At 41.9% G+C, this 72,089-nt stretch overlaps 2 long non-coding RNA genes across 2 annotated transcripts; both read left to right on the top strand.

Moving 5' to 3' along the window:
- The first annotated feature begins 27,163 nt into the window (after positions 1-27,163).
- On the top strand, positions 27,164-40,288 carry LOC125293547. The gene is made up of 3 exons (XR_007193376.1): positions 27,164-27,437; positions 27,979-28,043; positions 39,273-40,288. It is a non-coding gene; the product is annotated as an uncharacterized LOC125293547 (long non-coding RNA).
- A 21,727-nt stretch (positions 40,289-62,015) lies between these two features.
- LOC125293816 lies at positions 62,016-63,033 on the top strand. Its single transcript, XR_007193436.1, has 3 exons — positions 62,016-62,092; positions 62,355-62,570; positions 62,658-63,033. It is a non-coding gene; the product is annotated as an uncharacterized LOC125293816 (long non-coding RNA).
- The last annotated feature ends 9,056 nt before the right edge of the window (positions 63,034-72,089 follow it).

Raw genomic sequence — 72,089 nt, 5'->3', positions numbered from 1 at the left:
AAATTATACGCCAAGTATACTTGCGTATACAAGGTCTCTGCATTTATCCCATCCGTGAATTAGTGAACACACAGAGCACACAGTGAGCACAATGAGGTGAAGCACACACTAACCCGGTGCAGTGAGCTGCCTTATTACAGCAGCGCTCGGGGAGCAGTGAGGGGTTAGGTGCCTTGCTCAAGGGCACTGTGGATGTGGGCATGGGAGAGCAGTGAGGGGTGAGGTGCCTTGCTCAAGGGCACCGTGGATGTGGGCATGGGAGAGCAGTGAGGGGTGAGGTGCCTTAATCAAGGGCACCGTGGATGTGGGCATGGGAGAGCAGTGAGGGGTGAGGTGCCTTGCTCAAGGGCACTGTGGATGTGGGCATGGGAGAGCAGTGGGCATGGGAGAGCAGTGAGGGGTGAGGTGCCTTGCTCAAGGCCACCGTGGATGTGGGCATGGGAGAGCAGTGAGGGGTGAGGTGCCTTGCTCAAGGGCACCGTGGATGTGGGCATGGGAGAGCAGTGAGGGGTGAGGTGCCTTGCTCAAGGGCACCGTGGATGTGGGGAGAGCAGTGCTCAACCACTTCCCCCGCCTTTTTTCCTTTTTTTCCCTTCTGGGTCGGGGATCGAACCGGTAACTCTTCGGTTACAAGCCCGAACCCCTAACCAGTAGGCCACGGCTGTCCCCAGTACCAGAGACAAGGTCCTTCGGGCAGCTTCTGAAAGGCTTGATGAAGATGTACATTCAAATTCTTTCATGCCCAGATCTCTTTGCATATGATGCCAAATACAAATACCTTGCACACTACATCTCTAAATGAAATATAACAGCAGCCATAGAAAATAATAAAAAAAGCAGACCAATGTCTATAACAAAGCCTTTATTAAGCTCACTGAAGACATTGATAAAACAGTATTGTCCAAAGATATGAAAGTGAGGACTCAATTCTTTGACTGCTAGCTATGACAACATACTAAAGACCATTGCGGAGCAAGAAGGTGTGTCTATAGTTCAACACAAGAAATATAGATCCTGGAAACTAAAGGAAAAGCTGATACAGCACAAAGACAGGCTTGCATTTGTTCCACGTCCAAGACAGTCAGATCTGATCTGCTCAGATAGTATGACCATATTGTGCACTGAGGGAAGCTGCTAAACTCACAGAAATAACAGTAGACTGAGACTACACTTCCACAGGCAAGTCAGAGTGTTTCCGAAATCCAAATATTACAAAGGGCTGCAGACATATTAAGGAAAAGCATGGGTCAGGTAGAGCATGACAGTGAGTAATATGTCAGCAGTGACTGTCTATTATGTTTCCAATGCAGCAAGTATGTACCCAACATCCTGTATGACTTTGTGAACTGGTGTGTTGATTAACATGCCCACAGAAATTACCAAATGTGATGACCCAGCTTCAAAGGAGAATCTGTGTGTTATCGCAATTTGTCATGATCTCATTGAACAGAGCGGTCACATCCATACACCAATCACACTGGGACTTCCCATTTTGATACATCATGAGTTTGGTAGTAAGACAGTCATCAATGAGCTCAGTGCAATGGGACACTGTTTCCTATACAGAAGTTAGGCACTTCTCACATCTGTTGCAGCAGACCAGATATCAAGGACAGAGAGTGGTGTCTACATCCCAACTGGCCCCACTGGAGTTGCTGAACATGGAATTTTTGATGCATCCATCAGCAACTTTGACCAAAATGAAGACACCCTGGATGTGAAGCGTAAAAGAATGGACAAAATGTACCTGTAAAGTTTATCTCCACATCAAACGTGTTTAAGGTGGTGAGGGACCTCTGAACCTGAGGGAGGCATTTATCTGCTGTGGAGACTTGGCCTCTTCGGAACAAAACAGACGTCATAGCACGAGTTGTACACTTCCCAACCAGGGTGTCTTTATTTTGGTAAAAGTTGTTGATGGCTGCATCAACAATTCCATGTTCAGCAACTCAAGTGAGAACAGTTGGGATGTGGACACCACTGTCCTTGATCTATATTTCTTGTGTTGACACACCTCTTGCTCAGCAATGGTCTTTAGTATGTTCTCATAGCTATCAGTCAAAGAGTTGAGAGTCCTCACTTTCATACCTTTGGACAATACTGTTTTATTAATGTCTTCAGTGATCTTGATAAAGGCTTTGAGACATTGGTCTGCTTTTTTATTCTTTTCTATGGCTTCTGCAATATTTTATTTAGAGATGTAATGTGCAAGGCATTTTATGATATTTGGTATCATATGCAAAGAGATCTGGGCATGAAAGAATTCGAAGATGTACATCTTCATCAAGCCTTTCAGAAGCTGCCCGAAGGACCTTGTCTCTGGTATTTGCGACTGTTCCAGTTGAAATTGCGGTCAGAGGTTCTGGTTTAGAGCTGGCCTTCCCACAAATGAAACAATCTCAGTACTCAGCCTTCTTGGTGCAGATGTGCTCTCACTCTCAACATTTGCAACTTGCAACTATAGGCTACAAGTTGGAATGAGAAGCAGCGGTGAGTGTATTTATCCCTGGGCTGCTGTGAAAGTGCTTGTATGGCAGAACACTCAGTCCTGCCCAGTGCGTGTTTCTTTTAGGAGCTCCTCTCTACCAGATAAGGAGCTGTGTGTCGAAAACCTAGATGCCTGCTGCAGGGCTTAACCACACACACACACACACACAGCTGCCTCTCTGTCTCTGTCTACTGTCTCTCTTTCTCTCTCTCTCCCTCTCACACACACACAGCTGCACTCTCTCACACACACACATACAACTGTACTTTCTCTCTCTCTCGCACACACACACACACATACTGTACTCTCTCTCTCACACACTTACACACAACTGTACTCTCTCTCTCGCACAGACACACACATACTGTACTCTCTCTCTCACACACACACACCTGTACTCTCTCTCTCCTCTCTCTCTCTCTCTCTCTCTCTCTCTCTCTCTCTCTCTCTCACACACACACACACACACACACACACACACATACTGTACTCTCTCTCTCTCCCTCACACACACATACAGCTGTACTCTCTCTCTCTCTCTCACACACACACACACACACACACACACACACACACATAGAGCTATACTCTCTCTCACACACACATGCTGCTTGAGGGCGTGCCACTGGGCTGCAGGAGAATGAATAGCCACTTGAGGAGGAAACAGCACCTGAGGCTTCTCAAATTAATTACCTAATGTAGGCAAGCACACACACGCGTACACGCGTACACACACACTGGCAACAAGCATTAACACACATACTCTCTCACACACACCCTCACAGCCAGGTGTCAATACATACACACACACACGTGTGCAAGAAAAAGAGGTTCGATAATTTTTTTTTTTCTTTAGGATTTTTAAGATGGGATCCTTGTTGCTATTGAAAGGCTAGAAGATAGTTAGCCTACTAGTTGTGTGTGTGTGTGTGTGTGTGTGTGTGTCTGTGAAAAATGTTTAACCGTTAAGAACTGATCAAGTCTGAGCGCGTATGAGCGTTATTGGCATATGGTTTACTGCAGGTGCAGTTAAAACCTACCTGTACTACCAAGACTTACGTCAGATGTTTTATTCATTTCATGAGAACAAAGTTCAGTATTCTCTTATGTTCTCACTGTTTCAGTCATCGTGATGCTAAACATATAGCAGCACATGCACAGTGCTACCACACGCCATCACTATACGAGTGGAAGTGGGCATCTGCTTGTGTAAAGAGTAGGCTGATTAGTAGCATCATGCTCTGATAATGAGATAATAAGGTTAACTCATGGATGGTAGCTCCATTAACCTCTTAGTGGGGGGGCGCCCAGTGTGTGTGTGGGTGTGCGGATGGGGGTAAAGATGGAGTAGGCTAACTAGACACAGTAGGGGCCGTCAATGCCCATAGGTTATGGCCTGAATAAAGCTCTGTGCTTGAAACGTTTAGCCCCCCACCACACCGCTTGTGCTTGACCGCTGCATTGAGTTGGGAGTGCGGAGGGCCAGTGGAGAGGCTTCTGCCCCCTGATGTGAGCCTTTCTTTGGGCCACATCATGTGAACGCCCTGATATAATGAAGACCCCCCAGGGGAAAAGAGTGAAGACGCACTAGTGTAAAGGACCTGTATGGGAGTGTCTGTCCATGTGTCCATGTCTGTATATGTGTGTGTGTGTGTGTGTGTGTGTGTGTGTATGTGTCTGTCCATGTGTCTATGTGTGTATATGTGTCAAAGTCAAAGTCAAAGTCAAAATGTGTGTGAGTGTGTGTGTGTGTGTGTGTAGGGGGGGTGGGTGTTTATAGGTAGACATTCATAAGCACTCCACCCCCTCCACACACAACAGCCTGATATAGGGAACTACTCACTGGCTTAAGAGTAGCGCTGTGGCGGACATTTCAGGTACACGTGCACACATGCGTGTCGGAGAGTGTGTGACATACGAACTACTCACTGGCTTAAGAGTAGCACTGTGGCGGACATAGGTACACGCACACACAAGCGTGTGTGAGAGTGTGTGACATACAAACTACTCGGCTAGCTTAAGAGTAGCGCTGTGTGTCTGTGTTTATGTGTTTGTCATATATGAACCATAGGAATCTAATGATTCACACTTTTACGTGCATTCAGGTACATATGATCTGTGACATATAAACTAGTTGGCTAGGTCAAGAGTAGCACTGATGTGCATTCAGGTACATGCATGTGTGTGTGTGTGTGTGTGTGTGTGTGTGTGTCATAATAACTATGGCTAGCTTAGAGTTGCACTGTGATGTGCATTCAGGTACATGCATGCGTGTGTGTGTGTGTGTGACATATGAACCAGTTGGCTAGCTTTAGAGTAACACTGTGCGTTCAGTTCTGTGCACAAGCATGTGTGTGTGTGTGTGTGTGTGTGTGTGTGTGTGTGTGTGTTTGGATCATTGCAGTGTATTAATTACCCATGCAGACGGTCATGTCAGCGCTTTAGCTGCGTCCAGCCCTCCCAGCATCTCAGCGCCACGCGTGACCTTTGGAACAGAACAGACCAATAAATCAGCTCAAGCCTGACCTCATCACCACACAGCACATCAGAGTAGAGCAGCGCAGACAAGGCAGGTCGGCCGAACACATCTATCTACAGCCAGAATCCACACAGGTCACCCAGAGGACATGCAGTCTGTGTGTGTGAGGGGGTCGGAGTGGAGATCGAGGGTGTCTGTGTTTTATGACACAAGTATTATTAAATGGCAGGCCCTTTAAGCATTTATTCTGATATCCTTGATATCAATGCCCTTTACCCGCATTGGCACTACTGCCACTACTACTGCTACTTCTACTACTACTACTGCTGTGACTACTACTATTATGACTGGGTTTGTATAATTGAGGGTGTTTGTAACAGTGTTAGATATCATGACTATCTGAATGTACAAACATATAATAGTATATTTTTATGATGAATTGTGTCCAGGTCATATTCTATAATGTGTGTCGTAGTTTTTTTTCCATGTGTTTTCGTACTTTCTCTCTCCTCTGTGCCTGGTGCTGTTTGTTTTTCTGGTCTGTGTAGATGAGCCCTCACCATGGCGGGTTGAGTAGGTGGGCCCCTCACCGTGGTGGGGTGGCAAGGGTGTGTGTTTTCTCTGCGCTGTGTTTGTGTTTTGTATGTGTTTGTGTTGGGGCCAGAGATCACATGGATCAATGAGAGTAAACCTCTCAGAGGAGTGTGTGTGTGTGTGTGTGTGTGCGAGCGCGCACGCATTTGTGGGAGACTCAGCCAACGCCTGGCAGACAATCAAACACTGATGCTGATCTCTGAGGTACTCTGGGGCTCAACCCTCTGAGAAAACACTCACCTGCTGGTCTGTGTGTGTGTGTGTGTGTGTGTGTCTGTGTGTACTGTACATGTGTATACCCTGCCACTGTCCCTATTCCTTGGTGTGTGTTTGTAAAAGCCCCACCACTGTCCCCATTCCTCCATGTGTGTGTGTGTGTGTGTGTGTTTTAAGAAGTATGTGATAGCACTGTTTACCCTGGCCCCATATTATCAAAAGCACATTTCTGACTCCTAGCAGGTCGAGTGTTTCTCTGGCCCCAGAGGGTTGTGCCTCAGGAAGTCAATCTGGGCAGGGCTGCCTGATCACACACACACACATTTATACTATCACACACTAAGAATAAATTACTTATTAATTAAGAATATGAAGTTGTTGAATGAAGAGCTAATAAATGTGCAGTGGTGCTTAATACAGACCTTGTTGCACACTCATACACATATTAGGGATGTATTAATGGGTAACATGTTCGCTAAAATAAAGTGTTAACCATTCACTCATACTCACACTTACACAAACACACTCACACTCCACACACATACACACACTCACACTGCAGACGTATCCCTGCGTCCCTCAGGGTGGTCACAGGTCCATGCGTCCCTCATGGTGGTCACAGGCTGCCTCCATGTTTTTATGATCTTATTTGGGTGTTCTAAAGGCCAAAGTTCCCTCCCTAGAACCTCATGGGGAACGAGCCAGGTTTTTGGTGTGTCATAAATCCGATGCAGAGCCACTGTGCTATTTGAAGTAGCTGTGATAGTAGTAGTAGTAGTAGTAGTAGTAGGAGCAGTGGTTGTATAAGTATATATACTCTTTTGATCCCGTGAGGGAAATTTGGTCTCTGCATTTATCCCAATCCGTGAATTAGTGAAACACACTCAGCACACAGTGAACAGAAGCACACACTAATCCCGGCGCAGTGAGCTGCCTTCATCAACAGCGGTGCTCGGGGGTCAGTGAGGGGTTAGGTGCCTTGCTCAAGGGCACTTCAGCTGTTCCTACTGGTCGGGGTTCGAACCGGCAACTAGGGCTGCACAATTAATCGAATTTTAATCACGATCACGATTTTGGCTTCCCACGATCAAATTGCGTGATCGAGCGATATTTAAAATGCGTGCTCTATCCATAGAACCAACCTGGCAACCCATAGAACGCTCCGCTACAAAACAAATCAAGCGCTCCTTGAACTTGTCTGACCATGTGCCTGCATGCAGCCTACCAATGACAGCTGCTCCCTGCACTGCTCAGCCTGATGGACTGCTCAGTTTGGATGCACTGTGGACTAATAGCATTATGTTAACTATTAGTAGGCTAGTTAGATTATACAAAAAACGACGATCAAAAATCAAATGTGTGGTATGTGTGGCGCAGCAGAAGACCAAGAGCTTGTCCCCCGAAACGGATCATCCGTTGTTCGAAAATATTTCGGATTTCAGGCAAGTGAAGTTAACCAAAAACATAAGCAAAGCAGGGCTCTCAACTCATACCGTGAAACACATCACATGACGTAAACCACACATGCCTTTTTTTTTATCACGTTAACTTTTAGTCCTTGTTTGCTTCCTACAATATAGCCTATAATAAGTGGTGAGCTAACGACGGATTTGTTCATTTATTCATGTGTTTTATAAGCTACATGTGCAACCTACAATGCATATGCGTTTCAAGACAGCCTACGCAAAACGAGTGAGCAATAATGAAAATGTAGCCTACACGTCAGTGGTTTACATATCAACGAATGACTAAACCAGGGGTGTCCAAACTGCGGCCCGCCACGCACTTCAATCCGGCCCGCCGAGCATTTATTAGTTTATCATAGGCTGCTCGCTATTTCTTTCCAGCGATAGACGACGTTGTGGTCAACTTTAGGCTACTGCAAACTGCTTAACACTCTTCTTAGACAACGTTTACAATGTCAATGTCAAAACAGCTTGTTACATCGAGATAGATAGTATCTCCATAGCAGCAGATCTAACTATGTTATGCTACTCCATTTGGAACGTATTTGAGTGCACGAGAGGGAGAGAGCGCGATGGCAACAGTAGTTCCCACTACTGACCATGATAAACTGTAAGAGGGCACAGCACTAGCCATAGCAAAGAGTCTTAAAGTGACAATGCACCATTTATAAATGATTTAAACAGCATCAAATTAACAGTATTTCTTAAGAAATTGTTGTCATTTAAATAATACAAAATGTTATTATTATTATTATTATTATTATTATTAGTGTGTGGCCGTACCCGCCAATTTTCAAAACCCAATGTGGTCCTTGAGTCAAAAAAGTTTGGAACCCCTGACTAAGCGATTAAACTCAGGAACAAGAAGCAGAGCTTAACTGGCTACTGGGAGCTGTTAGAGGATGCCGGTGGGCGTTAACGCTTTCTCCAAATACTAACAAAGTATTGCACAAAAAATTGCACAAAAAAATTTGTTTGGAAGTTTGGAAGTCGCAGTCAAGTCTATATTTGCAGTAATTTAGGGGAGTAAATGTGAAGGGAAGAATTTGGATGAGCCAGATAGTAAGTCCAATATGTTTAGGGAAAAAATATTTTTGTCACTAAAATTAATTAATAATCGTGATAAATAATCGTGATCTCAATATTGATCAAAATAATCGTGATTATCATTTTGGCCATAATCGTGCAGCCCTACCGGCAACCCTCCGGTTACAAGTCCGAAGTGCTAACCAGTAGGCCAGTAGTAGACGTGAGTGGTCAGAAACACAGACTCTTATCTCTGTCTCTCACTGGTCAGAAACACAGACTTATGTCTGTCCGGTGGGAAAGAACTGCTTCTAAAGAGGCACATTTAGTCAATCTAATCAATTGTGTTAGTCAATCAATCTTGAATCACTGTTAGAATGCCATCCAGAGATCATGTTGTAATGTGTGTGTGTGTGTGTGTGTGTGTTGTTAACGAGAGTGAAACAAAAGTTGTTGGATGTATCCACTCCCATGTGTCCATCCTTAGTCCCATGGCATTCGTGGGAACTGATGTGTGTGTGTGTGTGTGTGTGTGTGTGTGTGTGTGTGTGTGTGTGTCTGTATGAGGCCCATGGCATTCGTGGGCACTGACACTAAATGTGTGTGTGATAGTATGAATGTGTGTGTGTGTGTGTGTGTGTGTGTGTGTAGGTAGTTCTCCTGTAGGACGTGTGCCAGCAGACCTCAGAGGCGGGGCTGGCTGGTCCAATCATCTGCACTTCAGCACAGAGACGGACTATAAACCCACAGAAGATTCAGTGTGGTTCTGTTATCAGATCATTGAGATGGTATCCCAGGTGGGACACACAGAACTGCTGTCAGATGCAATAACTTATTTGTGTCGTGACGTGCTGAACTCTCTCCACTGATGCCGCTCCTTACGCAGCTTGCTATTGGTCAGGATGCCTGATTACACATGTATGTGCCTCAAACCTGCGGCCTGAAAACAGGTTTCAAATCACAGTGAGTCATTTGGAATGAAGCCTCTTTGTACACGCTGCAGCCTGAAAACCTGTTGTGAACCAAAGTGATTTACTTTTAATAAAGCTTTTCAAAAACAGTTAGGATCACATTAGCCAGCGGCAAGCGGCAGGTTTCCTATTGTTCTCTATGGTTCGGCAGCGGAATGGTGGCAACGCTGGCGTAACGCTACCGTTGAGCTATCTCCGATCTGGCTCTGATGTGGCCCTGATGTGGCCGGCTGATCCACTAAGCACTGGGAACACAGAGAGGCCTTTGCTCGCCACATGACACTGACTGACACACACACACACACACACACAAACTACATACACACAAACAGAAAGACCTATACAGATAGCCCTGGTCATTATGGGATGGAATGTACAGTGCATGCTGAAAGGTCGGTGCAGTAGGATGGTTGCCATGGTAGCCTGTGTTCCTGTGTGTAGTGGATACCCTACCCCTCATTAGTGTAGTCGGGGCGCTTGGTCACTCAAGCCCACCAATGCCACACACACACACACACACACACACACACACACACACATTTATACACATTTACACACACACATTTAGTGTCAGTGCCCACGAATGCCATGGGCCTCACACAGACACACACACACATCAGTTCCCACGAATGCCATGGGACTAAGGATGGACACATGGGAGTGGATACATCCAACAACTTTTGTTTCACTCTCGTTAACAATACACACACACACACACACACACACACACACACTACAACATGATCTCTGGATGGCATTCTAACAGTGATTCAAATGTTTGTGTTAGTCAAAGCAGAGCTGTGCGAAAACAAAATCAGCTGAGCTACTAAATTATTTAACTTAGTCGCACTAAGTGCTTTTAAGGAAAAAAAAAGTACTTGAAAAACGAAGTAAGAACATACACACACACACACACACACACATGCATGCATGCAACACACACTCGTGCAGGTCAGTGCTCATGAATACCATGGACCTTTGAATGGGCATACACACACACACACACACAAAACTACAGGCACTGAAAGTGAGCTCAAAATGAAAGAGTGATGAAACTCCAACTCCAACAGCATCAGTGCAACTCTCTCTGCAGCTCCAGCCCTGTGAGTAAGGTGCTAAACTGACCCACTCCACTCCACAGACCAGCCCTGTGAGTAAGGGGCTAAACTGACCCACTCTCCACTCCACAGACCAGCCCTGTGAGTAAGGGGCTAAACTGACCCTCTCCACTGTATCTACAGATCATCAGTCCAATCCTCACGTCATGGCTGCGATAATACTCTCTGTGTTCCTCCCACAGAGAGTCAGGTGCTGTGTATGCCTGTGTGTGTGTGTGTGTGTAAACGACGTCCGCTGTCACATGAGAACACAAAGGGCTTTTCTCTTGGGCCACCATGACGTTCCGTCACGTCCGACTCGGACATCGGTGGAGTATGAGCATCACACACAGAGGGTTTCAGTTTCACACACACACACACACACACACTCCTGTCCTGCTCACACACACACACACACACTCACAAAGACTTGCACATAGCATATTGTACCAAATGTACCATATTAACTTCTTTTGTCTCCATGCAAATTCACACTCATATACAAATACATATCTAATTCTAAATACATATACACACACACACACACAAATTGAAAGACCCATACTGTTTCTCCTGGGATACTGCTTAGGGGGCGTACTGCGTAGGGTATGTACTGCTTGGGTAGCGTACTGCGTAGTGTGCGTACTGCATAGGGTACGTACTGCTTAGGTAGCGTACTGCGTAGGGTATGTACTGCTTAGGGGCGTACTGCGTAAGTAGCGTACTGCGTAGGGTACGTACAGCTTAGGTAGCATACTGCGTAGGGTAAGTACTGCGTAGGTTATGTACTGCGTAGGGTACGTACTGCGTAGGGTACGTAATGCTTAGGTAGCGTACTGCGTAGGGCATGTACTGTTTAGGTAGCGTACTGCGTGAGGGTAACGCACTGCGAGGGCACGCGACTGCTTATGTAGCATACTGCGTAGGGTATGTACTGTTTAGGTAGCGTACTGTGTAGGGTGCGTGTTTAGGTAGCAGCGTGGGGCATGTACTGCTTAGGGGCGTGCGAGGGTACATACCGCTTAGGTAGCCGCATCATGAGGGCGTGGGCGTGAGGTAGCGTGCCTCGCGTGGGGTATGTACTGCGTAGGGTATGTACTGTTTAGGTAGCGTACTGTGTAGGGTACGTACTGCTTAGGGTACGTACTGCGTAGGGTACGTACTGCTTATGTAGCATACTGCATAGGGTACGTACTGCTTAAATGATGCGTGCGAGGTGGCGCATCGCATAGGTGCGTACTGCGTAGGGTACGTACTGCTTAGGTAGCGTACTGCGTAGGGTACGTCCTGCGTACGGTACCTACTGTTTAGGTAGGCGCATGCGCGAGGGCAAGTACTGCGAGGGCAACGCACTGCGAGGCAACGCGTCGCTTAGGCACGCACTGCTTAGGGCCGCACTGCTTAGGGGCGTGGGCTGCGTGGAGGGCTGTGCAGAGGGCACGCACTGCTTAGGGGCTTACTGCTTAGGTACTCGCGAGGGCACGTGCTGCGAGGGCAATGCGTGCTGCTTGGGTACTGCGTAGGGTACATACTGTGAGGGGGCATACTGCGTAGGGTACGTACTGCTTAGGTACTGCGTAGGGTACGTACTGTGTAGGGTACGTACTGCTTAGGGGGCGCACTGCGTAGGGTACGTACTGCCCAATCAAAGGGAATGTGCCAGAACAATACTCAAGAGCGTTGCCCAGCAACATTGCTCAGAAAGGTGCCGTGTGCATCATCAGCTTTGGAGGACACACACATCACCTCGGTGTCCAGATCACCGAAGATCTGACATGGTCTACCCATCTGGACACTGTGGTAAGGAAAGCCAGGCTGAGACTGTACCATCTAAGGAGGCTGAAGAAATTCAAAACAGTCCTGCAGAACTTCTACTCCAGCACCATTGAGAGCATCCTGACTGGGTGCATCTTTTACATCTGGAGATGACCTTGTTAGCTCATGTTTGCTTGTGGGCCTAGTTCGTGTAGTGCTTACAAAAATCAAAGAAATGAACATTGCAAAACATTACCTCTTCTTTGATACAAGAATGATTTCATTCAAGTTACTTTTTACATTGTTAGCCAGCAAACTCGTTACTTTTCAGGAATATACAGCCCAGATTACATTACTTTTTTATCCGTGTCTTCCTTAGTAACCCTACATACATAAACTTCCTGCCTCACGATCACAAGAGCCAGAACTAACTATGTGCGCATGCACCTTAACATAAATCCCAATACACTACATACACTACACACACTCTGGTACTGTTGGTAGCTAAGGCCAGGCAAAGGTCATGTGTCCATGCAGGGAATCACATGCAGGGACACATACATACGTGTGTGTGTGTGTGTGTGTGCGTGTTTGTGTGCATGCGTGTGTGTGGACTATAATTATTCCTGTGAACGCTTTGGCAATACATCATATGATTTGTCGTGCCAATATCGCATATTTGAATTGAATTGAGAGACAGAGAGGGAGAGAGAGAGGGAGAGAGAGAGGGAGAGAAAGAGAGAGACTGTCATGCTTGTGCCCCCTCACACCACAGTCACATGTGACTTTGGCATCTCTCTTTAGATAGCATGGAATTCAGAGCACTCACACTCACACACACACACACACACATGTGGCAGGTGAATACATATGTGTATTTGTGTGTTTGTGTGTGTGTGAGAGTGTGAGAGCGTACATGTACATGTGTGTTTATGAGTGTCAGGGTCAGCGGAAGGCAATCCTGCTCCCTGGGCATAATAGGAATACAGTATATCGCCCCCACGTTCATAGACTGGGCGCCACTTTCCACTGTGTGCAGTTCGTTGCTACTTTCCAGTGCTACTGGACTGCACGGAAAAATAATAACATTTTGGGACGATTGCGAACGGGCCTCACGGACAAAACATTAGCCTACAATTAAGCAATTAGGCTTTAGTAACTTAAACATCTTATTATTACAGGCTATCATACAGAAATCGGACTACCTATTGAATATGATGTCGTCTGTTAGATGCATTTAAATGTGACAGTAAGAAGGCATTTCAGGTGTCGCTGTCTCGTCTCACCCCGTGATAGGACCGTCTTATTGCGAGGAATAGGGCTCCTCTGATTGGGTGACATGGTGAGGTTCAGATTTGACCTTATTACATTGTCGCCCCTCTGCTACGTTCCACTGCTAGCAACCTAGCGATTCAGGAGAAACGTTTTTGTTCAACCTTGTGCACTTTTCTGTATTCTACAGATCTAGGCTTTGAACGTCTCATTCATGACTGTTATTTAACCGTTATCACTGAAAATTAATTACTTGCCAGGGTTTCCCGCAGGAAATGTGTTAGTCAAGGTGGTATGTTGTAGGTCCGGGGAGGGTTCTTGTATCGGTTGCCGTCGGTGGGGGGTGTGTGGGTGGTGGGTGTTGGCGTCTTGTTTGTGCGATACACTACAGACTCTGTAAATTTAACAATTATTTATTTTATAACACTACATTATAAATAAATAACCAGCTTCTCAAAATAACAGTTAACAAAGAACAAAGTAACAACACCAAACAAACTATACAACAGTATACAAATATTTCAAAATATTTGTGTACTAATTTGTGCAATTTTAACAAAGACTATTACAAACTATAGAACAAGTGCAAAAGAAAGTGCAAAACAACAAAATGTGCAAATGTGATCAGTCACTACTTATGGCAGAGCTGACAACTAGCATTGTTACTTGTTACAAGCCATCCTCCTTGGCTTTAAAAAGATCATTTCAAGGGCCCTTTGGTAATTGCACTGTTTTACTATTGGACCATTAATGCTTATCTTCATGGAGGCTGTCAGACTGTTGACCTGCAGCCTGTTCCGCAAGTCTGTCCTGATCTATACACCGAGAGTGAATGAAGTTTAGATCATTTTATAGTTTTGTGTAATATGGATGGAATTAGAGCGCGAAGCGCTTTTTAATTTAGAGGCCGGAGTGGCCGCTCTGTTCCGCTCCCATACCGCTCACACCACGAGTCTGAGGCAATCCCCACTAATAAAACCAAGACCGTTAAAATTCAAAGATATTGGTCATATAGCCTAAGTTCGTTGATGGGGATGGAGTTAGCTAAATAATTTAGAAAGCATACGCTGGCGTAGGGCACGGATGGGCCTGGACGGGCCTAGGCCCGTCTATTGTCGGTCTTCTAGCGTCCGATTAGGCGCAAGTCAACACTGTGCTGAGAGCAGGTGGCTGTTTACTCGGCCGCTTCTCCAGTCAAATTCGCGTCAATTTAGCTCCCCGGTACCAAAGAACTAAGAGCAACGGCAATATATTTCACTCAGAACATTTATTTTAAAAGACTGCAACACTGATACTGCAACAAACAAGCTTGGCAACGTTAACTAAAGGGATCAGTCGGGATTAATTGCCAAAAGAATGAAAATGACAAATCACGAGTCGGCTAAATATTTTAAACTGATGAACCCAGCATCGATAAAGGTCGCATAAATTAAAACACAAATTGAAGCAACAACTTGATCATTGGATAACCCCTACCACTAAACCTTTCCATAGCCCTGCAACGTTTATGACATTCAAAGTGGAATATGAACGCATTTCATCACACCTGACAATTAAACGGAGCTGTAGCTGTTCGCGATTTGACTGATTCTTGATAGTGTTAATTTTGTCACCTATTTTTAATTTAGTCTTAGTCTTAGTCTTGTGACGAAATGTCCTTTTTAGTCTTTGTCATATTTAGTCATTCAAATATAATTTTTGTTAGTCAAGTTTTAGTCGACTAAAAGTCTCGTCATTTTAGTCTAGTTTTAGTCAAAAGAAAACTAAAGGTATCTTAGTCTTAGTCAGATTTAGTCAACACATTTTAGTCTTTTTTTTTTATAACAAATTATTACCATTTGAGTCAAATAGTGTTTCACACATCTCAATTTTCCAACAATATTGTGTCCACAGGGCTACTCGTCTGTTATAATTAATTACTCATTCTGATTTTTTGTCAGTTAGTATGTTTACATGCACAGGTAAGTCGACCTAGTTATAGCTCGGCTGGGATTTGACCATAGACAGCAAAAGATTCGACTGGACCATGGTCATATTCGTAGACCAGTGTTTCTCAAAGTGTGGTCCGGGGATCACTGGTGGTCCGCAAGCTATCCCAAGTGGTCCGCGAGCAGACGTGGTAAAATATAATATAGAGGAGTTGTTTGCAATATTGAACCAACTTGTATGTAAATCCAAACAGTTCTGCAACACTGTCTATGTGAGATATGCCAGTTTAAATCATACAGTATGAATCCTCTGACACAATAAGCAAAGTGCAAAGACAATAAGCAAGGTGGTTCAGTGAGTAGGCCTATTGTGTAGACTAATTATAGGCTACTGTTGAAGTAGGTCTAATCTTTTTTTTTTTTTAGCTAGGGTTAGTTAAGTGGTCCTGAAACTGAAAAAAGTTTGAGAAACACTGTCGTAGGCCAAAGTATTAATGTTTTACTCCCTTCGCTAGATGGCGATAGGCTTTTAAACACAACACATTCCCCAAACAGACTCTCCATCTTAGCCATAGCTAACTTGCTAGCGAACTTTCCATATTAGCTTACTTGCTAGCAAACTTTGCATCATCAGTCTAACTAGTTAAATAGTTGACATTACATGATGAACATTTTCGAATGGACATTCTGGGGGATGTTAATATGTACGAGTGAAGCTTCAACTTCTGTAGCTTCAACTTCAACTTCTTAGGTAGTTAGCTTGAAATCTCCAGTGTTCTTGTTCCATGTAGTTTCGTGTTGCAGCCACAGCATGTAGACTAGCCTACAGGAAAGCCATTTCCTCATTCGGAATATTTTGAAAACAACAGCTAGATATTCTGTCTTCTCATTTTGTAGACGAAAATGAAGAGATTTTATCTTAGTTTTTATTTCATGCAAAACATTTTAGTCTCGTCTTTTTTCATCAACAATAATGCATCTTAAGATAGTCTTAGTCAGTGTTTCAGGACATTACTGCCGTCTCTTCATCGTCTCGTCTTAGTCATGAAAAAAAAGGTCGTTGACGAACATATTTCCTCTCGTCTCGTCTGACGAAATTAACACTACTTGAGAACGAGGAGCGAGGAGAGGTATTTGCACCGCTCAGCTCCGCTCACTAGCTCTGATTCGGAGGCATCACATATGTAAAGATTATAAAATCTGATTATTTTTCGATTCATGACACGTTTCTTCTTATTTTTTTAATGCATTCTGCGGAGAAGGGAGATTGGCGTTGGTCACGGTTTGGAATGAAAGGGAGAAAACAGGACAAAGTAACACGTTTTTTGTTTTTTTAGACAACGTAGTTAAGGCGGCAGGCTTGTTTTGCAAAGGCGGCCGCCTTGACTGCAAAGTGCTGCGGGAAACCCTGCTTGCTCTTGCATAAACCGTCTGTGGCATTATTTGACAATCAATGTGTTTTCAATGTTGTAGCCGATAGTTGGCCCTGAGTAGTTTATTATATTTATACACTGTAGTGAGTGTAAATGTCAATATAGACATAGACAAGAGGGCATGCATCTAGTAGGCAATGTGAGTGTGTGTGTGTGTATTTGTGAAGTCCTGAGATTTTGGTATTTCTAAATGGTGGTGAGTACATGTATGTCAATGTAAAGGCTCATTATGCAGCACTCTCTCTCTCTCTCTCTCTCTCTACCACATACACACACACACACACAGACTATCCTGATTGGTGGGGAGACAGTAGGCGGGTACCCCATCTGGTTCTGATGTTTGTTTGTTTTTTTTGTTTTTTTTTTGGGGGCTGGGTTTAGAGGAGGCTACAGTGAAGGTGGTGTGTGTGTATGTTTTTCTGGGGATGCTTAGTGGGGGTGTAAGGCTGGTATGTGTGTGTGTGTGTGTGTGTGTGTGTGTGTGTGTAAAGGTTGAAGTTCAGATGGATGTAAAAACGTGTAAGCTTTGTGTGTGTGTGTGTGTGTGTGTGTGAGAGAGATGGCAATTCATAAGGGTCAACAGGCTGGTAGAGGAAACATGAGAACCTTGATTCTTGGAATGCACTAGGATGTTTTGTGTGTGTGTGTGTGTGTGTGTGTGTGTGTGTGTGTGTGTATAGCCATGTTTCTGTATGCACAGCTGACAAGGCAGTTGGGCATCTGTGTGTGTGTGTGTGTGTGTGTGCTTTGGTTAGTGTGCTTTTGTGTATTTCCCAGAATCACTGCTTGACTGTATTGAGCACAAATTACATTACAACTCAGTGTTTCCCACTGTATTGTATGAATTGTACTGAATTGTATTTGTGGTGGTAGGTGGAGGGGTGGGGGTTCTGTGTCGGAGTCAATAAAATGAATAGCCTATAGTTATACTTGCCTTGCACGACAAGTCGATATTGACAAGTAGCTGTAACGTTACATTGTGCTAACCTCGACAACCCAACAGTGTTCTAACAGTATTCTATTCTACAGGACTTCATCCCATTTCAATAGTACAACATGGAAAATCATTGTGTGGGGGTCAGTTTTGATATTGTGGTCGGCCGTCACAAATTAGTCAATGTATTGGGAAACACTGCAACTTTCTGAATCTTGTTTGTGTGTGTATTTGTGCATGTATAAGTATAAGTATATATACTCTTTTGATCCTGTGAGGGAAATTTGGTCTCTGCATTTATCCCAATCCGTGAGTTAGTGAAACACACTCAGCACACAGTGAATATACAGTGAGGTGCACACACTAATCCTGGCGCATTGAGCTGCCTGCAACAACAGCGGCGCTCGGGGAGGTTTAAGTGTCTTGCTCAAGGGCACTTCAGCCGTGCCTACTGGTCGGGGTTTAAACCGGCAACCCTCCGGTTACAAGTCCGAAGCGCTAACCAGTAGGCCACGGCTGCCCCATGCGCAAACATGCATATTTCTGTGTGTGCGTGGTGTGGTGTGGTGTGTGCATGTGTGTGTTTTTGTGAGTGTATGTGTATTTGTGAAACACTATTAGTATTGTGTTACTAACCTAATAAAGACAGTTGAAGTAGCAGCAGTTTATTAACACTAAGAAAAGATGTTGAAAACACAATGCAGCAGTTTATTCCCTGTCCATTCTTTCTCTCACACACACAAATGCACACACACACACACACACACACACACACACACACCTGCTTTTCCTCTCTTGCACTCCTAGGATGTGACACACTGCTTTAGATATGTATGTATGTAACTGCATCTGTGTGTGTGTGTCAATCCCACACTCAGGACTGTCATCTGGGTGGACTTGGCCTGTTTATATGAGCTGGGGAACATCTGCAATACATCTATAAGCAAAGACACACACACACATTGCCACAGATGGTGAAAAGATCCACGTCATAATCTCATACACACCTCAGACTTCTCAAACACCTCAGACGCCTCTCACACACACACCTGTGTGATGAAGTAGATCAGCTCCACACATAACTGTTGCCCCTTCACCAGCTCAACCATATCAGGACCTCATCGGAACCATATCAGGGCCTCATCAGAACCATATCAGAACCATATCAGGGCCTCATCAGAACCATATCAGTACCAAATCAGAACCATATCAGGGCCTCATCAGAACCTTATCAGGCCTCACTTTAGTTTAGTAGGCTACATGGTCGCATCAAAATCACTATTTTTCAAACACTAAGAAGGCTCGACATAACATGAAACTTTGATCGAAGCATCATCAGTGTCTCTACATATGAACTCGAGCATTGAGAACATTGTTTGTGTACCCATAGTTTACTAAAAAGAAAGATTTTGGACAACTCACTCCTTGCAAGATGGCAAGATGGCAGTGAGCAGAAAAAACAAGTGAGTTGTTCAAAACCTTTCTTTTAGTAAACTCTGTGTACACCAACAATGTTCTCAATGCTCGAGTTCATGTGTAGAGACACTAATGATACTTCGTTCAAAGTTTCATGTTGTGTCGAGCCTTCGTAGTGTTTGAAAAATAGCGATTTTGACGTGATTGTATCAAAAAAGTAGTGGCCCTATAGGATTCCCATTCAAAAGGTCATTTCACCCGAAAACGGTAACGCGTACAATAGGGGTGTAAAGATTAACCGATACATATCGGTATCCGTTTTTTTTTTTTAAATATATTTTTTGGTCTTTTATGCCTTTAATTGACAGGACAGTAGAGAATGACAGGAAGCGAGTGGGAGAGAGAGTCGGGGTGGGATCCGGAAACGACCACGGGGCGGGAATCGAACCCGGGTCGCCGGCATACGGTGCAGGTGCCCCAGCCAGCCGCGCCACGGCTGGGGCCGGTATCCATTTTTAACGTGTAAGATACTGCTACATCGATACGTGAAGCCCCGTATCGGGAAAAAACTGAAATGAACGTCATATCGTGAAATGAACGTCATATCGTGAAATGGTCGTTATATCGATTTACTTGTTATGAATCGGTGCACAACCTTTTCTGCTCGCTCAGACGCTCATTTACGTTCCAAGCACCGCGTTCACCCCACTTCTGGTTTTAAAACTATACGTGGCACGGAATTGTGGGTAATGCAGTTCGTTTTTGGTTACATTCATTGCCCAAAGTTGTCAAATGACCTCATTACCCATACATCTATTGCAACTTAAGCATGTGACAACTTGCATTCGGTCGGCTTTTGTTTTTCGAAATCCAGCGCGAAATTAAGAATTTACAGCATTCCTAAACAGCAACGATAGTCTGTAGAGTAGCCTTACCTTTGATGAAGGGATTTCCTTAATGTTAAATAATAATTTGGCCCTTGCTGCTAAAACGATGCATAAATTATTAGCCAATGATTTTGTTCATATTTACTCAGACTTGTGGCATTTTAGGTTTCTGCATTAGGTCTACTGTTTGAACAAAATAAGCCCTGAGAGTTCATTGATTTGTAGGCCTATTTTATTCTTGTAGGGTAGGCTAGGCCTATATGAGAAAAGGCCAAGAGTGTCTTAAGCACGGTTTTATTTTATTTCGGTATTGTCTTACCTCAACAAGGCTACAGCTCCATGAAAACAATCAGATATAACTATAAAATCTGTCGTACTGAATCGTTTTTATAAACATGTATCTTTTCTTGTATCGAATCGTGCCCATGTATCTAGATGCGAATCGTATCGTCTTTTACATGAGAGATTCACACCCCTAGCGTACAAGCTTAAAAGTGGCACTTTGGACGTACTTATGCGTTTATATGAAAGTTTGACTTGGGTACATTCACAAAACACTATATGATGCATTTTGGCGAGAGTTACGCAGATGAAACGTGTGAGTGTTTGCTGATCAGATGCACACTTGCTTGTTATGGGCGTGATGCAGAGAAACTTCTCTGTATGACGAAACGCCGGTTGTTAGTGATTGGTTCAAAGCGGTTTAAAGGAACTCCAATGATTTTAAACCTCAAACTGTGCCCTCCCACCCGGAAATAAACATACGCCTATGGATCTAGGTCAGAGTCTGGTTTTCAGGCTAGTCATTTATAGCAATGATTAATAAGTATAAGTATGTATACTCTTTTGATCCTGTGAGGGAAATTTGGTCTCTGCATTTCAGGGGCACCCACCTTCACCCTCTAACACACACACACATCAATAGCATAAACAAAATATATGTCATTTTAAAATACTAATAGACTACATATAGGCTACATTAGGAGAAATGAACTATGGATAGTGCTAATGCAATACAACAAGCCAATCAACCACAAACCAGGCACTTTCAACAAATATGTAGGAACTATATATTTAAGTGCAGTATAAAAACAGCTTTGTGGGTGGATAAAAATTCAAGCATCATGCAATGACATGTATCTAGGTATCACAGCACTCCAATAGTTGCCTGTATAAATGTAAAAAAGGAAGTAAGCCTAGCCTACAAACAATGCCAACCTAATAACACAGGTAATTAAATAATTGGAAAACGAGGCACTTTGAATATGTTTGTAGAGAACGATTAAAGTAGGCCTATAGGCTTACATATAGACAGTTCCAACGAGTACCACACAAACCATTTATCAGCCTGAGTGGCCCACTAATTACTCATTAGGCTAGGCCTACAACATAAGACTAGCTTACATGCTAGTTTCCGCCTAGCAATAACGTCAATGCTTTAGCTCTGCTAACCTTTCTAGTACAGTACGCTGTGTTGGAAAATAGGCTCCAGCTAGATTTTCATGTAAAAATTGTTTTTTTTTTGCATATTTTGCTAATATAGAGTAAGGAACCAGATTTTTTTTGTCTTCAAATTTTCACAATCCATCTTTAGTGTTTTTATCTGTATGTTTTAAAATAAGCGATTATATCTAGTCCGAAAAGTGATTTTCATTTTCTTCTAATTTTTTGACAATTAATTCTACTTTTTGCACACAAAACCCACAGATAATGTACACTGCTCAAAATAAATACGGTAACACTTTTTCATAGGTGTAGCGTCAAAGTTATCAAACTTGTAAGCTATTGGTCTGGCCAGTTATGCAAAAGAGGGAGCTGTGAATCAGCTTCACCTGCTTTGGTGTCATCAAAGTTATCAACAGGTGCACTAGAGGGGCAGCAATGAGACGACCCCCAAAACAGGAATGGTTTTACAGGTGGTGGCAACTGATAATTTTTCCATCTTTATCCTTCTTGAGTGATTTTTCATAAGTTTCGCATTTGGGTAGGGTCAGTGTCACTACTGGTAGCATAAGCCAGTACCTGGAGCCTACAAAGGTTGCACAGGTAGTCCAACTCCTCCAGAATGACAACCCAATACGTTCCATTGCCAGAACTTCTGTTTCTCCCAGCGCAGTCTCAAAAGGAGATTCCTGGAGACAGGCAGTTGCTTTAACTCACTGAATGCCGCACTGTTTTCGGAAGCGTATTCCACAGCGTAGTCTATGTTATAGCTATGGACACATACTATGGCTTGTTTGAAAGGTGAGACTTTAAAGGAATTATCCGGAGTAAAATGCACTTTAGATCAATTTACGGATGATTGGGAGTACATACGTTGAGTTGACATCCAAATCATGTCATTCGGATGTGTTTTGATAAAGTTCGATTTTACCGTTTTTTAGTCAAAACTTCGTTAGCCTGGAAGTGACCGGGCATGTCATTTTCCGCTACAAAACGCTATTTTTATACCTCTTCTACAGTTCCAAACAACATTACACTTACGTGGTAGGGAGTAGAGGGTCCCTAAAGCCAAACCGAAGTATCCCGAGTTCTTTATGTGGTCGGATAGAGAGTCCAGAATGAATTTCATCAAGCCAGTACCTTTCCAGAAATGTTGCCATCTTTGCTGCCAGCTTTAGGGGAAAGTCCGTAGGAGTCGATTGCCAAGTGTGCTCTGGAAATTCACAATTTGTCGCCCGTTTAAAAAAAAAAAAAAAAACATAGTCCAGTATTTCTTTTGAAATTGAAATGAAGTTGTATGGACTGGACTATGTTTTTTTTTTTATCCATCTTTATTTCATCCACCATCACATCTTGAGACAGGTTGTGTGTCTTCGACTTGTCAATTTATTTCATAAATGAAAAATAAAACCAATAGTAAATAATCATCAAATAACCATGCTCCTGCTGGTCCACCATCTCAGTGTCAAGGTCCTCTCCAGCTCCCCTTGCACCTTGTTGCTGACTGCCACTGCCATTTAGAGAAAACAATGAACAACTCTGTTTCATACGAGTTCAGATGCAAAGCCCTCTAAAAGCTATGACAAAAATAGGCCAATTTTAAGTTTCATTTTTAAGCATTTTCATCGATGACAATAAAAAATGTTACTATCAAGTAGGCCTACAGCAAGTCAAGCCCAAACAAAATTAGATTAGCTGATTTTTAAATGTTGGTCAATAGAAATATAGCCTGTTTTGTAAACTCATCACATGCACTAAAGGTTTTTGCACCTGGCATTATATCGCAGTAACAGTGTGGTAGATAATGTTATTACCCATAAGTACAGATAATATATCTCTCCATCCATGCATACCATGGAGATAGCATGGTTCTGGCTAGTAAATAAAGTTCATGATAGATACTTAATATAGACAGCCACAGTACACATCATGTAGACCGTTTACAGACAGACATGGCGATTAGGAGTTATTCCCAAAGAAGAATCCCAAAGAAGAATCCCAGATAAACAAATGTCCAGAAATTAAAACTAAGTAGGGTAACGTGGATCAGAGTACGTTAGCTTGCTAGTATTGAGAGAAGAACGAAAGCTAGACTACAGCATGATTAGCCTGTGTTATTACCGTGTTATGTCCACAAATTAAACAACCTAGAAGGGTAACTTGGTAGCAATACAAGTCTCATAAAAAGCGTGAATGGTGTTTTTGACTCTTAACTTACCTTCGGAAACGTCAGGTCGGGCAACCTTATTAAAAAAAGTTCCGAAGGTCTTGCTGTCCTTTGCGCCTGGCCATCCTCGTCGTCCCCAACTAAAAACCTGGAACGCTGCTGTGCTGCTGCTTTAACCTGGCAGCTCGGGGTCGGGGGGAAGGCTACCTAGCGAAATTCACTGGCATGTTTTCCTAAATATTGAAAAATGAATTTTAAGTGGGTATACTGAACATTTTAGGTGGGTATACTGAAATAACCAAAATTATGAGGTGGGTATACGGCGTATACCTGCGCTCTACATAGACTACACCACTGGCCCGATGGCCTCTAGACGGACCTGTGCTCACTGCCCAGCACTGTGGAGCTCAATTGCCATTTGCCATAGAATACAAAATTGGCAGGTCCGCCATTGGCACCCTGTGTTTTTCACAGATGATAGCAGGTTCACCCTGAGCACATGTGACAGATGTGAAAGGGTCTGGAGATGTGGTGGAGAACGTTATGCTGCCTGCAACATCATTCAGCATGACCGATTTGGTGGTGGGTCAGTGATGGTCTGGGGAGGCATACCCTTGGAGGGATGCACAGACCTCTATGGGCAAGACAACGGCACCCTCACTGCTCTTAGGTATCGGGATGAATCTTCAGACCCATTGTCTGACCCTGTACTGGTGCAGAGGCCCCTGCGTTTCCTCTGGTGCACAACAATGGCCGGCCACATGTGGCGAGAGTGTGCAGGCAGTTCCTGGAGGATGAAGGAATTGATACCGTTGACTGTCCCCCACACTCCCCTGACTTAAATCCAGTAGAACACCTCTTGGACATTGTGTTTTGGTCCATCCAACACCGGCAGGTTGCACCACAGACTGTCAAGGAGTTCAATGATGGCCGTGTCCACATCTGGGAGCAGACCCCCAGGACACCATCCGCCGTCTCATTGTCAAGCATGTGGGGTCCATACGAACTACTGAGTACCATTTTGAGTTGCTGCAATGAAATTTTGGCAAAATGGACTAGCTTGTCGCATCATTTTTTCACTTTTTTCATTGATTTTCGTGGGGGTCTTTGAATTCGGCCCTCTGTAGGTTGATCATTTTTATTACCAAAAAATAATGTACCATCCTTTACCCAGTACACATTACCCAGTCCATATCAGTATATCCAGCATGAGTTTTTTTTCCCCATTGAGGTCTGATGTTTTTTCCTGAAGTGTTCCTTTAATTTTTTTGAGCAGTGTAGAAAGGTTGTTGGTTCTAAAACAATATCCAGTTTTCAAACTTTGAGTGTCTGAAAAGTGTAAAAACACCCCCTCCCTGGTTGCCCATGTCAAAAACGATTTCTTAATCTTTGCTTTTCTTGATGCTTTCCTTAACCTGCCATGTCATTCTGTTGTCTACTTTAACAGAAATTTGTCTTGGAAATAATCTATAATAGTACAGGCAACACAGTACACCACAGGTGTCATAGGCATGGGTAGTTAAGTAGCAGTTGGTGTCAAAGAGGGTGCTGGGAGATGAACCCGACACAAGACTGATGTGTACTACTGCTGATTTAGTTAGGCAGCAATCGTCTCAGGTTGTCCGATAAGAACAGGAAGATGTCACTTTCCAAACTCTTGGTTTTATTCACACATTTCAGAAACATGCCACTCATCTAGTAGATCTCTTGACATACTTGACATAAGACCGTGGTTTCTATAAACAGAATGAAGACATACCGAAGTATCAATAAGTGCAATAAACATATATGTGACAATAACATTGTGCACATCACATACTAATATATTCCTGAAATAAAGCTTAATTATTCTATGCAAGCAGGAAAAGAGTCTGACACTTTACAATAAGAATATAACCACTGCTCAGCTGTAGCTTACAATCTGAATATGTACATATACATACATCTGAATATGTATAAATACCTATACATTTGAATATGTATATAAATACCTTCTGTGCAGATACAGATACATTATAAATGCAGACAAGGTAACTATTACAGTTGCTGAATTGTGCTAATTGACATGGCAGAGATAGACTGCAATAGGATACGGTCCCTTTAAGACGGCACACATTACCGTGCCGCATTAACCTAGCGTTCATGGGCTTCGGAAAAACCTTTCTCCGAGTGAAAACATCATCATTCCGCGTCATTCACGTCACTTAATGTGTGAGTCAGAGGTCGGAAACTGGGGCTAGATTTTGCTAACAGAGTTGCCCAGTTAGGGGCTCGTCATCACTTTTGTCGTCACGTTGTAGTTCGTTTGTAGTCCATGTGGCCTTTCATGTCCAACAGTTTTAATGTGAACTTGGGAATTTGCCGTTTTTGTCACTTGAAAGCTGCATATCTTTCTTTCACGAGCATCTTACACTATATTTTAAGCAAATACAGTTGTTTGTTTAAACCTTTGTTGTGGCATCCGTGTTTGTCACACATTCCGATGGCAAAGCATTTGCACACTTGCTGTCGGAAAAACAAAAGGCCTTTTCACACAGAGATCACGCTAAATTTGCGGGAAGAGGGGATGTCTTTTCGTGTCTGAAAGCGAGGTGAAAATTTGCCAGCCTGCTGATCTGTTCACATGATGCGTCATTTTGGGGAGCCAAGAGGCAGGATCAGCTATAGTAAATTAAATTGTGACGTGCAACAGGGGGCGTGTAGAGTGATAGTCGTAGGCCTTATGTGCGTGGGCCTTTAGATACAGCAGGTGTGTGATTTCAAAAACCATGGCGGGAGAACTGACTGCACTTTGGTTAGCTTGCATTTGCTTTGCTATTGCTGTTAGAATGTTAAATTCTTGCGATAGATGTCTTCAGGCAGTAAAACGTAATTTGGAAGGGGAATTGAAGAGAAGAGTTTCCCCTTGCCTTGGCCGTACAATGTACTGTGCGTACAATTTATCCATGAAATCGTTCAATATTACAACAATAAAAATAGCTTGTGTACTGTCTTAATTGAAACATGCTTCGCGCACAAATGATAGCCTAGGGCAAAGAGAATGGACATCTCAACATAAGGATACATTAGAAGATGATGATTAGTGTAAACTTTGTCACACAACGTGATAAGCAGTTCTTTAAAAACGCAACGTTCCATTCAGTCATAAATCATTCAAGCGTAGGCCTAGTGCTAGTCATGAAAAGAAAACAGCAGCTTAATATTTTTCAGGTGTTTAACAGTAGGCCTAGGCGCACTGTTAGCAGTTATGCCGAAGGCAGTGAGATTATTAGGCATTGCATCCTGTCACTTAACATCGCAGTTCGGGTTGATAAGATTCAGTTAAAGGCACAATGTGTCTCTTTTGTGAACTTTTGAAGTGTAATGCATTCAAAAATCAACTATACATATCAATAGAATGTGAAGAAATAACACTACTGACATTTTCTAATCGAAGAATATGCATAGCATTGCAGAGATCTCCTCCAGAATTAGCGTGCTAACCGACTAGCCCCGGGTCGTCCAGTCTTGCAATACCAGTTTATGTCTGAGGTGGCGACAGGGAGTAACATACCGGCCAAACCGTTTTCAGTGCAGCCCAGAGCAGTCGAGAAAGAGACAACGCAATTACGAACGCTCTGCTCCCACCCCCTCCCCCACGGAGTTCAAGTTCTTCAGTGAAGTGTACTGCGAGAATGGCCGAAAGTTCTAGGAAGAGACCTCCATCGCCTCCAGCTAAAAAAAACTCGATCTGAGGCGAAAAGAATATCAGATGGGAAGCAAGCAAATACACGTTAATCTAGGGAGTGCTTTCCACCGATGGAGACAACTTGGATAGCAAGGAGATGCAGTTCGATTCTGAACTTGCGACATTTCTTCTTGACTGGTAAGTAAACATCTGTTAAACATAATTCATAATTTTGATTAAGCAAAGGAGATATTGTAGAATTAGCTCTCGAGTCACTAGGTTATGTTTGTCAGCTGTAGATCACGGTAAATTGACTTCGTTCGACCGCCATTGCTAACGTTACCAACCTAGCGATAGCGTCCTTGCTGCATATGCTAAGCAGTTTGCCAAATACTATTATTTGTATGTGACCAAGTTTTGTGTCCTACACAATACATAGAGTGTAATGTTCCAATATGCAATAAATACATTTTGATATTGGTGAATGTTCACTGGCTTGTGGTCTCGCTAACGAATGATGTTGGCAGCATAAGATACTAAAATTACAACTAATGCTAGCTCTACACGATTAGGATAACTTTCAGATACGTTAGAATACTATCCATCTCCGGTAACGTTATAAATTGCTTAGATTGTGTCGGGCCTGTTGCAAAAAAAACATCACCATTTTCCTTTGAAGCTCTTCAAACATGTCTTTATCACAATATACCCATGTGTGTGTTTGTATCTGTTTTCACAGGATCAGAATTCCAGTTCAGTCCTCCCCTATGAAGGTGTAACGATTACATTGCTGTTGCCCAACAGGTAGGAAAATGTAATATCATCTAATTTCAGTAATGTGGCAAAATGCTTAGCTAATGCCCAGGTAGTAACCCAGAGGAAAGAAAATGTTAAAATGAGAGCTCCTCTCTTTTTCAATTGTTTCTCCTAGACAATAATGAGATCACAGTGATATAAAAATGAGATTATTGCTTTTGTCTCCCGCTTCTCAGGTTTGTCTCTGGAGCAAAAGAGTTAAGTTATCTCAGTGTAGACTCCCTTTAATATACAAATGAGATCATCAATATTTTAAATAATGCTCAGTGTTGTCTAATTTATACATCTCATATTTTACTCAGGCTGATCCACCACAGCGCTCTCTCTGTAAAGTCATGCAATTCTCATTTCAGATCTTTTTGGTAAATCTCAGATTAGGCTCCATCAGTTCTGTAAAAGAGATCTCTTCACAAGCTTGAACCGTTCTCATTCTAGTCATCTCAGTTTAGTCCTTTTTTGATTTACAAAAGAGATCTCAGCAAAGGCTTATACAATACTCAGACTTGCTCAATTTATATATATATATATATATATATATATATATATATATATATATATATATATATATATATATATCTCATATTTTACTCAGGCTTATCCATCAGAGAGCTCTCTAAGTGAACTAATGTAATGCTCATCCAGACCTATTTGTTTTATAAATCAGTCTGATGTGTAAGAGCTCTAGCTGTTGTACAACCATTCTCAAATGATTTTCATTGGCTTATTTGTTTTAATTGCACATATTTTCAAGTTCACATTTGCAAACAGTAGGCCTAACCATGTGATGTGACCACCACACATGACGATGCTCTGACAGACCTCTGAAGTTCGTCTACAAAAAAAAGCTACCATCTATGCCCATATAAGGAGATCACCTGTTAAATTCTCGTGCAGGGAGGCAGACGAAATCGAGAGGCAGAGCGTTTTCCTGAACGCATTTTTGTGTTCAACCTTCGAGTAGATTTTATAATCAATGGTACGTGAAGGCGGCACAATTTGATTTTTGCTACCCCAGAGCTAACTTGCGACTTGTTAGCAAGTTAGAGAAATCAAGTTACTGTAGACTCCAGAGGTCTATGATGGTCGGACGTGACAAACTCGCGTGCAGAAGACTCCTACCAGAAAATGCAGTCTAGATTTGGCGCCCAGTGAAACCAAGTGAAACGGTGTGTGGGTATGAAGGATTGTGCAGAACTTGCCACCACGAAAACTCAGAGAAGGTACATTAACATTTTGGTAATTTGCTAACGTTCTTGCATATTTTTAGACTCAATATATCATTGAACAACCTGACGAAGCAACACATAAAGTTAGCTAGCTAGTTAATGTTAGCTACTTGTAAGTTACATCACTGGCTGTGCTGTGCAGTGTGCAATTTAACGTTGCTAGCTTACTTTGCCTTATACAGCTTTAGTCTGTATGTTTTGAATGGTGTTAAGCCATGTTGTAGCCAAAATGCACGGAATTTTAAAATGTCTTTGGGATGTCAGTCAAGATGACGAAGCTAACGTTATTGCCACTGGTTTAAACTGGTTCCAGCTCAATTCCACTGAAAAGAGGCCGGCAGCTTCTTAAAAAATTGGAAGATACGCTAGACCATCAGATCAAATTGCTGAACAAACAGCATACCAAAATGGTAAGTATATTTTTCCCCACAATATGTTCTCACTTTTGTTTAACCTGCTATAAATTACAGCATATTGTAACAGGAGTGAAAGGGCATTCTTGTAACCCAGGTAAACTAGGAAGTAGCGTTGCTGCGGTCGAGGTATCGAGAAATCGGCAAGTCAGCATCTGCAGTCATGAATAACTTACCAGTCAACATTTCTTTTGCAATTAATAGAATCTGTAGCATGCAAATCAAACCACCTATTAACCTAACTGAAATAAAACCATGATATATCTAGGTATGGTGAACGGTATGTGACGTGGGGCTATCTATCTAACTTTTAATTACAAAGGCCAAGGGAACTTTATCAGGATGCATAGTATCCTGAGTCCATTCAATAACTGGCCTTTAAAAATAAAAATCTGCCTGCCTCTATGGGATTTTAACATAGGGGGTTCCTTACTTATGCCCCTGTATTTTAAGGAATAACATTTATTAATTTACGATACCTGGTTCATTCACAAAGAATATTGGTGTGTTTAAAGGTTGGATTTTTTCCTCATTTTTTAATTGAGGCATTAAGATCAATTTCCAACAGATGATTTATTGTATTCCTCTGGTTGTCTTAACTTATGCACAGTTGATGGTTTTATAAAGACACCCCTACACCAATAAATAGTTCATGTAGACTGTCACACAATGGTAAGTGGAACATTGGCCACAGCTTGTAACAACTTCTTTTTTTACCATTCTTTGCGTAGGGATGTGTACACAAGGATGTGTAACCTTGTGTAACTTTGTGTAATTACAACAGAAAGGAGCATGTTTCAGCTAATCAAAATCAATGACTGAAACTGTCAGTTTCAGAGCTATTATTACCACACTGATAGATTGATTTTGCTTTTTATTTACAGCCTACGTTATGCACTGTGGAACGCTCTGCGGATGGACAGCTGTGGAATCCGCAAAGGTCAAGAAGGCTTTTGTTACGAGGGCTGGAGGTTCCAAAACATCCATGAAGCTGGGGTAATTTTCTCTTATTTTAAATTATTTCCAATTGTGGTGAGCATTATTGGTGGGCTTTTTATAAAGGGTAGGCCTCTATTGCACTAAAATTATTCAACCTTTATACAGTTAACATCAAACTGTGTAGCTACGAAAGCTACAAAATCACATTGTCATAGAAATGAGAGGCGAAATTTCCACTAGGTTTTATGAAGATATTTTACAAATGGGCTGAACATACATCAAAAGTAAAAAAAATGACATGGCCAAAATGATTAACTCACCAACAATATTTGTTGTATGGTGTATATCAGGGATCACCAAATGGTGGACCCGCGATCGAGTCGGACCGTGGCGTGATCCTATCGGACCCAGACCATAATAGCCTAATTTAGATTTTCACGTAAGATTTCAAAGCTGCGCTAAATGTTTCGTTGGTTAGGATAACAGCATTTACTTCAGGAGCTTCAGGAACCATCATTTCGCTTGCTGCTACTCAGCCAGTGAAATCTGTGAATTCTGATAAAGTCGAGTCAGTGAGTAAAGTAGCCTACTATGGGGAAGAGACTGATGGCCTGAAACGAGCAAGGGAGAGGAGGCGGGACGAGAAACAATCAGATGGATATCTAAGTTAACGATAAGTAAGTTATTTTCAAATCATCGATTGCTCGAAGCTAGACAGCGAGAACATTTTTTTTATATAACAATGCGGGGGCAATACCGCCAAAACTGTCCGTCCGTAATGCCAACTAGGCTAAATATGGATGTGACAGTTTTGCGCAGAATTGCCCTGGACCTCTTCTATTCTGAGACAGGCGATTTAAAAGCACCAATTTGAAGCACCTGTACTAGACAAAGCATATTGAGCAAGCATAGGGTAGGCTAGGCCCATTCAACAGTGAACTGAGACCACAGAATATTTTAAGAAGGCAATATGATTGATCCACCACAATCTAGTTAAGCCGACATGCATTCACTGCCCAACAACGTGATGTTCCTGGGTTTCCAGGATTTCGGGTCAACATAAAAAAAAATAAAAAAATAAAATTTAAAGTTCTCAAGAAACTTGAGGTTGGTATGAAGGAGTGTATTGTGGATGTGTGCAAACATTGTGCACGTTGCACATGGTGCAACTTCTTGCAGGGCAACCACATAACCGGTTCCATGTGTTTGAATTGGATGACTTCCATGTGTTTGAATGGGGTGACTAAAGTTCTCAAGAAAGTTATCTCCCTGAATCTCAATATTCTGATCACAACAACTCTGGGCAAATTACAAGTCAGCACCAGTGCTGCATTCATTGTTTTGCACTTTTATAATCACATCACCAAAAGTAGGTTATTGGTTTTACCAAAATAATTTGGCACTATTTTTAAACTACAAACCTATAAAGTATTGATACAAAATATGATGCCATTTTTTTCCAACTAAATAAAATAAAAATGACAACATACTATTTTGTATTTTACATACATGTATCAGACATACTGCCTATCCCTGGCTGTTGGCTGCAGCAACTCAAGCTAGATAGTACTGATTGTTTTGTGTTTGTATTGTGTTTATGTTAGTTTTGATCCAATTTGACAGCTTTGCTATGCTGCCCACCCAAAATGTCTACCAGCCCACCCAAATATAGTAGCCTAGCCTAGGTTAGAACCAGCCCTGCCCTGCATGGAGACATATTTTACGATAATAATGGAGAAAATGTTAGCAAAACTTTAGGTTTTTGTTAACGGAATCTCCTGACCCTCATTCATCTATTTGCGCAACAGCCCACATTCTGCCTTCAATCCAGCGAGACAAGTGAAAAAAACGTCATCGTCTAGGGCTTTGACTTTTGCCCAAAAATCATATTCGAAGTTCGTTTGTTTATTAATATTAAAATTTGAATATATTCGAATATGTATTAATAATATTTTAACCATTAAATGCCTTCAGTAAGACCAATATTGGTATCAAACTTAAGTTCTATTTGTTCTGTCCACCAGAGGGCAGTGTATCAGTCAATGTCAATAGACTATGTGCACGAAAGGCTGAGTATTTATGCGTGTGTCAAAATTTTTATTATTGAGCATAGGGCTGGGCGATACAACGATAGCGATATGTATCGCACATGTAATCGATATCAATAAAAAATACGTTCGATAGAACATTCATAATTAAAAGCAACACACACCTCCTGCCTTATGTTGTCCATAAATAAAATAGGCTAAATATATCTTGCATTGTAGTATGTCAAACTCTACCAGAGTAGGCGGTAGAAGTAGGCCTAATGTTACCTCAACACAGACTCTCCTTGCCCCGTGCACTCTCTCTCTCCCTCTCAACAGGCGCATCCCTCCTCAGCATGCACATGTAATCCAAACATTAATCGTGCAAGACGACTGGCTAAATTGCTATTAAATCCGGTTAGCATCATTAGCACGCTGCACGAATTTGTTCAAAACTACTGCATTCAAATTGACTGCTAAATTCTAATCATCTCAATCCCAATGCAAATGGAAAAGTATTTTCCAAGACTCAAACGGGCCTGTCCCAAGAAGAAAAAGTATTCAATTGAAACTTAAACACACGTAGGGAAACTGAACAGTCTAACCATAGACTATGATAAACTTCATTTAAGCTAATGTTACTTTGTTTACAATATTTCCAGGCTTCAACCAGTGCTGCTTTTCATTCAGACTTATCTGCACATTTATTTATTTGAGTGTTTTTAATGATTGTGTTGCTATTTCTTTTCCCTGTTTGCTTTGATTGATAACTAAGGTGATTAAAATCAGAGGAAGGTTAAGTTTAAAACAAAAATGTCTATGTGGGAGCTGAGCTCACTAAGCGCGAACCAGCCAGGATGCTAACCTACAGGAGCCCAGATGGCCAATAATAGCCTTGCTAATGAGCTCGCGATTTCGCTTCAGAAGGCGTGAAAAAAACCTCGGAATCTGAATTGAAAACAACGTTTAGGCTACAACCAAATACATTTACAAAAACATATTTCCATAGGCTACAGGTTCGAATATTAAGAGATCCCTAACATTCGTTCGAATATCTTTAATTTTTAAAATAATCGAATTATATTTGAATAACGAAGTTCGGAGTCAAAGCCCTATCATCGTCATAGGCACGATATTTAGGCTACCTCTGTTAAGCCTACACAAAGTTGCGTATTAAGGAGTATTTCCTGATCGGGGAAACCTTTCGTTCCGCAGTTCAACTGTGCGCAGGCCAATAAAGGCAAGTGTGTTTGCCACTTACATTTCTGACGTCTGACACTTCACACTGCTGCAAGTGCATCAAGAAAGGTCCCGCCTTACACCATGTTAATGGCCAATCGTAGACTAGGATTTGGGGTGGCACCTCAAAGCACATCACTTAAAAGGACAAATCCGGTATGAATTGATCCATAGCTCTTGTTGGAAATCACTGTGTGCTGTTCATAGGAAAAAGAAAATGTGGCACAGCCAATTCTGAGTTATGGACAGGGAAGTATAGCCAGACACTTTCTAATGAGGAGACACAGCGCTCAAAAAATACTCCATAGAAATGCATGGGGCTAGTTTGTCACACCAATATGGCCGTTGTCTACACATATCCCACCCCTTCCTCGGCAAAACGTTGACATGTGAATACATTGAGCCAATCATGTGGTGTGATGTGAATACATTGAGCCAATCATATGGTGTGTTGTGAAGACATCGTGCCAATCATGTGTTGTGATCTTGCCGCTGGAGCAAGATTGGTGTCGTGAAGCCTTGCGCACGCGCAGTTCGACCCAAAGACTGTGCCCGATGAGTGCCCATAAAACATTGGTATATGGCCGCCGAGTGGAGGGACTTGCCTAAAAGGACTTTGGTATAGCCCAGAGCCGTATAGAAGTACTTTTGGTATTCCTGACATAATGCAGGGTAGCCGCGGGGTCTTAAAAGTCTTTAAACGGTCTTAAATGTCATGTTCCTTAATTAAGGTCTGAAAAAGTCTTAAATTCCGTTGCCAAAGTCTTAATTTTTTAAACGAAGGTCTTCAATTTTAATTATACTTGCCTGCAAGCAAGGTGAAATGGGGGAAAAAAACTAGCCTGGTGGGCCATCCTATATCATTGAAATGTATAGTTTGGAATCGAGCCATTCACCTCGCTTAATCCAAGGGCGGCAGAGAATTGTCTTTCAAACTGCCTAGGCATGCAATAGGCCAGCGCCACCACTCACATCCGCATCCGGGTCGGCAAACGGCAAATACATCCTTCTTCGAAAGGAATGACTTAAGTGCATTGTGTTGCTCAACTTTCAAAGAAAAGCACAAGTCCAACTCCTCCAAAGTTGACGCCAACGCCGATTCAAACAACCGCTCTTTGTTTGCCATAGCCACCTTCCTTGTTGTTCACTGTCGCAGAGTCCTTTCTATCTGCTTACTTTTGTGAGTTGCGACCATCTAGGCTATGTTATAGACGTTCTATGAGGTACCAGTGTTTAGCTGTGTCACAAAACAATAAGCTTTGTCAGACTACTTTTAAAATTATATTCAGGGCTATATACATTTTAAACATTCGGGGCTGAAGACCCGACAAAGCCTTGCGTTAATTTTTCAGGTGGGAAGTGTCAGGAATTTTCATCCGAGAGACGCTCACATTGGTGGTTAGTATATGAAGTAGGGAATTGACAGCAACATATCCAATCACATTATGAGAGATGCTGAATTTAACATAAACTGCGATGTTTGATTTTAAATGAATGTAAATTTAGCCGGGACTGTAAGCTGTCACACATGGGTGCTCGATGTTTTCAGTGGGTGCCCGAGAGACGGAGCATCCACGGTATCGGGCCTATGACAAGCGTGATCTCAGCGGTTGCATCCATTACAAACAAACATGCAATGTGAACGTCTGGGATTGGGAAGAGCACTAAATGCTCTACTGAATAAGCACTAAGTCAAACCTTTAAATGAAAAACACTCTTTAATAATCAAAAAAATAAACCGCTAATGAAGTAAACTTGTGACCATCAAAAATCGTTTATCGCCTGTAACTCCGTGATAACAGGACGTAACAGGAAGGCATTTGACTGAGCAACGGAGGTTAATATGCTCTATATTTTGTCCAAATGATGTCTGTCTATCATTGTTGCACTCGGAGAAAACCAGAATGTTTAATTTGTCCTGCGTTTCTTCTACGGCTGCAAACGGGATTCACTCGCAGTTAACCAAATATTTCTTTATTAGGGCAGGGCAGGCATATTTATGGCTATTAAATTATTTCTAAACCAGTCTGCTAAAGTTTGTAGTGAAGTCTGTGTAGGGTTTTCCAGGCTCCATTTCTTTTACACGAGACACCCTGCTCACTTGAGCCATCTACCCGGTTGTTTGGGTTGTTGCAGCGTCACACTGGGAAAATACAAATTAAAGTCGCGTGATACCGCATGATCCCACGCGCGGACCGCGAGTGAAGCTGGCCAAGTCGAAGCACTGCCCACTGTATGTGCAACTATTATTCACTAGCCTAAAACCGTGAGACTGAAGGCTACAGTAATCACTCACGTATTTCTTAAAGTGACAAACACTCAATTACACCTAGGCCTACACACCACATTAAAATTTGCCTAGGTGTAATAGTTTAAAAATAAATATTAAGTATTCAAATGACTAAATATGTTTAGCAATTAAGCAGATTAATAGTAATTATGCAGATTAAAAAATACTATACATTAACTGTACACTTTATATGAATTCGAAGGTATATGAAATAGAAACATATGAAATAAGCCAGGCGAAAATAAACTCAGGCGAGCAAGTGCTCCACCAGCCATCATGACCACATTCTACCGAGGCACCATTGAGAGCATCCTCTCCAGCTGTATCGCTGTGTGGGGCGGAAGCTGCACTGAATACAACAGGAAAGCCCTGCAGCGCATAGTGAACACAGCTGGAAGGATTATTGGTGCTTCACTCCCCTCCCTGAAGGACATTTACACCACCCACCTCACCCATAGAGGCGACCAAAATTGTGAGTGATGCAAGTCACCCCGCTCACAATCTGTTTGATCTACTGCCCTCTGGGAAGAGGTACAGAAGCCTGCGCTCCGCACTACCAGACTCACCAACAGCTTCATACACCAAGCTGTAAGGATGCTGAACTCTCTCCTCCCTCCTCCCCCCTCCACCCTCAGCTACATAACATCCTGGACATTGGACCCACAATGGCCGCCTGCACTACTCCACTTGCACACTTGTACACTTTACAACTTGTTGTTGTTGTCCTGAAAACACAACACTTCTGCTGCTCTTACATAACTTGCACCACTATGCCACTTTCTTTCTTACTTAGGTCAAACAGAACTACCCAAGCCTTTTATTGGCCTGACTTTGCACTAGTATTTTATTGACTGTCTATGTACAATTTCAACCAAATTTTGCTGCTCTTATTTTTTCATTATTATATGTGCCCTCTTATTTACTTATTTTTTTGTTTACTTGAATGTTATGTTTGTCTGTGGACTTAAATTGGTAAAATATGTCTTGTCTTCACCGTGGGATAGTGAGAAACGTAATTTCGATCTCTTTGTATGTCTGGAACATGTGAAGAAATTGACAATAAAGCTGACTTTGACTTTGACTTTGATAATTTTCCGTGTGGAAAGAGTCAAGCAGGATCTAGGATGCCCACTGGTGTGAATGATAACACTATATTCAATATTACTGATGATGTCAAGGTGGTCTGGGCCCCCAAATCAAATAAATTTTTAAGAATTATCAAAGAAGTATTGAAAATCGGGGAAATCAAACCTGGGGAAACCCTGTAATGGAAAGAAGATACCGAAGGCTTTTTTGCCATATTGAGTCAGCTTTACTTTCTTGTCCATAACTTGTCTAGGTTATGACACATTTTATTGTTCTTTGTCCTTTGGACAGTGCCTGGTGAGCTCGAACAACAAGGCTTTGAATCAGTTTACACCAGATTTGCCCTTCAATGAGACTGTGTGACATGTTCCAGCAATACTCATCACTTAAACCTCACTGATCACAGGAGAAATGTTCCTGTTGAAACCCACTATCAGAACTAAACAAGGTAACGCTGCATTTAGTTGTTATGCGTTCTGACTATGGAGCCAGCTCCCAGATGACAAAAAAAATTGCCCAAATTACTTTTTTGACATCAGGACTCTGAACTAAACTATTTTCAGATGCCCATTTTTTTACACTGAATTGGCTTAGTCCAACCAAAACAAGGTTTTGCCTAGTGGTAAGCTGGATAGGGGTTAATCCTAGCCTGACAATACAGTTTACTCACTAGATGAGGTGAGGGAATTCAACAAACTTGTTTAAGCTTGACAAATATATCAATACAATCTGTTTTTCAATTGGGCAACATATAGCAAATGTGAGTGGTAGCTATCACATCCCCCATTCTGTGTTTAAGTGATTAATAAGGCGTGTCTGATCTTTGTGCTGTATCAAAATTCCCCCAGTTATGAAAGCAGACGGTCAAACAAATGTCTTACTTTGTATTTTTGAGTGGCTCACAAACTAACAATGTTCTATTTTCTGCTCTTCTCTCCCTCCTCCCTTTGGTTGGTTCCACCACCAGGATAAAAGACGCAGATTGACCAGCCCACGCTTTCATCCACCATTGTACACAGTATGGTACGCTTTGGCACAAGTTTAGTTTGTTTATGTTATTGTTTATTAGTTCATTTCTCCATGTTGTATGATTTATAGATAGACTTAAATTGTCATTGTGCAGTTGGTCCGTACAATGCAATTTGCTTGTGCAGCTTTTAAAAATAATACTCACATACACACTCACAGAAAAAATAAAAAATAAGAATACACAATTTTTAAAAAGAACATATCAAGGCATTAACATGCTTCCATTGCTGGAAGTCCATTTTAAAGTGCAACTGTGCAAGCTCCCATTGCTTAAAGTCCATTTTTAAAGTACAACTGTTTTGCTTTGTTTTATAAAATAAAAGTTTGAAATGCTATGGAGTGCCCTATTTTTTGACCCTCACACTGATATCTCAATTGTAACTCCTACTTCTCAACAGTTTCTCATTGCAATGTCTCCTAAGGAGAAACAAGTTGTAAATGAGACTACACTCAAACATATAAGAGATCTCCTGTACTTCTCCTGCTTCTCAAACTAATATCTCTTATGTGACTCCTACTTGTCTTATTGCTATGTGTCTCATCTTTTGCTTGTTTTATTTCTCCTAAGGCAAAATTAGGAGAAATAATTGTGACAAAAGTAATACTTAAATGATCCTTAAAAGAGAATCACCATTTTGCCTCCTTAGCAACAGAAGGGATACAAATGAGAAGCAAAAGTTTCCTCTGGAAATTTGTTTCCTGCTGCAGAGGTTCCTAAAAAGTTGGTCAAGCAAACCCTGCTCCCCAGACAGATGCCAGTCTTGCTGTTTCATAAGCTGTTTGTAATATTTAGAGGAATCTAGTTATCTTTGTAAGTAGGCTTTAAAAAAACAGTAGAAACAGTGACTAGTGACACAGTAGCTTTATGTTTAAGAACTAATTCCAGCAGTTTTCAATCACAATGGGGTCCCAACCCCCAGATTAAGAGGTCATGTCCTGCTCTGATTTGTTCATGTTCTTTCATTCAGATTGGTGTGTCAACAGGTTGAATTTCCTGCTGCAGATCACCTCTTCATTTCCTGTGGCTCATCAACATGAAGCCTGACTCGTTAGCCCAACTTCTTGCTGTTGAAGACTGCTAAGGACTATCCATGTGCCCAGCTGCTTCCCTCCTGCCTCATATAGTCCAAAAGTTACATTTCTATTCATGTTGTTGCACTTGGTAGATGTAAAGTTTATTCCTGTCTTGTAGTTTTATAATACCAAGAATCAGGATTGGTGAAACATTGGTTGTGCCTGAAAGTGTTCTTTAGATCAAGATTGGTATACTAACATCATGCTTTTATCTCCTGTTCCTGACTTCTTAGAATCTATTTGTTGTTAAAGAGTTGTTTAAACTAATGTAATTTCAAGTGGTAGCTTTGGCTCTTGACATTTGTGCCCATAGTTTTAAATATGAACTCATAGCCTAAAGGTGCAAAGGAAAAGATGAACATACCATTTTAGTCATAATTCAGGTATTCTTTATGTTACATGAAATGTAGCCACTGTGCTCTTAGAATGGGAAGTTTTATTGTTAGTTGTAGAGGATGATTGTGTAAGGAATAACGTTCTGTAAGGCGGTCATTATGGCGCTGGCCGTGGCCTGCCGAGTTTCACTTTCCTTGACATTCTCTGGTTATACTTAGCAACGGTCCGGTATTAAAAATTATCAGACCGTAGGACGTTGGGAAGTCCCATCGGAGTGAATGGAGCATTCTACAGCATTATAAAGAGCCGTGTAATAAATGGTAATAATAATGACCTCTAATAGTAAACAGAACGATTGGCTATAACCACTGACTACATGGAGCATTTTAGTTACTGGCTACGTAGCAAGAACACCTGTGTTGCTGCCAGACTCTCACGGTGACTGTTCTCCAAACGCCTCTGCTGGTCAGCGCGCTCTCTGGCTGCTCTGACAGCCCGAGCCGTCCCTGTACTGTTCTCTCCAGGTCTGGGACTGACACTAGACACCCAGGCCTTTTCTTCTTTGCCTGGCCCTTACGTTTGCCCACTCTTGTCTGACTTCGATGCAGGGGATGTAATCTTAAATCCGCCAGTCTCCACCAAAAAATACCTTATTACTATTTTCAGTTTTATCCATCCATACAATCGCTACTACACGCAGGCTAGGCCTAGCCTTTGCTAAGACTCGCTTGCCAAATGCCGCTAGCAAATTTGTATTTATTTCTCAAATGTCTCATTACCAACAATACCAGTGTGAAAAGCAAAACGTTAATAAAAACTGTTATATGTAGTGATCGGGTAAGGGTGAGCCGCTTGAAGAAGACATTTTCCGGATTTAGGAGGTTTTTTTTTCTAGGCGGCGACCATAGACACAGAGACATTCTCTGATAGACACATACAGTGGGTCCCAGTTAAAAATTGACACTTCATTCACGATCATGGTGAATGGTGAAATGTAAGTACAACTGCAGCCGCTTGGGGGCAGCATAGTCCGCTGTGGAGTTCCACGGTCGAACCAGACGGCGCATTCGACAGCAAGGGCTGTGATTGGCGAGTTCCAGTGCGCGTTTCTCTGTGTTTTTAGCAGCCCCTGCAACATGCTAGTCCACTGTAGCCTAAGCCTTGTACATAATGTTAAACATAGTTTTGGATTCAGTGGCAGGATTTCTTGATTGTACAGTGTCTGTCTCTCAGTAATGTTTTAAAATGAGAGCTTCGTCAGCTGGCAGTAGGCTACTTTGTCGGTAGTCATGAGAAGTTCGCTTGCTAACAGAACATAAATGCTGCCCAGAAACCTTGTGAATAGTTCTGTTTTTTTTTACTACACTAACGAGGTTGAAATATAGACTTTGCCTACAGCATCTCCTTAACAGTAATGTTAACAAAATGACAGCATTCATATGACAAAGAAAAACGAATTCGGTCACTCAAGACTGTGCCACAGCAACCAGTGTAGGCTACAGTCCTACCCAATAGGCCTACTCGAAGCAGATAGCGTTGTCTGACGGACGAAAGTGGGTTAATGCAGTGTTTCTCAAACTTTTTCAGATGGAGGACCCTTAACCAATAAAAAATGCATGGACCACCTAGCTAAAAAAATGGATTAGACCTACTTCAACAGTATATCAGCACAATAGGCCTACTGAACCACCTTGCTTATTGTATTTTCACTTTGCTTTTTTTGTGTCAGAGGATTCATATGATTTAAACTGGCATATCTTACATAGACAGTGTTGCAGAACTGTTTGGATTTACATACAAGTTGGTTCAATATTGCGAACAACTCATCTATATCATATTTTACCACGCCTGCTTTCATGCGGGCCACTTGGGATAGCTTGCGGACCACACTTTGAGAAACACAGGTTAATGCGTATTTCCAGAACAGGTCTGCAACTTTCAGGCAGTTCTGAGTTCGAATCTAGGCAGGAGCAGAGCCATATAAAGGCCTAGGCCTATTGTTTTTTACAAGGTGTTGCTCTGGCAATACTTGTTTATAAGACGTTTGGTGATTAATTGATAGCTGTTTTGGGGACGTTAAACGTTCTTTATAATGAGCGCATCCGGGGAGTAAAAGCGACTGTTACGCGCTGCTGTTACAACTGTAGGCTACAATGATTGCAATACAAAAATATGCGTGTTAGTTTAGTTTGTTTTGTGATGTTTTGCACTTTTGCCTCATGTGTTTTCAGGTTTGAGGGTTTTTGGCAAGATTGACCTTGGTTAGACTCTGCTATTTCTCCATTATGGAAAATAAAGTAAATTTTCGACACGCCTGTTATTAGTTCAATAACAAATGTTGCTTGTTAAAACATGTGACTAGTGAAACTCAAATGATTTTAGAAATATTTAGCCAAAGCCAAAAGTGTTAGAGAGGAGAGGCCGGTGCAGCTCAGATGTCTTCTTAATTTTCTTTATTCTTTAGTAAAGGTGCAGAACATTATTAAACTTTGACTAGCGTTTGATGTTAGTTAGTCAAAAACATCGACACATCGGAAATGTTAGTCAAAGTTTAATAATGTTCTGCACCTTTTTACTAAGAGATTAAAGAAAATTAAGAAGTATCTATTCACCGGCTCTCTAAAATATCTGTCCTGGCCTGGTTGCAACGGATTGTGGCCAAGCGACTGACAGAAGCGGAGAACCCTCCTTTGTCTACCAAAAGTGTTACTTTGTGCCCAGCGGCTCCCCACTGCTTGTGAAAGAAGGGGATGGGGGAGGGGCTTAGCGTGAAAAAGCTTAATGTCACAAAAGCGGCAGCGAGTCGTTTTAGGCTAAAGGCCTTCATAATGGTAGGCTACAGGAAGTGGGGGAGGGTATGGGATGACCAGAGCCGTCATCTATCGTCTTTCAGGCACACAGCTCGTTATATAGCCTATCGACTGCCTTAACAGATAGGCTTTGCTCTTGGGTTTGGCCTTAGGCCTACAGCGAACTCCATGCTCTTGTTGCTTGCAGTTTGTTAAATAAAGCGATGCAGATTACATTATTTATTTCTGATTAATTGCGTCTTTTTGATGTATTTTTGCAACATTTGCTTGTTAGGCTGGGCTACTGTCAATGTCCTGTACAGGTCAATGTTCAACAATTGCTGGTGTAGGCCTAGGCTATTAATCAATTAGGGACTGTTAGTTATTTATTTAATTAAGGGGCTACCGGAGGAGTTTTGGGAGGCGTTAGTCAAAAAGGCGTGACCCTCCCTCGCCAGCAAGAATTTTTCTATGACCCTCCAAATGATTGAGAAAAACGCATGACCCTCCCCAGTCCCAACAATTTATTGATGCCTTAGGCTACTGGGTCAATTTGGGAGCTTGCATACTCTGACTCCTTCCTTGAAATGCCTTGAAAAGGCTGTCGTTTACACAATTTCACAAAAATAATCACCCTGACGAAACAAACCTGTCAACTTTTCCCGGTTTATCGCGTATTTTTAACTTTTCCTCGCTGTCTTAGGAGGAGCTGCAGGGCCCGTCAAGGGATGCGAGGCCCTGTCTGGGCTTGACAGATGCAAGGCCTTTTCACTTACGTGCATGAAATCATCGCGATAGCACACTTTACACACATAGCCAAGGCTACCGTCGGTGTATTTTAATAGTAGCCTAGTCTAATAAGCTACACCAGCTTGCCTTTAAGAGGGGAAATTCAATTGTATAGCCTATAACATTAGCTGAGTCACATATTTTGCCATATGGTGTTTATCATATGCTACATCACACCAAAACCAAATAGTGTAACAAAGGCGAACACTTTAACGGGGGAATTAATTGGGCATGAATCATTGTGCTGAACGGTATTTGTCAATGAGCAGAAACACACCACGACATTCAAACTATTGATAAGATGTACTGGTCTGTATCTATAGGCTAATATTGGACAAATAAATGACACTGACTTCGCCATATCCTGACTCAGGAAAAAAACATTTTCTTGCTTTGCGCAAACTCAGCAATGAAATCATAGGCCAGTTTGCAGGTAGCCTAACGTCTTTTCATAGAAGGAGAGCCCAGTCTCTCCTGTGACATGGAGGTCGCAAATAGTTTTTAATAGCCTGTTCAACCAGAAAAGCCGTTCACCCAATGTAATTTCAAAGTTCGGAAAGCTTCATCTTTTTGAAGTTTTAAGTGCAGTGGCCCGTATCTGCCCCCTTTGGAGTTATATCTCGAGCCTATTATAAGGTCCAGTCGCGTTATGTCCTGGGATTGGATGTGCTCAAAAGAAAAGAAAAACACTTTTTTATAGATGGTTATGAGGAGCAATGTGAGAGAGAAATTTGATGATCATTGATCGTTGTTTTGGGACGTTAAGCCTTTTCCATAGGCGTCAGTGAAGGAGATTGAAGAATGACCATTTTTTTATACAAAAATATTTCTTAACTACAAAAACTCAGTGTCATTCAGACTCAACCCTCTTGTTGTTTTATTATCTTTTTTCGTTTGTCGTTTGAACGTTGGCAAGCAGGCATATTGCGGTTGCAATTTAAGTGAAATTTCTACAGTAGGCCTACAACATGCTGTTCGGCTGGGCTACTGTCAATGTACTTAATACAGGTAAATGTTCAACAATTGCTGGTGTACAGGTTATATAATCAATTAGCTAAATCATTTGTCCAGCTGTTTAAAAATTTTTTTCGTGCTACATTCAAAGCGCCAAAGGTGCTTTGATATATTTTTTCGTTTGAGCGCGTCGGCAAGCAGGCATGCTTTGGTTGCAATGAATGAGGATAATTGCTTTTTGCATTATTTTGAATATGACTCGCCCAGTCTCAACAGCACGTACTTTTCCACACGCTAAGTTCTAACACATATACTGTAGGCCTATCCCTCTCGCTTTTCTCTCTCTCCATCCCTGCACGGTGCTTTCTTAAAGGAGCTGCACCATTTTACAACAATTGCATCTACATTTTCATATTAGAATGTTCTGTCAAGTGTAAGCTTAAACTACCGTGATCAATTTAAGTTCCCGTGCCCCCGCTGCGTCATGGAAGCAGTAAGTCAGTCGCATCAAAAATAGTAGTGGCACCCAAGTGACACCTTGTGGTTGTTTGTGTCAACTGCAGTTTGTGCCATTTCTGCTGAGAAAATGGGGTGCGTGATTCATGAAGGAACCCGTCCAAACTTAACGGGGACCCACTGTAGGGATAGACAGTAGCGAAAATGGAGACAGGGGAGGGAGGAGGAGAGGAGGGCATGGCCAATGTGCGTTTCGTCGTTTCTACCACTAGCAAATCATTGTGACATCATTGTTTTCCTACATGCTGCCCCCAACTGGATTGCCGTGTGGAGTGTGAATGAAATAAAACGAAATCCTGACAGATTGTGCCTTTAATGCGAGTATGGATCGTCTCAAAGTTTGGGACAACCAAACAGCCGTGTAGGCAAAGCAAATCCTAATTGTTAGGTTACCATAGCTCTTTTTTTCTCTAGGCCTGGGCCTATCGGAATCGCGACATAAGCACATTGGTTTCTTTTTTCTTTTCTTTCTTGTTCGCGTGTTGGGTAGTGAAGCGATGATGCATTTAAAGCAGTACATCATGTGAGCCAGAGCCGATATGGCCAGAACTGCTGCTCTGTAAAGGTATTTCTGTCCCACCCAAATTTGCTGAACTACTTGCGAAGTAGCCTATTCATCACAGACATCACATGCATCACTCGAAAGAGCTTTTTTTCAGCCTTTAAACGATGTAAGTGGTTAGTTGTTGTGGTAAACGGTTCGCGAGAAAAGTAACTTTAATTTAATCATATTTTTTTGCGCCTGTCTCCCTACCCATTCATCTTGGTGGAATACTTCGCGAACTTTCCCTCAACACATGACAAACCATATATCAGAATAAACAGCAGACCTTACCGGACATAAAGGTGTAAAGCATTCCCCTGCACAGTTAGCCATTCCAGAGTAATCCGGTTTTAAATTTGCAGCAATGTCTTTATGCATGTCTCCAACTTTGCGGTTCCTAATGTATTTCAATTGTTCAATAAGTCTACATAATTTTATAACAGGCCAAATACAAAATAAATGTTACAAATATCGCCTAGATAAGCATTACAATCAGAGGATATCCATATAGGGCAGACAGACACTCATGAGTTCATGCTTTGTTTTATCGCTGGATTTTAAGATAGCACATTATGTCAATCTATAAATTCACAAAGTCTCCAGTCATTCAATGCCTGCTAGAGTTGACTGTAGCTTGGAATGCAATCAGTTGCCATTATAGGCTGTCTCTATGATTGCTGCTTTTGATCAGTTAGATTTATTTGCAATCTCCTGTGGTGGGCTGGACATAGCATTGAAATGCCCGCCCAGATTCCCCTTTCCGCCTTGACCCATTCACACTGGTGGCAGAACGAAAAAACTCTGCAAAATGTCTAGGGGGCTTGGTAGTAAATTTGGCGAGACACTTTAGGCCCTTTCACACTGGCAAAATTGCCGCGATTTTATGTACCAGAATCGCGAGAACGACCGTCCCTTTCACATAGACCGAGGCGGAACGGCGGGACAAAAGGTCTCGCCAAATTTACTACCAAGCCCCCTAGACATTTTGCCGAGTTTTTTCATTCCGGCACCAGTGTGAATGGGTCAAAGCGGAAAGGGGGGACGTGGGCGTGGGAAAGGGACATGGGCGGGGGTGTCTAGTGACGCTACCAACCCACCACCGGGCGATTTAAAAACACACTGATCAGCTGATCAGAACGAACAACAACAACAACAACAAGGAGAAAGAAAACATGGCACACTGGGGAGACCAAGAAATCCGGACGCTCCTTGCCCTTAGGGGAGAAGATGAGGTGAGGCGCCACATGAACGGGACAGTAAAGGATGGTCCTATATTGGAAAGACTGGCCGGAAAACTCCGCGACCTCGGCTATGCACGGGACAAGATGCAGGTCACGAGCAAATTAAAAGGCCTGCGCAAAAAATTCTACAGCGTGAATGACCACAACGGTAGAAGTGGCAGGGGGAGACTGGATTGGCCATATTTCGACCTCTGTTGTGCGATTTGGGGGAGCAGCCACTCGGCCAACCCTGTCGCTCTTCAGAGCAGCATGGAGGCGACACCTGCATCCCCAGCATCCAGTGTCTGTTCTGGCGCCGACACCAGCGATTCCAACACCGAAAGCCAACAATCAGCCACCGATAACCAACCAGGTAAATTCGTAGGCCTACTCATTTTCGCAATTACAGGCCATAGCATTCCCCTGTGTGTTTCACCGATTTGTTTGCCTATGAAACAACCTGACTAAGTATGTTATATTATGTTTTCTAGAACCTCCAGCGAAAAGGCGAAAAAAAGCCACCCAAACCCAGTTCGTGGTGAAGGAGATCCAAGACTTGATCTTGGCCTTGGATCAAAAAGACAGGGAGGAAGAGCGCATTCGTTCAGAAAACCAACGCGCGCATGAAGACCAGCTCCGGAGAGAGGTGCAGGAGGCAGAGAGAGTGGCACGGGAGGCCGACAGGCGGGAGAGGGCAGAGCAGATGGGGTTGTTGGCTAACATGTTTAAGGACATCCAAAGGGACATGCAGTCGCAGTCTTCCCTTTTGCGGGACATGATTGCAAGAATACCAGTTCCTGTACCAGAGCACAGCACCCCACGCCACTAGCGTGCACCTGCTGCAGCGTCCTACCACTCTCCTCCGCCACCATTCCCCAGCTAACACATGGGCCGAAGTCACTAACGGGCCGTCTCGTCTTATCAGCAGCTGGAATGATCATATTGTTGTTTTTAATTTTGCGATTTTTTTAAAACATTTTTTAGCACTGCATATTTTGCAGCTATAGGGCTCTATCTTTGGTTAGAATGTTTTTGTATGTTTGTAAATAGTTATAATACACTGTTGCACTGATGTTTCATTTTGCACTTGTAAATAGTTCATGTTTGTAAATAGTTATAATATGCCTACATTGCACTGTTGGATGTTTCATTTTGCACTTGTAAATAGTTCAAGCACATTTCTTTCTATTAAAACATTTTTTATTTTAATCTTCCTATGCACTTCACTCATTCGCCAGACTTCACAAATACAGCCTAAGTCCACGGTTATTCAAATGTGGACGTCTAATCGGTGAATTCACACTTCTTATTGTAATGCTTAATGCATTGTATACCGATTGCTTTGGTAACTGCACCTGTTTAGAATATTGTGGACTTTAATGCTAGGAATGCCTGCTGTATTGTTCGAGGACAGGCGATAATGCTCTTGAACAAGAGTATAGGTATTACAATGCATTAAGCATTACATACCGATTGCTTTGGTAACTGCACCTGTTTAGAATATTGATTAGAAATGATGATATGTATAGGCTGTATGTGCTGACGTGTAAATAGCTACATTGCATAGGCCTATTTGCTAATATAGCCTAAAGACCTTCACTCAGGAATCATCACGTAGGTCTGTATCATCAATGTCTTTACTTACAATCACAATCGCAGCAATACTCCCGCCATGGTTATGAAAATTACACACCTGCTGCATCTGAAGGGTGCATATTCAGGCCTAAGCATATCAGTCTACACGCACGTCACGTTTAAATTTGCTAGCTGGTCCTGCCCATAGGTCCTGCCTCCTGGCTCCCCAAATCGCCGGAACTTGTTTACAGATTAGCAGGCCGGCAAATTTTCACCTCGCTTTCAGACACAAAAAGACGGCAAAAAGACGTCCCCTCTTCCCTGCAAATTTTGCGTAATCTCTGTGTGAAAGGGACTTTTGTCCCGCAGTTCCGCCTCGGTCTATGTGAAAGGGACCGTCGTTCCGCGATTCTGGTACATAAAATCGCGGCGATTTTGCCAGTGTGAAAGGGCCTAACGTAGCCATGGGGGCGGTCCTTGTCATTCCCGAGGTGCTCTGAATGCACCATTAGAACACGGAGACCGCCTCTTTAAAAGCAAGCAAAGCATGCGACCGAATCACAGATGCTCTAAGTGGGTAACCGAGTTACATCCTAGCTTGACATCCTAGCTTGAGAGGTTTCTAAACTCCTTTTCCCCATTGGTAACGGAGGCAGTGCTTATTAATGCTAAGCTGAGTAAACATTGTATACTGAACACGCTACCGTTCCTTCAAAGAAATAACAAATGTGTTGCCACACGCGACAACAATTACACATGAATAATAATAACTAACGCTTCACATGTTACTGCAGATAAGCACACAAACATATTTGCAAAGACTTACAGTCTCATGGACGCACGGTAGCAAAGCAACTCCAACGACAGGAAAAGTTCCTCCTCCACTCTGTGCGGTCGTAGATCCGCCGGTGCGAGGTAATTGACAGTTCTGATTGGTTCTCGAGCTGAGCACTGTATGGCCACAAAGTTAGCACGTGAACAGTGTGCAGAATCCTTGGCCCACGCATCATGGGCTGCTTGCAGCTGGGTACAACTAGTTGACAGCATGTTGAACAGTAGGCAAAACTAGACTGCATTTCCGGCGGGAACTGCGAAAGTGTCCTTGCCCTGGTCCGGTCACCAACGTGAGCAGACAGTGACATACGCTATGCTGAACCTGGCTTGATGCAAGCATTCTAACAGTGCCTTTCAGTGTTGGAGCAGTGGCAATACCTCAAAAGCTCTATTCAACTATTGCCTTGCGGAGTGAATGCAGTTCGTTGGATTTTACCTGTGGCCTGCCTTCGAATTTAGCTTCTATGACTAAAATCAAATCAATAAAATAAAACAACAGCAGTGATTGGCTGCAAAATAAATAATGTCCGCGCGTCTTGCACCTCTCAAACTGGGCTATCAGGTAACCTAGAGAAAAAATTTAAATTATGAAATATGACTAAGGCATTAAAATGCTGCTTGTTTGTCAGGATACTTTTTCACTGATTTATTTAAAAATATGAGCTATGAGTGTGAATGTTATATATTCCATCCCTAATTCTGTTTTACTGGTTTATTTGACAAATAATCTATATAGATTTGCTCTATAAAGACCTTATGTCTGTTTGGGATTGTTTTGAGATCCTACTGATGTATCTCAGAATAAAGGAATGTCTACAACATTAGTGATGTTTTTTTTTGTGTGTGTGCATGTCTCTAATAGCCACAATAGGAGTAATTTTAGCAACACCGTATTTTGTGTGGCCCATAACGACCCAGTGGATCATGAAAATGTGCCAAAATTCACATTCCTTGCTTGTTGTTGGTACATTAATCCCATTCAGATTGCCACTTATCTGAGATGTAAGAGTTCAGTATAGGTTTAAGGTCTGGGGCAGGGATTTGAGATTCTGTGACTTCTTCATTGAGGGCTTGCTTAGCAGCACTGTCCGCTTTCTCATTTCCCCTCAGACCAACATGGCCTGGGACCCAGCAAAAAACTACACTCAAGTTCTGGTTCTTTAGACGTTCTAGTTGATCAAGCTCAGCTTTGGTTGTACTTTTTGCGTGACATTAAAGCCTACTGTAATTACATTTATACATAGTTATTCTACTGATCTTTATACTATTCATCCTGCACATAGACTTATTCTTACTACTCTTATAATGTTGTTTCTGCACTACAATGACACTGTTTCCACACTGCACATAGCTGTATGTTATGTTCATATCTGTTTTATTATATTCTGTTAATACACTGCATATATCTATATTATTATTTATACTATTATAATGTTACTGCTACATCTACATACATTATTCTACTTATTGTATGAGATAACTGCTAATACACTGCACATATTTATATTTAATTCATATTACTCTAAACCACCCTCTGTAAATCAACTGTATACTACTGTCTACATTGCACTATATTTCTTGACCTGTCTCTGTATATTTCATCACCTTTCTATACTTTGCATCACATTGCATGCATACTGTAGCTACATGAATCACAGCTAAGATCCTTGGTTGCTATGAAGGTCAGTCGTTCTAAATGGATGGTTGCTATGGCCAAAGGCCAGTTATCTCTTCCGTTGTCAAGGGCATATCCTAACTTTATCTTATTTTAAACATCTCTATTTTACTTAGCCTACTTCCATACAGTGAGTCCCATTAAGAAGTGGCCACTTCATTCGCGCTTACCGTGATTCACGCAGCAACATTATTAAATTAATCTGTCACCATATGCCTATGCCAAAGTTTGCAAAGAGGAGAATCTTTTAATTTGATTCACAATGAAACGTTACATTTAATGTACATGTAAACAATGAGTAGGCTAGTTTTGGTTGTTGTTGGTGGTGTTACTGCATCCCTTAGTTATGCCTACAATGCAAAATTGTTCCCTAAGTGATTGTTAGACGCATTTCAAAACATCGCGGACTTGAAATGCCACCACAAAACATTGTTTGTGAATCGGTCTTATTAGGAGTCCTCCTTAGCTGTCACAGACTCAGGCGCTACTTTTAGGGCTAAAATGCTTCCTGAATTACTCTTAGTAAAATAAAATAGGAGTCCTAAAGTTACGAGTGACTAAGTTACGAGTACAAGCATCTCATATCAAATGACCATGGCATTACGCTAAGCAACATAAATCTCATAATGTTACAGCAACATCTCCTCCCTATGACCTAGCTAGCTAGCTTCTAGCCACACAAGAAATGAATGATGTTAAAATCTCCGCTTAGCACTCTAATAACAGAAGGGGCACATTTATGTGGACCACTACAACATGACTCATTATGTCTGTAACGTTAACTGTATAAAACACTTACTTTCATAAAGGAAGCACACCATCCAGCACATGGAAACCGATATTTTAGGTACTTGGCCACGAACTCAAAACTTGTCTCTCTGAAGCTCTGTTCTAGAATCTTTGCTCTAAAGTCTGTCCCCGTTGCTAAGCAACATCAAATAAACGAATAGACAGTTTTCCAGTATTAAATGTGTACGTGTGATTACGAATGGATGTGTGTGGTTTGCAATTAGAAATAACAAGAAATAACATTTCCAATAATTTCCCATGATAAATTACATAATATTTGCACCTTCCTTCCTTGTGAAGCTCACACTAATTCCACCACATTTAGTGAAATGTAATACAACGTTGCCACCTAGCGTTCAGTAGGCTATTTAAGATTAACGTGGCATTTCCTGCTTATTCTTTTGTCAACACCATGCTTTTAGGAAAACAATCTTTTTATCATAGTTCCCTCTTTAATGAGCGATTACCAGCTCGTTTTTGTAACAGAGATAGCTGTTTATTGTCCTTAGGTTTACAGAAACACCTATTCATATTAATACGTAGCCTATGGAGTGCTGCCGACCACTGTTCATTACGGCCCAGAATGCCTTGCATGTCTTTACAACAAAACAACCCAGTAAAACCTAATTTTCCGTAAACATATGAATTTGCATACTTGTAACATTTTTAATAATACTCTCCCATCATGATATTTAACAATAATGAAAATTTTAATTTGAATACCGTCAATGTGAAAACAACTCTATTATGTAAACTATATATGGCTACTGTTCTCCTTTATGTTTCAGTTTGTAAGTCCATACTATCCAATGGCAGAGCAAGGATTTCATGAGTGGGCAAGGTTGCCCGCAGACATTGTGGCTGCCCAGAGTCATTGAGCAAACTTGGAAGGCATTGTGATAGAAGTGAATGGTGCAAATGAGAATGTTGAGAGCTTTTTTAGCTTATTCTCACATTGGAGTCCCCAGTTCATATACAAAATTTGGTATCGATATGTGACAGTGTTCCTGAGATATGGACGACTTTCCTGTTTCGGAGCTTCGCCGCCAATTTCATTTGGCTGTGACGGGCAAACGCTTTCGAAAATCAAAAATCCTTCCGGTAACTTTTGTGAGGCTTTGTCCAAGGATAATGTACTTCAAGTTTCGTGGCGTTAGGATCAAATTTGTGACCTGTGAAAATTTTGTTTCGCTTTCTGTTCAATCCAATATGGCGGACGAACGGCATGCCCACCTGACGTCATCTTCGCGACCAACTTACACCGGTACTGACCGAACGTTTTAAAGTTGGAACGGTGTCTCTGTCTCAAAGGGCCTAGGCGCTAGGGCTGACAAAAAATTAGGGAGACGGGAAAAATAATAATAACTAGACTGCATTTCCGGCGGGAACTGCGAAAGTGTGCTTGCCCTGGTCCGGTCAGCAACGTGAGCAGACAGTGGCATACGCTATGCTGAACCTGGCTTGATCCAGGCATTGTAACGGTGCCTTTCAGTGTTGGAGCAGTGGCAATATCCCAAAAGCTCTAGGAGAGGGCTATTCAACTATTGGCTTGCGGGTTGAATGTGATTCGTTGGATTTTACCTTTGGCCTGCCTTGATTTAGCTTCTATGACTGAGATCAAATCAATAAAATAAAATGACAGCAGTGATTGGCTGCAAAAATAAATAATGTCCGTGTCTTAGCCTCTCAAACTGGGCTATCAGGTAACCTACAGAGGAATTGAAATTATGAAATATGACCAAGGCATTAAAAGCTACTTGTTTGTCAGGATACTTTTTTCACTGATTTATTTTAAAAAAATATGAGCTATGAGTGTGAATGTTATATATTCCATCCCACAAATTATGTTTTACTGGTTTATTTGACAAATAATCTATATGGATTTGCTCTATAAAGACCGTATGTCTGTTTGGGATTGTTTTGTGAGCCTGGGGTTGTTTTGAGAGCCTATTGATGTAGCCTATCTCAGAATAAAGGGAATACTTCATATTACTCTAAACCACCGTCTGTAAATCAACTGTATACTACTGTCTACATTGCACTATATTTCTTGATCTGTCTCTGTATGTTTCATCACCTTTCTATACTTTGCCTCACATTGCAACACAGCTCAGATCTTTGGTTGCTATGAAGGACAGTCGTTCTAAATGGATGGTTGCTATGGCCAAAGGCCAGTTCTATCTCTGCCGTTGTCAAGCGGGCATATCGTAGAATTCTGATTAACCTTATCTTATTTAAAACATCTCTATTTTACTTATCCCACTTCCATACAGTGGGTCCCATTAAGAAGTGGCCACTTCATTCACGCCACCGTGATTCACACAGCAGCATTAATAAATTAATCTGTCACCATATGCCTATGCTTACGTTTGCAAAGAAAACATTTTAATTTGATCCACATGAAACGTTACATTTCATGTACATGTTGACAATGAGTAGGCTAGTTTTTGGTTGTTGGTGGTGTTATTGCATCCCTTAGTTATGCCTACAATGCAAGTTCCCTCCTTGATTGGAAGCTCACAGACAATAGTAGGCGATTTCAAAACATCGCGTTTGGAGTCCTTGCCACTTCTTTTAAGCCGTCACAGACGTAGGTGCTACTTTTAGGGCTAAAGTGCTTAGTGAATTACTGTTAGTAAAAAAAAATAGCAGTCCTAAAGTTACACGTGAGCCGGAATTATTCTGAGTGCAAGCATCTCATATCAAATGACCATGGCATTCGCTAAACAACATAAATCCCAATTAGCAACATAGCACTACATCTCCTCCTCCTATAGCTAGCCACACAAGAAATTAATGATACTAAATCTCTGCTTAGCATGCTTCTCCGCTTAGCATTCTAATAACAGAAGGGGCACATTTATGTTGACCACTACAACATGACTCATTATGTCTGTAACGTTAACTGTATAAAACACTTACTTTCATAAAGGGCCGCGACACCATCAGCACATGGAAACCGATATTTTTAGGTTCTTGGCCACAAACTCAAAAGCGTGTCTCTCTGAAGCCCTGTTCTAGAATCTTTTGCTCTGAAGGCTGTGTTGCTAAGGCAACATCAAATAAATGAAATGATAGTCTTTCAGTATTAAATGTGTAACGCGGTGATTCGAATGGATGTGTGTGGTTTGGCAATTAGAATAAACAAGAAATAACATTTCCAATAATTTCCCATGATAAATTACATAATATTTGCACCTTCCTTACTTGGGAATCTCACACCATTATTTCAAGTAGGCTACACTAGTGAAATGTAATACAACGTTGCCACCTAGCGTTCAGATAGTTCTAGGCTATTTAACATTAACATGACATTGATTGTTTATTCTTTCGTCAACTCCATGCTTTTAGGAAAACAATCTTTTATCATAGTACCCTCTTCAATGAGCGATTACCAGCTCGTTTTTGTAACAGAGATAGCTGTTTATTATCCCTAGGTTTACAGAAACACCTATTCATATTAATATTTAGCTCATGGAGTGCTGCCCGACCACTGTTCATTCACGCCCAGAATGCCTTGCATGTCTTTACAACAAAACAACACAGTAAAACCTAAATGCCCGTAAACATATGCATTTGCATACTTGTAAAATTTTAATAATACTCTCCCATCATGATATTTAACAATAATGAAAAATGTAATTTGAATACCGTTAATGTGAAAACAACTCTATTATGTAAGCTATATATAGGTACTGTTCTCCTTGTGTTTCAGTTCGTAAGTCCATACTATCCCATGGCAGAGCAAGGATTTCATGATTGGGCAAGGTTGCCCGGAGACATTGTGGCTACACGGAGATATTGGGCATACTTGAAAGGCATTGTGATAGAAGGTGAATGGTGAGAGTTACCAAATACCTGTGGGTGGTTTGCCAAATGATGAAAACTTGTGGAATATTTCTATTTTTTTTTAGCTTATGCACCCTCACACTGGAGTCCCCAGTTCATATACAAAATTTGGTATCGATATGTGACAGTGTTCCTGAGATATGGATGACTTCCTGTTTCGAGACTTAGCCCGCCGATTTCGTTTGGCTGTGACGGGCAAACGCTTTTTGAAAATCAAAAAAATCCTTCCAGTAACTTTTGTGAGGCTTGGTCCAGGATAATGTACGTCAAGTTTCGTGGCGTTGGGATCAAATTTGTGACCTGTGAAAATTTAGTTTTCGCTTTCTGTTCAATCCAATATGGCGGACGAACGGCACGCCCACCTGGCGCCATCTTCGCGACCAACTTACACCGGTACTGACCGGACGTTTTAAAGTTGGAACGGTGTCTGTCTCAAAGGGCCTAGGCTTAGGGCTGACAAAAAATTAGGGAGGCGGGAAAAATAATAATAAAACTTAAAACTTAAGAACAATAAGTGTGCTGCTTTGCAAGCACACTTAAATATAACCATAGCCCGGTGATTTCGGGTCCGAAACAAAACAAACATGAGGTAGCATAGTTTTTAGTTTTACATATGCTTTGATTGTTTGGGCCCATTTGTTCAAAAGAAACGTGATCGGATTTCGGGTCATCGGATTTTAGTTACCGGATTTTGGCTAACGGATTGGATCAAATCTTGAAAAAAGCTTGTTCAAGGGAAACAAGGATCCTGAAATTGGATTAGATCATATAATCTATTCTTGGTTTTGATCTGGATAAAACCCTTCACTTTGTGGTTCAAAACTTTTGAGTTGGATTGGAATAAATTTGATGCATAAAAGGATTACCCTGTGCTGTAGCGTTATAGTGTGCTAACCTCCACAACCCTAATAGTATTCTAACAATACCCTATTCTAGTGTGCTAACCTCCACAACCCAACAGTATTCTAACAGTAGTATTCTAGTGCTAATCTCCACAACTCAATAGTATTCTAACAATATTCTATTCTACAGGACTATGCATTTGTCATGGATAAGATGAAAGGGTCTGATAATGGAAGGCAGTGTTGCCCAAAGAATGGAATTGTATTTTTGGTGGTAGGTGAAGGGGTGGGGTGGGTTCTGTGTTGGGAGTCAATAAGATGAACAGCCTATAATTATGCAGTTATACTTGCCTTTACAACAAGTCCTGACAAGTAGCTGTAACGTTAGTGTGCTAACCTCCACAACCAACAGTATTCTTAAAGTATTCAATTCTAGTATCACGAACCTCCACAACCTAAATGAAGGAATTGTAGGGGCGATGTGGGTCGAGGTAGAGTGAGTGTGTGGCGAGCAGGCAGAGCCTCGGTTATTTGAGTTTCAATTCATCTTTTCTTTTGTTCTTTACTTGTATGTGTGCTGCATCAAAGAGGAAGAGGCTGCATCAAAGTCCGCTGATCGAAGCATTCCTATATACTCAATCGGGTTGTCGGGATTGCAATGACCAGGGGCGTCGTCCAGAAATAAACTTGAGACCGAAGGAAAGCGGCCATAACATCATGCGGATCACGAACCGGCCAGGAATTTTAATTTGGTCAAAGTCCATTGATGAGAAGCATTCCCCCTATACTCAGTAAAAAGCACAAGATAGATAAACGCAAACAGTTACAAACAGTCCAGTCTCTTGGCTTAATAAGATGTCATGACCCGATCGGGGAGCGATGACCTGAGGCAGCGTCATTAAAACAATGTGAGACAGCGGAATACTGCGTAACACGCGGTGCAACAGGCGGAGAACCCGGCGATGCAATTCTTAAAGTGCTATATAGCACAAGCGCTGCCCTTTTCTATGTGTGCCGCGGAGGCGCTGATTAATGCAGTGCTTATTTTTATACATGATTAGAGTCTCGTAGCGGCTACGTGTGTAGGTCAAAGTCCGCCGATCGCGGCATTCCCCTATTTTGTAAAATTGATTTTTATTCCTCTGGGTGTTGCAATTGATATCAATGATCAATATGATTGCCCTCAGTAAAAAAGCACAAGAAACAGGACGCAAACAGTTACAAACAGTCACAAACAGTCAGTCTCTTGACTTAATAAGATGTCGTGGGCAATCGGGATCGCAATGACCAGGGGGCGTCGTCGTGTAAAACAACGTGAGACCGCGGAAACGGCCGTAACATCAGGCCGGATGCGAACCGGCGATGCAATTCTTAAAAGTTTTAAAGTGCTATGTAGCACAGTGCTCATTATATACATGATTTTTCTATGTGTGCCACGGAGACGCTGTTGATTAATGCAGTGTTACAAAAACTCGGTATCTTATATACATGATTAGAGTCGTCGTGTAAAACAACGGTAACATCGCTGGCTACAATTCTTAAAAAGTGCGTAGCACAGCCCTGCCTTTCTATGGTCAAAGTCCATGATTAGAGTCCGTCGTGGGCATTCATTCCCTATTTTGTAAAATTGATTTTTATTCCTCTGGGTGTTGCAATTGATATCAATGATCAATATGATTGCCCTCAGTAAAAAAGCACAAGAAACAGGACGCAAACAGTTGCAAACAGTCAGTATCTTGGCTTAATAAGATGTCGTGGGCAATCGGGAACGCAATGAACAGGGGGCGTAGTCGCGTAAAACAATGTGAGACCGCGGAATACTGCCCTAACGGCGCACGGTGCATCAGGCCGGATTCGAACAGGCGATTCAATTCTTAAAGTGCTATATAGCACAGCGCTGCCTTTTCTATGTGTGCCACAAAGACGCTGATTAATGCAGTGCTTATTATATACATGATTAGAGTCTCGTGACGCCGGCTACTGCGTGTGTAGGTCAAAGTCCGCTGATCGCGGCATTCCCCTATTTTGTAAAATTGATTTTTATTCCTCTGGGTGTTGCAATTGATATCAATGATCAATATGATTGCCCTCAGTAAAAAAGCACAAGAAACAGGACGCAAACAGTTACAAACAGTCAGTATCTTGGCTTAATAAGATGTCGTGGGCAATCGGGAACGCAATGAACAGGGGGCGTCGTCGCGTAAAACAACGTGAGACCGCGGAATACTGCCCTAATGGCGCACGGTGCATCAGGCCGGATTCGAACAGGCGATGCAATTCTTAAAGTGCTATATAGCACAGCGCTGCCTTTTCTATGTGTGCCACAAAGACGCTGATTAATGCAGTGCTTATTATATACATGATTAGAGTCTCGTGACGCCGGCTACTGCGTGTGTAGGTCAAAGTCCGCTGATCGCGGCATTCCCTATTTTGTAAAATTGATTTTTATTCCTCTGGGTGTTGCAATTGATATCAATGATCAATATGATTGCCCTCAGTAAAAAAGCACAAGAAACAGGATGCAAACAGTTACAAACAGTCAGGCTCTTGGCTTAATAAGATGTCGCGGCCGATCGGGAACGCGATGACCACAGGGCAGTGTCACGTAAAACAGTGTGAGACCGCAGAATACTGCCGCAACAGTGCACGATGCAACAGGCCGGATTCGAACCGGATGCAATTCTTAAAGTGCTATATAGCACAGCGCTGCCTTTTCTATGTGTGCCACGGAGACGCTGATTAATGCAGTGCTTATTATATACATGATTAGAGTCTCGTGACGCTGGCTACTGCGTTTGTAGGTCAAAGTCCGCCGATCGCGGCATTCCCCTATTTTGTAAAATTGATTTTTATTCCTCTGCGTGTTGCAATTGATATCAATGATCAATACGATTGCCCTCAGTAAGAAAGCACAAGAAACAGGACGCAAACAGTTACAAACAGTCAGTATCTTGGCTTAATAAGATGTCGTGGGCAATCGGGAACGCAATGAACAGGGGGCGTCGTCGTGTAAAACAACGTGAGACCGCGGAAACGGCCGTAACATCAGGCCGGATGCGAACTGGCGATACAATTCTTAAAGTGCTATGTAGCACAGCCCTGCCTTTTCTATGTGTGCCACGGAGACGCTGATTAACGCAGTGCTCATTATATATATGATTAGAGTCTCGTGACGCCGGCTACTGCGTCTGTAGGTGAAAGTCCGCTGATCGCGGCATCCCCCTATTTTGTAAAATTGATTTTTATTCCTCTGGGTGTTGCAATTGATATCAATGATCAATATGTGGCAAGTGGTAGAGATTTTACACAATAGCTGACTATTTTACTGATGGGACTTTAGCCCAAAGATATAATTCAGAGATTAACATCCTTAACCCAGTAAGGCACTCAGGTTCGTAGAACTGACAGAGACATGATTCCATAAAAACAATTATTTATTTTTACACTGTAAATTCACATACACATAAAACAGGAAGAGGGCTGAGGCTTACCGGTGGGAGGGCAGTGGATAATAATGAGTATCCGAAGGAGGCACCCAATCCTGCGTGCTTGGTCACACACACACACACACACACACACACACACACACACACACACACGCGGCAATGATACACTCAGTGAGAGACAAATGTCACAGCACACAAAGATGGGAACCCATCACCACCAGGAAGTGCTCCCACTTTCGGCTCTCAGCACCTAAACAGAGGGGACGGACAAGGATTACAGACAGCTCACATAAAGTGTAACAAAGTAAATCAAACAACAACCAATAAAACAAACAGTCACACTAAGGATCCGCAGCTTCACAGCCTCCCCTTAGTGAGGACAAAACAAATGAACAAAGATTAGTGCAAACAGAAAGACAAATCACAAAACAAAGGTCAACACTTTGGCGATCAACAGCACTAGGAGAAACGGCCTCCAGTCAAGTGTATAAGAAACAAAGAAACAGACAGACAAACGTAGGCTACAAACAACACAGACAATAACAGGATGCAACGCAGAACAGAGAAAAACAATCAATAAAATGGGGTCCGTTCGTCAAGCACCCATTCCTTCCTAACGAGCTATAGCACCGAATGAGTTCCAGTGGCTTTCTAGTCCAAGGCCTCTATGCGTAGTCCCACTAGCGTAGGCTACGACAAGCTAGCTGCAGGCCACGTTAACCGCGGGACCAGTGGTGCTGATTAGACGGGCACATGAAGAAGTCGTAGGCTAAAAATTACGTAGGCAAAGCAGCAGAGTTCTTATCAATGTAGCCAATTGACAGCCGCTCCCCTGCTACATAGTGATCCCTGGAACACACAAAATACTCACTTAAAACGGGAACTACTTTCGAGTACTTCACCGTACAAATGGATATAACATACCGGGGACTGCACTGGACGACATCCAGCCAGCGGGAGGCCAATGCCGCACAGGGAGGGGAGACTCTACGACAAAGCACTAAGTGTGAGTAACAATATAAAAAGACTTTACCAGTAAAATAGCACAGGAAGCGCGTGATCATACCTGCAGCGATGGCAATTGTCAGGGCGGCAAAAAAGGCTGGCCTTTGATGTCTGGCATAACACAATGAGGGTCCTTGAATTTAAATAGAGGCACTGTTGTACTGATTGGCTCTCGGTAGCCAGATATGGGCCACTCACGATGCCGCCACCTGTGCTTGAATAAAAAAGTGGGCACTGCACCACTTCATTCTGCTACAACCACGATTGCCTTATGTAAAAAGCACAATATCAAAATATTTTTTGATAAAAACGGTCAAAACTGTGAGATGAGCACAACGCCAGATCTGTCCTCAGACCAGCTTCTTGCTATGTGCAATTCTACTTTTATTTATTTGTTTTAGATTTATTTCACACTATTTGAGCCAATGGTAGAATACTCTAAAAGCAAAATGGGATGTTGATATTTTATGAAGCCATGAATGAATCATCATGCCTATGATCCAAACATAGACAACATGATCAAATAGCCTAGTTAGGCCTATACTTAAATTGTCTGATATAAACCAAATCAACTTTCACCTATGTGTTTGCAGTTAATATTTATGCAACAGAAAGCAAACAGTTACAAACAGTCACGCACTTGGCTTCATAAGATGTCGCGTGCCAGCGTGCACTCGGGAAAGCGCTGACCACCGTCAGACAGCGTAGCGTAATATAATAGACCGCGTGACAACGGCCGCCACATTTAATTTGAAAAGCTGACGTCATAACTCCATAACGTTGTTCGTCCACCTGACTCCTGCACACGTTAACTTGCACACGGGAAAAGAACTGTATAGCGGACGCTCTTGTCCAGCCCTGTGTGTTAAGTGTCAATAGAAACTGTGGTGTGTGAACTGAATGTGTGTGTTCCCAATTGTGAATGGACATTAACCAGAGGAGAAGCCTACGCATGCATGCAGACATAATTTCACTGAATGTCTTACTTCCAGTAACTATATGCATGTGACAATAAACTTTCTTGTAGGCTATCCTTGTATCCTTGTATGCCTAGCTAGCCTGTGTCATGCCAACGTGCGAGAAGAGCATTAGGCCTTGCTGTTAAGTTGTCTCCACAGTGTGAGTGCATATACTATGTATTTTGTGCATTAGAATTAGTGGCTCATTCAGTGATCTCTCCCTCTCTTGCTGGACCTTTCGCAAGTGTTCTAAGACCTTAGATACTGTTGCTACGTCTGTCAAACATTGCGGAATTAACCAGGAAGTAACCGTAAACAACCATTGACAACAAGAGGGGAGACCGAGTATGGAGGATTTTAATGAAGAATTAAGCGAAATATTTTGGAGAAATACATCTTTGATATCATCGAGAGCAAGGCAAAAGGGTTTGGAGTTCGCTATGGAGGGCTATATTCACAATTTAGAGTTTACAAACGAGGGGGATAGTAATAGCCTACAATTCAAGCTAAAGCCTAACGAGAAGCCTCACCAACTTTTTTTACAATATACTAGTAATACTATTGTGGACCAGTCATGTTAGTGTACTGCAGGGTAAGTAAAAAAAAAATACAGCTGGTCGCTTTCAGTTAAAGCACCAGCTAAATGAATAGCTATCTTTGATATCTGTTACTAGTGACTTATGCCTGTGCTTGTACTTACGTTAATGATACCGTTAGGCTACAAGTTAGACTAACAGCTACTGTTCTAACAATGTACTGTCACATACGAGCGAATGAGTAAATAAAAACTACAATACAGTGTGCGTGTGTGTGGCCAACACGTAGCTAACCGAAACTAAGGATTTCTATATTAGCTTGCCAGGTTACTGTGCCCATGTTGTGGGTCTGGTATACACGCTGGACCTCTGGCGTGCGAAACAAGAAGAGGTAGCTTCAACAAGTGTTTCACAAACATGGCATCAACCAAGAGGGGGCAAAATATCAGCCACACCTGTAGTAAATTTAGTGGTTGCCAAGGCCAAAATTCAAAGAAAAAGGAAACCGATTGTCAATACCTACACACACAAGAAGTAAGATGTTTCTCTCTTCAGCACATTGTCAAAAACTTGTAGTTACAAACAAACAATGTATTAATGTACATGTGAACTTTTTTTTAGGAAAATGCTAGGGCCAGAAATATTCGATCTGCTTAGGGAAATTACAGATGCACCTATCAGCTACCTTGTAGATAAAGATGCACCTCAGCTGTGAAAGGCCAGAAATATGCCTTGGGATGTGGTCTAAGCCACCAGGTGAGAGAAATAACAAAAAAAGATGCAGTATCCAGGTTTATAATTTTTGTTTTATTATGTGTTCTTATATTGAGAATATATACATACTATAAGCATAGTCTTATTTATTACATTGCCAACCAACACATCACACTCACAGTTGTTACTTTCTCAAAATATGAGGCTGGAAATTGGACAGAGGGGTATTCCAGAAAGCAGGTTTACTGGCTTAACTGGGTATGTTAACCCAGAGTTAGCGGTAAACCTGGGATTTCAGTTCCAGAAAGCTCAAAAATGATCAGGCTATGTAAGTAACTATGGTAACACAGGCTCTGAACTGAACTGGATATGTAAACCCAGAGTAAACGGTAAACCTGGGATTTCAGTTCCAGAAAGCTAAAAAATGATCAGGCTATGTAAGTGTAACCCACAGGGAAAATAAATATTAGGATATAAAGTTAAATAGATAAATAGATAAGTTAATAAATATGCTAATACTTAAATATGTAAAACTACATTCAATATAATAGTTGTTGAGAACTTTCAAGAGTTTATTTGTAGGCACTCTAACCCATAGAACATTAAGACTGCCTTACAGCCAATCACAGTTCATACAGGGGTCCCCGGGTTTTGAGGAGTGCACGGCGCTGAAATAATACTCGGCGCTGGGGAGTAACGTTAGTCAAGGCTGACTACAGGTGAAAGGATCCAGATGTGAGAGATAATTTTGTAAATAAGCTATTTTGTTTTGGTATACCAGTTGTCTATTCGGGAACTGTGTGTAATGAGTTTGCTTGTAATAGTGTACAGACAAAAGTCTCATCAGTTAATGGCTATAGTGATGTGTGAGATAAGTGGCCTTCTTTAAACTAAGTAAGCTAGCCAGTTAACGAAGTTAGGTTAAGTGTCTGCTGCGCTCGACGACGGTGAAGGAAAACCAGATAGCGGTTTAGGCTACCGTGTGCCTTATACCTCCTCTGGCAACGCTGGACGTCTCGCTCTCACTCCCTCTTGGTTGGATGTTTTCCCCCGCTGCTGTACTGTCACTGCCTCAGGTCTGTGGAGCCTCATTGCTGGCGTGAGCTATCGTTGTTGGAGGTATCGTAACCCTTTTTGTTTTCAGGCTCAGCTGAGTGAAGCGGCTAGTCTGTTTGTAGCCTCACCGAGCACAAGCAACGACACAGGCCTGCAACGATAACTCCTCGATACCGTGCGGTATTGTGTGTGTGTGTAAAAGAGAGTGTATGTGTGGGCCCACATTGTTGTTGTCTTATGTGATGTTCAAATTGGTTGCCGTTGTCTGGCCTTAAGCCAGGCTAAGGGGTTTAGCATTGAATTGACAACCTTAGGGGTCGTTTAATATAGTATTTATACTATTACTCATACTTTAGTGTTTCTAAACCTAAACTTAGGCTATCTATTCATACTTTAATATTTCTAAACGTATACTTATTTAATCATACTGCAGTTCTTCTAAACCTAAACTTAGCCTATCAATTCATACTTTTAATATTTCTAAGCATTATACTTATTTAATCATACTGTGGTACTTCTAAACCTAACCTTGCTTAATCATATTGTGTTATTTATAAAATAAACCTTCTAACTCCGCTGTGCTAAAGATATTTTACAGAAGTGTGTTTACATCTATTACACTTGCTGGTCAAGTTCGTCAAGCCACAGGTTTTATATTGTATTTATTGATTGTTTTTATATCCTGGTATTATTCATACTATCTAGTCAGTTGGCAACTGATTGTACATTAGCTATACATAATTTATATATTCATTGTTAAACATACAGCATTTATATTTCACATTTATATATTTATTGTTATTTATAACTTTCCCATATCCTTACCTTTGTTAGTAGAAATAAATTAACAGCATTTGGCATTAAAACTGTGGTATTTGTCTTGATGAGGGGATATTTATTAATTGTTCAGAAATGGTCATACTTGGAAATTTGATTTAACTAAGCGTTAAAAGTAGTGACACAAAAAAGTAAGGAGAGATCCACCGTAACAGAACTCAGGCCTTTACCTTAAGTGAAACTACAGGTAAAGGGCGTTACATAAATAACTATGGTAACATACGGTTGCACAAAGCACCTTAACTTAAGTTTTTCCCTTAAAATCTGATTTAAGGGTCCCTTAAAATAAAAACGGTTGCACAAACACCCTTAAGTTTTCTCCTTAAGGGTTCCTTAACATTTTCCCTTCGTATTTAAGGGTTTGTCCTTATCTTGTAAGAAATCCCTTAAACTGTTGCACAAAAGACCTTAGTAGTCTAACTAAGGGGAAAATCCTAAGGGACATCTGACTCTACCTTAACCATATTATTAACTGAATTGATGCTGATAAATGAAGTTTATTAACTACTTTTGACCATTCAAAACAATATAAAAATATGCTTCCTCTGTCAAATAGATAGGCCTATCAGAAACATGCCGTATTGTTATTGTTTCGTTTACTGTAGGCTAACGTTAACAATTAATGTGGATGTCTTGTTAGCCTATGAGCTTCGGTTCGGTTCGCTAGGCAAAACGTTGGTGCACTGATGACAGTCAGGATCATTTCTAACTTGCCAGTATTGTTCAGTTCATGTATATAACATGTTTTACTTGCTACCTGGATAATTTCCGCTAATATTATTAAGGTAAGATGAATGATAAGATATAAGCACTGTGTTCGTGGGTTAACTAACGGCATCAAGGCAAAGGCAGTTAGCTAGGCTACAGCTGTTGAACAATCTCCGTGGAAACTATAGAATTTTCATGCCGGAAAATCCCTTTCAGTGCAGTAAATCCCTTGACGTTTCTCCTTAACTAAGGAAACATTTTAAGGTATTCTGTGCAACACCCTTAAAGCCTGTGTTGCAGGTTAACCACCACTGTTGATTAATGGGTACATAAAGCACTCAATATATGTATATCATTTTTAAAAATGTCTCCAAATGGTGTTAAATGCCAGTTTTGTTGTTTTAGCATTAGCGGGTTTTGTAATGCAATTCGGATGACGCGTCACTTTGGGGACTACTCTGGCGCTTCATTCATTTCAATGGACATCGCGCTTACACTTTCTACATAAAGTTTGTATATTTACACTTCGAATTTCGTCACAGCATTTATATCACAGCTACCCTATGATCTACCAATGGTAATAACGGTGCCTGATATCAATTTAGTAATTTTTCTGAATTTCGGGAGGTCTCGTTTTGGAGGGTATGTTTTACATTCATTCCTATGGGAAACGGTCGCGGTTACACTTTCAACATAAAGTTTGTATATTTACACTTCGAATTTCGTTACAGCATTTATATGACAACGACCCTATGGTCTAACAAAGATAACAATGTCTTCCGATTTTAGTTTAATGCAATTTTCTGAATTTGAGAGGCCTCGTTATATAGGCTACATAATGCACCTATTCAGTTCAATGTATTATGCTTATAACATTACTTTTTTTGTTACTGTCAGTGAATAGCACCGAATGAAAGTCAACATTTTCTTTACATCTAGTGATGGTGATCATGTCGTTAGTTCAGATAAGTAGGCTACCGGGCAAACTTAGTCAGAAGATCAGAATATGAAGCATCATGATAGCTAGCTGGGCTAACTTTTTAGTCCCACCTGTGAGCCACCCCAGTTACTTAGCTTCTAGCCGCCGCCGACAGGGGCTGGTCGTGGTCTTCAGCATGAATATTTTCAATAACTACTGCTCGCGGATTGATTGCCACTGACATCGCCAGGGTACGGCTTACCAAAGAGGGAGATAATATGGGCAAGTCGCAGTTTTGCAGGTGCTTGTGTGGGCTGTGCCGTCCCGATGGAAACTGGTGGAGAGCTGCAGTAACTAGGGAAGCGAGTGCATTTTGGCCGCTGGTCGAGGAGCTCCCCTGTGACCAGCATATTACATGATCTATCTACCTATCTATCTACCTGTCTATATACATATCTAGGCTATCTATAGCCTATCTATTTATCTATAATCTGCGCTATCTACTGCTGAACAATCCCTTACTCGTCTCTTTTTACCCTCTCTCATTACTCTCAAGGGTCTCAAGGTGGGCTTTGGTCTGTAGTCTCCCCAAGGTGACGTAATGCAATGCATTGTGGGGAAAGGAGAATCACTTCAAACGCTGTGAAATAGTACCTGCTTTTTTCAGATTATATTCCGTTTTGTGATGCCCAACAACATCAAATACAATGGATAACAGTTTAAATGTTTATTATCAACAAGCAAATTGTGCAAATTCGTTGGAAAATGAACCCTGCAACACGGCCTTTAAGTAAATCCCTTACCTGAGGAGAAATTAAGTGTTAAGGGAAAAAACTTAAGGTGCTTTGTGCAACCGGCCACTGAACTTAACCTAGGGGGTAGGTTTTGTTTAGGTTATGTTCGGTTATTTTAGTGCATGTTCAATCAGGCCGCTATTTTTACACTTGTCACACAATGGCGTTTCATTTTGACGAAGGTCCAATTGACAAAGAAGCACAAAATCATGTAATATTCATCTGTGCAATTCACCGTGAGAGGGCGATAAGACCACGACATCACATGATAGCCTATCCATTATTTTCTAAACGAGTTTTTCAAGAGCGCTAGAGTTTTTCAGCTGAATCCTAAATATAGGCTGTAGGCTTGAAAAGCATTCTCCATCCCAACATTACACATGGTGGATTATAATAGAATAAAATAAATCTTTAATATAGGCTAGCTAGCCTACACCATAGTGGACATGTGTCTTTGGCCCACCAGACAGATGGAGAAACAACATCTCAGACACATTGAAGATATAATTAAAACAAGTACAGTAGCCTACAAAAAAGGGAAAACATATAGAAAATTAATAAATACGTTTAAATAAAGACTGCATAACAGCTGTCACGCAGGTAGGGCTATGCGTGTTGTCACTAAGTTTGGTTAAGAATGCTGATGGCATTTTGGTTAAAATAGTTTTTAATAGGCTACACACGCGCTCTCCGACTGGGAGTTTTTGTAGTGTCGGTTGGTGCGTAAAGTTTGCCTTGCGCTAAAGCAGTTCATTCGTTTTCATGGACACAAACCCACGAGGATCATTAGTAGGCCTACCCAACTGGCAGGTCAGCATCACTTAATGTGCACCGACGATAGGCTGTCTTAGCTGGTGAGCTTCAATTAACGGGCTTTGGCTTTTTCAGAATGTCCTTATGGTCGAATGGATAGGTCATAGGCCACTTCTCTTTTTATATGTGATTATGCTTCACATCTTATCACAAACGTGGAGGCGTGAAATGGCAGGGCCCAATAGACCTACACGATGCCAGGAATGATGTCGCCTATCCGGGAGTCTAATTTGAGCGACACATTTCAACAGGGTGCGTTAGGGCAGGCCTACACCTTACTAGAATATTATCAGATCCACTACAGACTTATTAATGTGTAGGCTGTAACTTCATGTTATATGTGCAATTACAGGAGAACTTGATAGGTATGCTACTGGGGGATAGAGGATAGGCTACCCATGCCTTCCGACATTCATCACCCTTCCGATGCTGGAGCTAAAGGTTTAACTTGGCCCACAGCTGCAGAACCCGCGTTAAAATAGAAAATTACATTTGTGATTCTCAAGGAGTCTATGGCCCACTCAATCTGTGACAAGGTAGGCTAGTTTAAGAAAGCATCATTCAAAGCAGTCAATACAATACGTAATGTCCACTAAATTATTTAATTGTGCTTTTGACATAGGCTATCCTAAACGTGACGCATTTACACGGTCAGTTAGGCTATTCTCTGTCAAGCAAGGTCTCGTTCCTTGGCAGATGCTCAAGTATTGCTCTTTTTTTGTTATCACAGTTCTCTCCTCCTCGTAAGCCTCGAGGAGAACTTGCTACTCCGCCTCTGAAAAATACGGTGCTCTTCGTTTCACCGGTTTCACTCATGGTTTCGACTCTCAATAGATGATGCCTTTATAAGTTCGCCGTGAAGCAGCGACAACTCGAGGTTATCTAACACAGGGTTGATTGAACTAACTGGTAACCGGTGTTTTGGAACCGACAGCTCGAGTTTAGTCGCCACTGGTTCAGACAACCCAGAGGTCAAGTTTTATCTCAGTGTTTGTTAAACCTCCTTTCTGGAATACCCCACAGTACACTCACCACAGACCAAATATGATTAATATTTCCCAGTCTTGTGTTTGGAATTTTGTGACACTATTTTAAACTTTTTTATTTTGGCAATAGCCCTCTCTACATGCATGTCATGGTGTGCAAAATATCATGTTTCACGTTTGTAGTGTTTTAATGCATTTATTTGTGTCCTGTGTGCTGTGTTTTGTTTTGCTTTCACGTGTGGACTTTGATATTCCAGTCACGGCTGTCCCAAATCAAACTGACAATTAACAAAGACTCCCAGACTCTCAATCGAACATATAGGAAGGAGGTTGCTTAATTTAATGAGGGGGAACAGGTGTGTGGGAGTGTTTTTCCCCCTATATTTGCAGGATCGACAAACATAGAGGACGTATCAAGTCAGAACTGCAAAAGACACAGCGGCCGAGCCAGAGGTGGCCTATCCAGTCGGACACACAGCAGAGCAGTTCCAGGATTTCGGCATCCACGCAAAAGCTAAATTCCGGGTGGCAGATTTGGTCCGCACCCGGCAATGTGAGTAGCTCCTTTTTTGCCTCGAACAACAACGTGTATTAGCAGTGGTAGTTTGCTCCGTACTGCCAAAAGTCTCCTTTGTTTCAGCTGAGCGATTACATCGCTGCTGGTGATCGGGTGGAGAGCTGAGTAGCCTACGATCTGTGGAGGACTTACGGGAAGGTACCGAGCGATTGGAACATTTGTGGATTGCCGTACGGATGACTGCTTAGCTAGGCTAGGCCGGAGAACACTGAAGCTACTAACTCGCCTGCTGCTTGCTTGCTCGTTTGTTTACTGCTGTGCTGACTGTGGGGACTGCTGTTTGGCGTCTGGCGCTGCTGGTGGCTGGCGGCGGTATTACTGGCTGTGGTCTCGTTTTATTACAGTGTCGTATTTGACGTACATTTTAACTGTGAATTCAATGTGATTGACTGTGTTTATATTTAATTTAATAAATTTTTAATATGAGTTTGAGCCCCTTTGCCTCATTGATTAATTGCACTGCCTACTGCCGTTTATCTTCAATTACTTAAAGGTTAAAGGAACCGTATGTAAGAAATGTATTTCAATTAATCATAAAATGGCCCTGATAAGTCACTAGACATTAAGAAATCATGTTCATTTCAAATACTTATATCACTGACAACAGTAGTCCGGCCAGGATATTGTCATTTAAAAAGTGAAGTTGCAGCCCTCAACTGATGTTGCTGTTGTGTTTTGTCATGTCATGTTGTGTTTTGGCCCGATGCGCCACCCTCCACCTATCTAGTAATCACAAAGTCAGTAGTGTTTCGGCATCCGTGTTGGCAACCTCGAGTCAGGGGAGGGGATACACCGCTCTACAGTAATTTGAAAGTGATTGCAGTACCAGTTTTGGCCACCATCTTACATATGGTTCCTTTAACCTATATTGCTGTCTGGTCACGGGCAGCCTTAAGGCTACTACTATTCTGGTGACATGCACCCTATGCTTTGCTATACGCTTTGTTTCAACATCACCAGCTGGCATCTGCATTTTGGACTTTGCAAAGGTTGGCATGTTTAACTGAATGCCTATTGAATTGAGTTCATCCTCTATAAGAAATCCTTTGTCTGCCATTACACCATCACCCTTATGCAAGTACCCTTTCTCAATTAATCTTTCCAGCTGTGGAATGATTCCACACTGTTTAACTATTTCCTTGTCCGACACGGAGCCTGTGTAAAGTGTTGATGTAAACATCACAGCGCCACGGGGGTCACACGCTATAAGTGATTTTAAAGTGTTTGTGCTTTTGTAATTTGAATAACTTTTGGCTTTGTAAAACAAGAGAAGTCGGGCGTTCAATTTTTAAATCAGTGCAGTCTAATAGAGCAAATGTTGTTGGATAGTCTTCCTTATAATTAGTGGGCATGTTCTGTGCAATAATGTTTCTATGGGGCCAAATGGGCAATTACCTAGTATGTTGTACATGTAATGGATCCACGAATTGAAAATATTGCTAGCACTTTGTACACTAAGGTTGAAGGACATGGAAAGGTTTTGCAGATCTGCATTATTGCGCAGTTTCATTAAAACAAAAAGCAGCTGGCTGTGTATGGGCATCTCATCAGTGCTTCTGTCTTTTCTGATGTATACTATGGGAGATTTCAGTAGACTGCACAGAGGATCTTTTGGAATGCCAAATAGGGCGCACAACTGATTAAAGCGGTCATATGTAAAACCAGTGCTGTATTGGAACATTTTAGGACTATAATTGCCTTGTAGCAGTTCAGGTGTTACCATCTTGTTTCGGAGTGTGTGTATGTGTACTGTCAACCTTACAATCTCTTTTTCTTTTAAAACCAATTTCTCCCTTAACTTTTCATTCTCTTCCTCTAACTACTTCACTCCTCTCCAGTTGTTCGTGTTGTTCCAGGGTATCCTGGTGTTCAGACTCTGGACTCTGAAGATTCTCTGGAAAGACAAATAGTTATACATCAACTCCTTCCCTTTCATTATATTTACCACTTTTCTTTTCTTTTTCACAGCTTCCCCTTGTTACTAACACAGAAATACCTACTGATGGAGAATCTTCGGCCCAACAACCTGAATTTCCTGATTTCGCTTTACCACCCCAACCCTCTCATTTCACCACAGTAATGAGTCAAATTGCCATGCAACGCTATAACAAATTAACAATGCCATTATCAGCTTGTAAATTATTAGAATACAACACCAAACCTCAAAGTAGAACAACTCTGTGGTTAGATGCTAGATCACAGCGTCTTACAGCAAGTGATTTTAAAAGAATCTGCTCTAGGAGAAAAACTTGCAACAAGCCTTAAGCACAAATCAGCAGTACAGACCAAGGCTATGAGAAGGGGCTTGGCATTAGAGAGTGTAGCAGCAACAGAATACACAAAACTAAGTAACAATATTGTTACCCTGTGGGTTTGTTGTAAATCCCCATGCCCCACACCTTGGTGCTTCACCAGACTATAAAGTAACAGAGGGAGGACAGAGCAACAGCCCAGAATATGGACTTCTTGAGATAAAATGCCCTACTAAGGACAGCTTTGAAACCTTAACTTATCTTGCGAAGATGGAAGGTACAAACTAAGAGTCCCACTGCTACTATTACCAGGTGATGGGCCAGCTTGGCATTAGTGGTGTGACTTCTTTGTACTGTGTGCACAAAACTACCACCTGGAGCGGATATGCTTTGATGA

Source organism: Alosa alosa, chromosome 4 (assembly GCF_017589495.1).
Source record: "Alosa alosa isolate M-15738 ecotype Scorff River chromosome 4, AALO_Geno_1.1, whole genome shotgun sequence".
NCBI classification, from domain to species: domain Eukaryota; kingdom Metazoa; phylum Chordata; class Actinopteri; order Clupeiformes; family Clupeidae; genus Alosa; species Alosa alosa.
The sequence above is the reverse complement of the archived record's forward strand: the minus strand, read 5'-3'. Positions and strand labels throughout refer to the sequence as shown.